This window comes from Oncorhynchus gorbuscha, linkage group LG05 (genome assembly GCF_021184085.1).
Source record: "Oncorhynchus gorbuscha isolate QuinsamMale2020 ecotype Even-year linkage group LG05, OgorEven_v1.0, whole genome shotgun sequence".
In the NCBI taxonomy this organism is placed as follows: Eukaryota; Metazoa; Chordata; class Actinopteri; order Salmoniformes; family Salmonidae; genus Oncorhynchus; species Oncorhynchus gorbuscha.
In genome coordinates, this window is record NC_060177.1 from 19,247,556 (window position 1) to 19,318,416 (window position 70,861).

Sequence of the window (70,861 nt, forward strand, 5' to 3'; positions counted from 1 at the left end):
AACTAAAGGGGGGGAAAAAAGGCTGCCAAGTATGATCCCCAATCAGAAACAACGATAGACTCTGATTTGGAACCATTCCAGGCCAAACAAAGAAATGGGAACACTAGAATGCCCACCCAAATCACACCCTGACCTAACCAAATAGAGAAATAAAAAGGCTCTCTAAGGTCAGGGTGTGACAGGCACATGATAAGATTGTGCTTCCTTCTCGTGTGGTGCAAAATACATAGCACAAACTATTCAACATGGTCTGCAAAATGAGTCTAACAGATTAAATGTACAGATGTAGGATCTTAATTTGAGCCAGTTTTCTACATACAGCAGCAAATGTGGATTATAATTTATGGACATTTTTTTTGTTGTTTTTTTTCGTTAGGACAAATCAAGTCTGAAATATAAAGTGGAAATGACTAACTTTAGAAGCATTTTAAACTCAAATCGGGTGAATTCGGAATGAGTGGGACATCATATAAACTGACGGCTTAATCCTGACGTGTTTTATTTATTGGTCTGACGAGAAAATCTAAACTATTGTTACTATGCCTTTTCAGAGAAATAGGGTTGCAAAGGGTTGGAAACTTTCTGGTAAATTTCTGGAAATTTTCCTTGGGAAGTTAAGCCCTGGAATTTGGGGAATTTTGCTTAACTTCATCAAATAAGTTAGCTTATAACAGTGAACCTTTTTTGTGGGATTCACATGGCAATTCTAGGTCTTTGGTTAAACTATCCCCAATTCAATGGAATTGCAACCCTCTGCATGCACAGTGCATTCTTCCATCACATGTACAGTTGATTCTCAAGCTCTTGCACATCAATGAGATGCTATTGAGCCCACACTACTACACTGTCTGAGCCAAGGACTACATGCTTTCTGGTCAATTTTGATTACAGTACTGGATGGGGTGAATATATTTTATACGACATACATTCTTTTTTGTTAACTAGTAAATAGTAGCCTACAGCAAAAGTGTGTTTAAACCATGTCTAACTTGTTAACAATTTCTGCTAGTTAGTTTTTGCTACCATGTGGGTTTTAGCTTGCTTGAGCCTGCTAACTGAAGAGTGTTAATTCACCTGTTTCCATACATGTTTCATTTTTTTTAAATTATCTTACAAAGGAGTTATTTAATCTAACTCAACTATTTATCTGTACATGGAATTGTATTTTTTTAAACTAATTTCTTTCTAATCTTTACAAGAAAATGCCACAGGCACGATCTGATGTGTGGAGATATTTCACTGCAGCTAATGTAGAAGGAAAAGCTGTGTACATTTGCAAATGCTGTGCCTAATCATATGTGAAGAATGCAATAAAGATGCAGAATCATCTGGCCAAGTGCATAAAGTTCCCTCAGCTCTCACAACAAGCAACCTCTGACAAAAGTATTTTTACCTCTATTCGAGGTGAAAATTATGAATCAGACACCTTATCGATAGCAACAGCTCATGGTCCTCCTGGAAACAGAAATGCTGATGAATGTCTTGCTCGAGCTGTGTATGCAACTGGTTCACCTCTGATGCTCACAGGAAATGTGTATTGGAAGAGATTTCTGAATGTTCTTCGCCCAGCATACACCCTTCCAACCAGACATGCTTTATCTACTAATTTGCTGGAGGCAGAGTTCAACAGAGTTCAAGTGAAGGTCAAGCAAATCATAGGGAAAGCAGACTGTATTGCAATCATCAATGATGGGTGGTCGAATGTTCGTGGGCAAGGAATAATTAACTACATCATCTCCACTCCTCAACCAGTCTCTACATTGCAGATGAGCTGAAGACAGTCATCAATGACCTTGGACGACAGAAGGTATTTGCACTGGTGACAGACAATGCAATCACATCACACCCATTGGCTGTGCTGCTCATGCGTTGAATCTGCTCCTCAAGGATACATTCTACAAGAGAGCCAAGGAAATGGTTAGGTATGTGAAGGGTCATCAAGTTATAGCAGCAATCTACCTCACCAAGCAAAGTGAGAAGAATAAGAGAACCACATTGAAGCTGCCCAGCAACACCCATTGGGGTGGTGTTGTCATCATGTTTGACAGTCTCTTTGTGGGGAAGTCTCTCCATGAAATGGCCATATCATAGTCTGCTGAAATGGATAGTCCCATCAAGAGGATGCTCCTGAAGGATGTATTTTGGGAGAGAGTGGTAAGCAGCCTGAAACTCCTGAAACCTATAGCAGTAGCCATTGCACGGATTGAGGGAGACAGTGCCATCCGGTCTGATGTTCAGACTCTGCTTGCAGATGTAAGAGAAGAAATCCGTACTGCCCTGCTCACTTCACTGTTGATCCAAGCAGAGGAAACTGCAGTTCTGAAATGCATCAAAAAGCGTGAAGACTTCTGCCTGAAGCCCATACATGCCACAGCGTACATGTTGGACCCCAAGTATGCTGGCAAGAGCATCCTGTCTGGTGCAGGGATCAACAAGGCCTATGGTGTCATCATTACCACGTCTCTCCACCTTGGCCTGGATGAGGGCAAGGTTCTTGGCAGTCTGGCGAAGTACACTTCCAAGCAAGGGCTTTGGGATGGAGATACAATATGGCAGACGTGCCAACATATCTCATCAACCACCTGGTGGAAGGGACTTTGTGGATCTGAGGCTCTTTCCCCTGTTGCCTCCATCATCCTCCAAATCCCACCAACATCAGCCGCGTCGGAGCGCAACTGGTCCTTGTTTGGGAACACACACACCAAAGAACGCAACAGGCTGACCAATACAAAGGTTTAAAAATTGATGGCCATCCCGGCAAATGTGTGGCTTTTTGAGCCTGACAACGAGCCATTCTCAACAAGGTTGGAAAGTGACAGTGAAGATGATGCCTCAGAGTCTGATGTTCAAGAGCTAGACATTGAGGAGGTCCAGGGAGAAGACATGGAAGCCTGAGAGGAATACAACCAAAGCTTTAGTTTCAAAACTATAATTTTAATTTTAGATGTATGTTGAAAACGTTTTTGGGAGATGCGATGGATCATTCAAAATTCCCTTTTGTTGTTCAGTGAAATCATCCCATGTGAAGAGTTAACTCATTTAATTAAATTTTGATTCATATCTAAATTGTTTGTTTTATATGTATTGGAAGGATTTAATCATTTACAATTGTCTACTTATGATAAGGTAAAAGGTTTATGTCTCCATATGGTATGGTAAATATATCCGCTGCAACAAAAAAAATCAACATTTAAATGGTATTAATATTAATTCCCGTTAATTCCCATGGAAAGTTTTCACCTCTGAATATTCCTCAAAATGTGCAAGCCTACAGAGAAATCACATGATCAGAATCACATCACTTAATTGTGGGGTGAGCTTCAAACGGGAAGCTCACCCCACGACGCACACAGTAAGATCAGTGACAATTATTTTTCTCCGCTCATTTTTTAAATTGAATTAAAATTGCAATAATTTTGACTCCTCAGCACCCTTACTTCCCATGGCTATGGCAACATCTTGAGGATTTCAGAAATGTATAATGTGTTGGACTAATATTTTGGATAAATGTTGAAAGAGGTTACAGAAAGATGCTCAACAACAAAAGAGTGATCAAATTACGTCTACATCGGTATAGGCTATGTAAATCTGTATTTCTTTAACGGTAAATATTGCCTGAAGCTGCACTGTAAAAATTGGATACAGACATCTGTCTGTGCAGTAATGGGACTATTATCCCATGCCTTACATTGTCCTTACAGTCCTCACACCCCAGGTCCAGCAGCTATCAGGTTTCTCTGAGTGAGAGACTCCCCAGTAATAAAAATACACTGACATGGCAGGAACTCTCTCAAGAGCAGGGCAAGTTCACATAAAAAGAAGCAACTGCTCAGGGGGCCATTGTTGTCATCAGAGAAAGGCTATAAATAGCCAGCTTTATTGTGTGGTATGGCTGACAATATGTTAAATGGCAGTAAGTGAATTAATGATGCATCTACAATCCGACTCAATTTGTGTGTGTGTGTGTGTATGTGACAATGTGTGTGATAGTGTGTGTGGCATGTACACACAAAGCTGGTTTAGCTGTGGATCTGTTAGCTTCACGTCTCTCTCACTGCAGCTGCAGGCTTTAAGGACAGAGAGCCTTCCCAACCATGACACATTACAATAATGCTTACACTGCATCAAACGGACCTGCCCAATTTCCTGATGCTGCCCATAAATTCGACTTGGGGTGTGAGGCAAAGCTCAAAGTCACAGTACAGAGTAGAGCAGGCTACATCTCCATAAGTAAAGAGGGGAAAGAGCTGTATCACTGGACATCAAAAAAGGAAGACAACATATAATGTCTGGCCTCTTTCCAATGTATTTATGACAACCTTTATTTTTACTATAGCCATTTGAATTCACGTATTCCTAATGATTCAGAATGAGTGGATTACATCTCAATATATATGGGGTGGCAGGTAGCCTAGTGGTTAGAGCGTTGGACTAGTAACCGAAAGGTTGCTAGATCGAATTCCTGAGCTGACAAGGTAAAAATCTGTTGTTCTGCCCTGAACAAGGCAGTTAACCCACTGTTCCTAGGCTGTCATTGTAAATAAGAATTAGTTTTTCACTGACTTGCTTAGTTAAATAAAAAATAGTACTGCCATCAGGCTTTCTTTTCTTTTTTACCAATGCAGTGTTTTATCTAAAAATGTTCTTACTGAACACTGTCTCCTGGTCCAATACATTTTTAAAAGGACTAAAAGAAGAGAAATAACTCTCCATATCCTTGTGGGCTTCCTGTTAGGTAAAGGTTATCCATCTCCTTCCTTCCTGGACTAAAACAACCCAGAGTACACTCCCAGGGAGCAGAAAGCATCAAACACCCCACTGCAATATAAATATTTGATACTGAATCCCTATGGAGGAGGCTTTGCTGGCCTGTCCCCCATTGGATTGATGTACTGTTCCTCTGGAATGATGGTGTGAAATCAAACACGCTTCTTCTCCAAATCCTATTGACTACAGGTATTATACATCAAACACGCTTCTTCTCCAAATCCTATTGACTACAGGTATTATACATCAAACACGCTTCTTCTCCAAATCCTATTGACTACAGGTATTATACATCAAACACGCTTCTTCTCCAAACCCATTTGACTACAGGTATTATACATCAAACACGCTTCTTCTCCAAACCCATTTGACTACAGATATTATACATCAAATGAGCTCTTTTTGAAAACCTGCCTTGATGATCACTGCTTTGCGTGATGTATTGTTGTCTCTACCTTCTTTCCTTTGTGCTGTTGTCTGTGCCCGATGTTTGTGCCATGATTTGCGCTGCTACCATGTTGTTGTCATGTTGTGTTGCTAGCATGCTGTGTTGTGTGTTGCTGCCATGCTATGTTGTTGTCTTAGGTCTCTCTTTATGTAGTGTTGTGGTGTCTCTCTTGTCGTGATGTGTGTTTTGTCCTATATTTTAATTTTTAATTTTTAGCCCCTGTCCCCGCAGGAGGCCTTTTGCCAGGCCATTATTGTAAATAAGAATTTGTTCTTAACTGACTTGCCTAGTTAAATACATTTTAAATCAAATTTAAAATTAAAACAAACTAAGCCAAAAGTTGAAGAAAATTATGGAGGCTGGCATATTGAGGTCGTGTTTCCGTAGTGGTGGTGATCTGTCTTCATTGTTGATTCTGCAAACAATAGTGAAGTTAGGTGAGCCAAATATCATGCTAATGTTAATTTTATTGTATCAGTCTAACACACAAAAATAAGCATTTGAAAATAACTTTTGTAAATGTCAATGGAACATAAAGAATAACTTATTGTTGCTGCTGAGTGACAGGAACTCTGAGGGGTGACGTTATACCGTGTTCACATGCTAGTCGGAACTAGGAAACTCTGAAATGTCCATTGAATGTGGCACGTGTACATTTACGGGTATAACTACAACCAGTTAGAAAGTTTGATATTTCTGCGTTTCCTACTTCCCTCTAGCACATAAACGCTGCATTAGGCATTCAAAGCAAGGCTGCTGAGGGAGAGGGCCAGCGATGAGAGGTTGACAGCTCTCTCCGATCCCATGGGACCACAGTTATAGAGTCCTTGGACAACTCTCCTGACACGCTGCCTTTCTCATTCCACTGAATCCCTCTGCAGCAACTCAGTCCTGGAGATACACCACGAACTCTGAATAACTGTATCTGCAAGTAGCAGTCTGAGGAGGAAAAAACATGAGCATTTTAACTGGGATCAGTCGCTGTACTGCACTAAGTTGTCTACACTGGGGTGGTGTGCATTCACCGAAAGCATTTCAGACAGAGAAAAACTCCAAACCATGAACCCTGGGGCAGACAAGGACATAAGACTGCAGTCCCCAGTCAACCTTTCTCCACTATTCTCTCTCCCTCTAACACACACCGGAGTGATGCACAGTCCTGCACAGCTCTGCAGTATAGGAGCTGCTGCTGCTGCTGATTCCTGCCTCTCCACTGCCAGAGGCTCACAATGCAGCAAGGTGACTCAATGTTATCGTCCTCTCCTAGGAGGCAGCAGCTCCGGCTGAATCAGTGCTAGCTGAAGGGGCTCTGCAGCAAGTGCAATAAAGATCTTACAGGCAATCTGATATATCACACCAAGATGGCATTTCACTCCTCAGGCACTAAAACCATGCCCCTGTCGAACACAGATACACCAAGATATACTGATACAAAATCAATACGTGTGACACCTTCATTACCTGTTATTCTTTTAGCAGAATAAAGCAAGCCTCAGTAATGCATGATACATCTCCAGAAAAAAAGATCACAGAACAGCTCACCCCTTAGTAATGCTTCTATTTATAGGCTCCTGCTTTCAAGGAACTTTAGGGACCATATTGGGAATATGATCTTGTGTTTTCTTTCATGACTGACAGCCAAAATGTACAGATATCTAAACCAGAGGCTATCAAATATTTACAATGATTAATGACAAATTAAAGATGAATTATTATAGCCATTTGAATACACATATTCTTCCTGATTCAGAATGAGTGGATTTACATCTCAATATACACTGCTAAAAAAATAAAGGGAACACTAAAATAACACATCCTAGATCTGAATGAATGAAATATTCTTATTAAATACTTTACATACTTTACATAGTTGATTGTGCTGACAACAAAATCACACAAATTATCAATGGAAATCAAATGTATCAACCCATGGAGGTCTGGATTTGGAGTCACACTCAAAAATAAAGTGGAAAACCACACTACAGGCTGATCCAACTTTGATGTAATGTCCTTAAAACAAGTCAAAAATTAGGCTCAGTAGTGTGTGTGGCCTCCACGTGCCTGTATTACCTCCCTACAACGCCTGGGCATGCACCTGATGAGGTGGCGGATGGTCTCCTGAGGGATCTCCTCCCAGACCTGGACTAAAGCATCCGCCAACTCCTGGACAGTCTGTGGTGCAACGTGGCGTTGGTGGATGGAGCGAGACATAATGTCCCAGATGTGCTCAATTGGATTCAGATCTGGGGAACGGGCGGGCCAGTCCATAGCATCAATGCCTTCCTCTTGCAGGAATTGCTGACACACTCCAGCCACATGAGGTCTAGCATTGTCTTGCATTAGGAGAAACCCAGGGCCAACCGCACCAGCATATGGTCTCACAAGGGGTCTGACGATCTCATCCCGGTACCTAATGGCAGTCAGGCTACCTCTGGCGAGCACATGGAGGGCTGTGCGGCCCCCCAAAGAAATGCCACCCCACACCATGACTGACCCACCACCAAACCGGTCATGCTGGAGGATGTTGCAGGCAGAACGTTCTCCGCGGCGTCTCCAGACTGTCACGTCTGTCACATGTGCTCAGTGTGAACCTGCTTTCATCTGTGAAGAGCACAGGATGCCAGTGGCGAATTTGCCAATCTTGGTGTTCTCTGGCAAATGCCAAACTTCCTGCACGGTGTTGGGCTGTAAGCACAACCCCCACCTGTGGACGTCGGGCCCTAATACCACCCTCATGGAGTCTGTTTCTGACCGTTTGAGCAGACACATGCACATTTGTGGCCTGCTGGTGGTCATTTTGCAGGGCTCTGGCAGTGCTCCTCCTTGCACAATGGCGGAGGTAGCGGTCCTGCTGCTGGTAGCGGTCCTGCTGTTGCCCTCCTCCACGTCTCCTGATGTACTGGCCTGTCTCCTGGTAGCGCCTCCATGCTCTGGACACTACGCTGACAGACACAGCAAACCTTCTTGCCACAGCTCGCATTGATGTCCCATCCTGGATGAGCTGCACTACTTGAGCCACTTGTGTGGGTTGTAGACTCCGTCTCATGCTAACACTAGAATGAAAGCACCGCCAGCATTCAAAAGTGACCAAAACATCAGCCAGGAAGCATAGGAACTGAGAAGTGGTCTGTGGTTATCACCTGCAGAACCACTCCTTTATTGGGGGTGTCTTGCTAATTGCCTATCATTTCCACCTGTTGTCTATTCTATTTGCACAACAGCATGTGAAATTTATTGTCAATAAGTGTTGCTTCCTAAGTGGACAGTTTGATTTCACAGAAGTGTGATTAACTTGGAGTTACATTGTGTTTAAGTGTTCCCTTTATTTTTTTTGAGCAGTATATATAGGGTGGCAGGTAGCCTAGTGGTTAGAGCGTTGGACTAGTAACCGCAAGGTTGCTAGATCAAATTCCTGAGCTGACAAGGTAAAAGTGTGTCGTTCTGCCTTGGACAAGGCAGTTAACCCACTTTCCTGTCATTGTAAATAAGAATGTTTTTCACCGACTTGCCTACTTAAATAAATGGTATATAAAAATTAGTACTGCCATCAGGCTTTTGAAGTCACATAAGCAGACTAGTCTAATCATATGAATAATACTTCAGGGGGAGATGACTCATGACATTGAATAAAAGTTGGTGTTGAAGTGAATCATCTTCTGGCAGGTGTATGGTTCCATCTGGATGAAGAGAAAGTACAGCTTCCAGGTCCTGCACTCAGTCTCCCCAGATGGGCCAAGTGAGCAGGACTGCTGGGGGAGAGGTTAGGCTCCATTAATCAGACTCCTGCTTCATAGCAGTCTTAAGGATTGTGGGCTTGAGACAGCTGGCGATGAAGAGTAGTCTTTGTGGACAGTGGTGCATCAGCAACTTTTACTTAATATCAGCACCATCATCCCATGATAAATGTACAAGTTGCATGTGCAAATACATGCTTGCTGAACTCAACCGCTTCACAAACATGTACTATCAAAAGGAGTAAGTTCAGGCATTTAGCCTTTAAAGGCATACCTTTGGTTCAGTGTAATTAGTTAAATGCTGCCCTCTTGTGGTAAAATTGTACATGACTGAACATTTCAATACAGTTGCACTTCATCAATACATTAATTTAGCCTCTAAATGCCAAACAAAAGTTTCCCATTGATTGCATGTGGAGGCCCAGTGTTAGATCACGTCTCCAACAATCCCCCCCCCCCCACGAGTCAGAGCTGGGAGGAAGCCTGGAGAGCACAGCACTCTTTACACCACTGCACCAGGTTGCCTAGGAAGCAGAGCCTCTCCATCCAATTATATAGACCACATTTAATAAGGTAACAATGATTCTACGCTTAAGTGTTGATAGTATTTCAAATAAATTTGAATTCTAACAAAAGGTTTATTCAATTAAAACAATACAATTAGTTTACCATTTATGCAATATGGCATTTTACTTTCTCTGTGGATTTTTCCAACCACAAAAAAATATAATTGCAACAATTTAAAATATATTACAGAGGATGCTCATATGTAATAAGTCAATTGAAATAAATTAATGAGGCCCTAATCTATAAATTTCACTTGCCCAGGTTGAGACATGGCCATGGGACCACCCACTTGGGAGCTAAATCTAGCCAATCAGAATGAGTTTCTACCCACAAGGGGTTTAGTAGACAGAAATACTCATCAGCACCCACCCCAGACAATACCACATGTTACGCAGCCAGATGTCAAATTCCTGGGTTTGTGTGCTTACGTGTGGCCTGAGGTTGTGAGGCCAGTTGGTTGTACTGCAGAACCATGGTAGAGAAATTAACATATTCTCACAACAGCTCTATTTAACATTCCTGCAGTAAGCATGTACACTCCCTCAAGTTGAGACATCTGTAGCATTGTACTGACCAAACGGCACATTTATTGGGTCCTTCTGTCCCCAGCATAAGGTGCACCAGTGTAATCATGTTTAATCAGCTTCTTGATGGGTCACATCTTTCAGGTGGATGGATTGTCTTGCAAATGAGAAATGATAACTGGGATGTAAAAAAAAAAGTAGAGCGCACAAAATTGAGAAATAAGCATTTTGTGCTTATTGAACATTTCTGAGATCTATTTCAACTCATGAATCAAGAAACCAACACTTGAGGTTTATATTTTTCACTATAAGTACCATCGCCACCCTTTATAGAACTTCACCTCAAACAAAAACACAGCAGACAAGATCCTTCCAAATGGATCTTTATTTGTGAAAATGACTTATGCCACCAGAGCAGAAGCAGTAGAGGATTCGCTGTGGATCAAGAGGGAAAAGGGATTAGTAATGTAAAGTTCTGTAATCAACTAAAAAGTTGAGCACCAATTTTAACAACTACCAATAGAAGCAGTCGTATGGTTGATGATCAACCAGTGAACATTTGTTAGTATATATTCTCAGCCTGCACGAGACATCTATTTATCCAGATTAGGTAATGCCTATGGCAATTGGTAAGAATTAACTAGATTCACTGAGTGGCAGGGAGATGTATGAAGGGGACTGGCAGGTTGGCACAGAACAGCCACTCTGCTAATTTACCTCCAAGGTTTATCTAGCACATAAGAAATATCTCAGCTCTTAGAAGGGAAGAACAAGACAATGAAGTGTGCCATTTAGTGAACAAACTGAAAATATTAATATAGTATGTACTATGCCTTCATACTGGCTTGCTCTCCCAAAAGTCAATAAAGCAGTGAAGAGGTACTACGTACTACTTCCAGTTGGGAGCAAGAACTCTCTTGGTCTTGTAGTAACGGGCCAATCTGTGGATTCTGCTTTCAGTGAGAATCAGACGGAACTTGGCATCCTTGTCCTAAAAAAAAAAAAAAAGAGAAGCTATAGTTAATCAGCCCTTCGACATAGTCAAAAATCTCAATCGGTCAATGGCAAATGCAGGTATTACAATTTTCAGTTAACTTGTGCACTACATGGTTTGCCTCCCCAGTCATGGCCCAGGGGCTCTGGGAAGACGTAGGAATATGCAGGACGCCGTCCCCATCAGCCCAAAGGCTGGGAACAGGCTTGCTGTACAATGTTGTGGAACGGGACTGTACATCATGGCACTGTACAGTGCTACGCTCCCATAAGCCACTTGGACAGAGCCATGCAAGAGCAACCTTACCGGATGTCCACATTGAACATCAATCAATACATTTTTACAGCAAGGCACAAAAACATTCAGTTTTGCTTGAGATGCTGGTGGTTTAACTTTTTAATGTATAGGGGGCAGCATTTTTACTTTTGGATAAATAGCGTGCCCAATTTCAACTTCCTCCTACTCATGCCAGGAATATAAGATATGCATATTATTAGTAGATTTTGATAGAAAACACTGAAGTTTCTAAAACTGTTTGAATCATGTCTGTGAGTATAACAGAACTTATGTAGCAGGCAAAACCCAGAGGACTAACCGTTCAGATTTTTTTTTTTTGGGGGGGGGGGGTCTCTGTCTGTTCACTGAGTTCTCATTGGCAAATGATATTTCTTAGGAACCTGCTATCAGTTCCTACTGCTTCCACTGGATGTCACCAGTCTTTGGAATTTGGTTGAGGTTATTAATTTGTGCAATGAAGAAGTAGGGCCAACTAGGAACTGGGTAACACTGTTGAGTGCGCAAGACGTGAAAAGTAGCATGGTTTGTTGTCTTCCTGTATTGAACACAGATAGACCCATCTACAATTTGATCAATAATTAACGTTTAAAAATACCTAATTGTATTACAAAAGTAGTTTGAAATATTTTGTGGTGACGTTGCGTTTTTTTCTGGATCAAACGTGTCAAATAAATGGACATTTGGATATATATGGACGGAATTAATCGAACAAAAGGACCTATTGTGATATTTATGGGACATAAACATGCGTTTTGTGTAGCGCCTGCAGGGTTGAAATATGCTACCCTCTTTGTTTACTATCGGGCTATCAGATAATAGCTTCTTATGCTTTTGCCGAAAAGCCTTTTTAAAATCTGACATGTTGGCTGGATTCACAACGAGTGTAGTTTTAATTGATTAGCTTACATGTGTGATTTAATGAACGTTTTTTTGCCAAAGTGGGACGCAACTGTCCCCTATATCATAAGAAGTTAACAGTCTGGAGACAAACATCTAGAGGCCGTTACCTTTCTGTTCCTCTCCAGATGTTTCCTTATAGCAACAGCCTTCTTGATGAGGTGGTACAGATCCTCAGGCAGGTCAGGGGCCAGGCCCTTGGACTTGAGGATCCTCAGGATCTTGTTTCCAGTGACGAAGCGCACCTGGGCAACACCATGAGAGTCCCTAAGGATCACACCTGGAGAGAGAACAGTAGTATCAGCCTTTTGTAACTTACGTCTCCTGGTAGCTTCCCCTCTGTGGTTTGTACTTTGTGTAGGGGTCAGCCAAACGCGAAATTATTTGGTTGTAGAAAAATACAGAATACTTTCTATTTTTGTTCTAAACAGATGGAGGGGAAAAGAATGTGAGTAACAATATGCATAGGACTAAGACTGGGTAAATAATCAGGAATGACAATGTTGAACCTTGAATTCACTTTCAATGGCACAGCAGCTTCAGGGAAAGGCGACAAGGTACATGTTGATTTTAGCACACCTGACAAAATCATACCATTCATTTGATATGGCCTTTGGGTTAGGGTGCGTAAGTCATTGTCTTCTCAGTTCATAATGTGGAAATCTTATGGAAAGCGCTGGACAGCATACAAATTAACATGGTACTTACCAATCTGAGAGGGAGAAAGACCCTTCTTGGCGAGCTTGAAGATCTGCTCTTTGACGTCATCAGATGTAACCTTCAGCCACTGTAGAACAACATTTCAGAGGTTGAGAGACTGATGATGTCCCCTTTGTCCACTGAGCCTTCTATTCACAGGAGTGATCATTTGTAGTTTAAGTTTGGTATTTAGCTAAGACTCTGCAATATGACATGTGCATTCCAGTGAAAGTTGTATCAATGATGATATAATGGCAAACCATGTAGCCACATTACTAGGTTGACCAGATTCATTAACATATCTTACAAACAGATAGCAAGATGCCAGTTGACCATCTAAAAGTAATGACCAACTACATACTTACGGTGGGCACACTGCGCCTGTAGGGAAGTGCAGACTGGGACAGGCCCTTGCTGAAACAGAAGGAAAGTAGCTATTTAAAATCATGACAAATAGCCACGCCTGGACTTGATAGTGCATTTCAACTAGCTAGCTAGTTAATTAGCTAGTGTATTACTTTTCAACTAGTTAGATAGTTATTTAGGTAGTGTAGTACTGTGTAACTAGCTACACTATGTACACAAAGGTATGTGGACATCCCCTTCAAATTAGTGTATTTGGCCTTTTTATAAAGCACCCCTCCATTGGACAGAAGCAGTAGAAACGCATTCTCTCGAGTGATGACTCACTCTTCTCAACCTGGCAGTCTGATGAACAAATCTGGGTTTGGCAGATGCCTGGAGACTGCTACCTGTCCAAATGCATTGTGCAGGAGGAGGAAGAAGAATAATGGTCTCTGGTTATAGCTAGGCCCTTTATTTCCCTTCACTGGAACTCTTAATGCTACAGCATTGTGGCTGTATCACAACTGGCCGTGATTGGGAGTCCCATTGGGCAATGCACAATTGGCCCAGCGTCTGGGTTTGGCCAGTGTAGGCCACCATTGTAAACAACAATTTGTTCTAAACTGACTAGCCTAGTTTAAAAAAGGGGTAAATAAATTACAAAAATGTAAAACCGTTTGGGAAGGCCCTTCACTGTTACAGCATGACAATGCTGCCTTGCACAAAGCGAGGTCCATACAGAAATGGTTTGTTGAGGTGTGTAATAGAAATTGACTGGCTTGCCTGCACAGAGACCTGACCGCAAATCCATCGAACACCTTTGGGATGAATTGGAACGCCGACTGCGAGCCAGGACTAATAGTCCAACATCAGTCCCCAACCTCACTAATGCTCTTGCGGCTGAATGAAAGCAAGTCACCGCAGCAAAGTTCCGACATTTAGTGGAACGCCTTCCCAGAAAAGTATGCTGTTATAGCAAAGATGGCTTCATATTCATATTACTTCATATTATTGACCATGATTTTGTTATGAGATGTTCAACGACCAAGTATCCACATACTTTGTCATGTAGTGTACCTACCTAGCATTAGGTAGAAGCTATGACTAACTAGCCAACACTACGCTAACATTAGCACTGGAATGGGCAAATAATGTTCTGGTTTAGACAGATTCATGGAAGACTATATACAAACTTGATCGAGGGGATGCATTGTTACTGTTGCAATGTGCGCGCATATGCGACTAAAAACCCATATAATTATTTTAATGACTAAGCAGTCGGCTTTCATGGCAGGAATGTGTGCGCGGCCATCATGTCACTGTGTTGGTTGCGGCATAACGCTAGTTGTTAACTAGCTATAAATCATTATTGTGGACGTTTAAACAAATGTGCCCCCCAAAAAATATGTTGGAGTTGACGAGGTAATGTAAAAAGGTCCAGCTACTGATAACAAAAACCAATATTCTTATTATTTCCGAATGAAACACATGCTTACCCAGGAGCGTGCATGCGACCCATGATGGCGTTCTAAGCGAAAAGAAAGAGGGAGAAAATGTGCGGCTTTTCGGAAGTAAAACTTTGAATCGGAAGTGACGTGTCCTGAAGAAAGATTATTTATTGTATGTGTGATATTTTTACAGTCTATCTATGGTAGGACTCATTTAAATTGTGTTTCATATCGACAACGGCATGGATGACTTTTTGTTATGAAACGTAAAATAGCATCAGATGGTTTAAATCAGGGCTGCCCAACCCTCTTCCTGGAGATCTACCATGTTGTGGGTTTTCAGTCCTACCCTAAAACACACATTATTTTAATTACCTGTTCAAGAAGACCTTAACTAGCTGAATCAAATACGCTACATTTGGGTTGGAGGAAAACCTACAAGACTATAGATCTCCAGGAAGACGGTTGGGCAGCCCTGGTTTAGATCCTTTTTATCATTGCCAAGCCTATCAGCTGACCTTTTTAACATGAATCTTCTCTCTGGGGAGGTTCCCATTGCGTGGAAGGCAGCCACGGTGCATCCTTTATTTAAAGGGGGAGATCAATCTGATCCTCTCTGTTATAGGCAGATTTTATTTTGACCTGTTTATCAAAAGTTTTGGAAAAACTTGTCATTATCAACTGACTGACTTTCTTGAGGTCTATAGTATTCTCTCTGGTATGCAATCTGGTTTCTCTCAGGTTATGGATGTGTCACTGCAACCTTAAAGGTCCAAAATTATGTCACCATTGCCCTTGATTCTAAGCAATGTTGTGCTGCGATTTTTATTGACTTGGCCAAATAATAATAATAATAATAATATCTTTTGATACAGTAGACCAGGGGTGTCAAAGTCAAATGGACGGAGGGCCAAATAAAAAATTTAGCTACAAGCCGAGGGCCGGACTGTTCGAATGTTCATTGAAAATTTTTTAAATGACGCATATAGTCTAGTGAACCTAATTGAACCTACTGAAAACCTAACAAATATATTCCAATATGATCAGATAAATAAAGCAATATTTTCTTATGGCTCTGTCAGTAATCTTTAATTTTCAACAGACACAAAAGACAAATTTCCTTTATATAAAAATCCCCATAACATGAACATTAAATGAAAGAAACCGGTATTCAAGGCACCATCAGTAGCCTATATTTTCTATTTTAGCAAAAGTGGGCTAAATTTACTTCAAAGAAAAAAACAATAATAGCAATTTTCTATCATCCACTCAACTGAAATATTTTTAAAATATAATTGGATTGAAATACAATAAAATAAAGTGCAAAAATCTATTAATCAAAAACAACACTTTGTTTAAGGAGAAGTAACATGCAGTGAAAACAAATATTAAACTTTAACTTTTAAACTTGAACTGAGTAAAAACTCTAAATATGTGATTGCACAGTAATGTTCACTTGTTTGAGGTTGAGGGTGATACTTGGTGGTGTCCCATCTTTTCCACAAGTTCATCAATGTTCGGGGTAAGGCTCTGAGCTGAGGAAATCCTCAGAATTGAGTGGAGGTGTTCAGCAGTAAGTCGACTTCTGTGTGATGTTTTGTTCAAGTTCATCAAAGAAAACAGTTGTTCACACAGGTATGTGCTGCCAAACATAGACAACGTTTGAGCAGCCTGGATGCGCAGCTGGGGCATTGTGTCGGGGAGGAAACGGGCGAACTCCGCAGCACCCACTGCCGCATATTTTGCCCTCAGTGCATCATTGCATTGGAGGTCAATCAACTCCATTTGGAGGTTTGGTGGTGAGCTTTCCACGTCAACAGCAAATGGGTTACCGAGCAGTTCCAACCTGCTTTTTTGTGCTTCAAAGTCAGCAAATCGGCGTCGAAAGTCAGTGGCAAGCATACCTATTTTATCAGCCAACTGTGCGCTCGGGAACGCACTGGTAGAGAGCTTCTCTTTCATGGTCTGGCAGCTGGGAAAGTGGCTCAAATTTTCTTTCCGCATCTGCGTCTCCCACAGAGTCAGTTTGGTTTTAAATGCCTTCACTGTACTGTACATATCAGAGATGACACGATCCCGACCCTGCAGCTGCAAGTTCATTGCATTCAGATGACTCGTAATGTCACACAGAAAAGCCATTTCACACAGAAACATTTCGTCTCGGAGTTGTGTTGTGTCTTTCCCTTTGCTGTCCAAGAACAGACAAATCTCCTCACGAAGCTCGAAACATCTTTGAAGCACCTTTCCCTGGCTTAGCCATCGCACCTCTGTGTGATAAGGCAAATCACCATGCTCCGTTTCTAACTCCGTCAGAAATGCCTTGAACTGGCGGTGATTCAAACCTTTGGCTCTGATAAAGTTAACTGTGCGCGTGATGATGCTCATTACATGCTCCATTTTCAAGGCTTTACCGCACAACGCTTCCTGGTGTATGATACAATGATAAGCTGTCAGCTCACCTGTCGCGTTTTCCTCTTGCATCTTTTCCCGTATCTTCGCCACCAGTCCGCTCCTGTGTCCACACATCGCAGGTGCTCCGTCGGTTGTCAAACCCACGAGTTTTTCCCAAGGCAGCTCCATCTCATTTACACATCTTGACACCTCTTCATACAAATCATGCCCCGTAGTTGTGCCATGCATAGGACGTAAAGCCAAAAACTCCTCTGTCACGCTTAGGCTGGAGTCCACTCCGCGGATGAAAATTGACAACTGGGCAATGTCAGAAATGTCGGTGCTCTCATCCACAGCCAAGGAATATGCAATGAAATCTTTTCCCTTTTTTACAAGCTGCTCTTTTAGATTGATGGACAACTGGTCTACTCTCTCGGCAATGGTGTTTCTGCTCAGACTCACATTTAAAAAGAGTTGCCTTTTTTCTGGGCAAACTTCGTCACAAACTTTAATCATGCAGTTTTTGATGAAATCCCCCTCCGTAAATGGCCGGGCTGATTTAGCGATCTCTTCTGCCAAAATAAAACTGGCTTTGACAGCAGCCTGGCCTTGTGATTTGGCTTTTTTGAACAGAGCCTGTCGAGATTTGAGGCCTCGTTTTAATTCCTCTGCCTTTTGTAGCCTTTGTTCCATGTCCATATTCTTGTTGTTGTCCGCGTGTTTCGTTTCATAATGTCGTCTCAGATTATACTCTTTCAGTACCGCCACACTTTCTCCACACAGAAGACACACAGGTTTTCCAGCTACCTCCGTGAACAAATACTCCGACTCCCACCTTGTTTGAAACCCCCGGTTCTCAGTGTCCACCTTCCGTTTTGCCATTTTTGATGGGTATCTGAAAGTTAATTTTACTGTGATGCTGACAACTGCTGTGCCAATAAATATTGAAATGAAGCAGCCTACTGCTCGGTGCGTCACCGTTGCATTGTGGGAAATGTAGTATTGGTGCGTGTAAAAGATCTGCGGGCTGCCGGCTTGCTGCGGTCTGCGGGCCGGTTCTAATAATAAATCAAGATCATCCCAGGGGCCGTAAAAAACCTTCTCGCGGGCCGGATGTGGCCCGCGGGCCTTGACTCTGACATATGTGCAGTAGACCATTCCATTCTTGTGGGCCGGCTAAGTATGATTGGTGTCTCTGATGAGACTTTGGCCTGGTTTGCTAACTACCAATGCACAAATAGTGCAGTGTATAAAGTCAGAACATTTGCTGTATCAGCCACTGCCTGTCACCAAGGGAGTACCCCAAAGGCTCAATCCTAGGCCTCACGCTCTTCTCAATTTACATCCACAACATAGCTCAGGCAGTAGGAAGCTTTCTAATCCATTTATATGCAGATGATACAGTCTTATACTCAGCTGGCCCCTTTCCGGATGTTGTGTTAAACACTCTACAACAACACTTTCTTAGTGTCTAACAAGCTTTCTCTGCCCTGAACCTTATTCTGAACACCTCTAAAACTAAGGTCATGTGGTTTGGTAAGAAGAATGCCCCTCTCTCCACTTGTGTGATTACTACCTCTGAGGGTTTAGAGCTTGAACCACCTCATATAAGTACTTGGGAGTATGGCTAGACGGTACACTGTCCTCTCAGCACATATCAAAGCTGCAGGCTAAGGTTAAATCTAGACTTGGTTTCCTCAGTCATAGTCGCTCCTCTTTCACCACAGCTGCCAAACTAACCCTGATTCAGAAGACCATCCAACCTATGCTAGATTACAGAGAGTAATTTATAGATCGGCAGGTAAGGGCCCTCTCGAGCGGCTAGATGTTCTTTACCATTCGGCCATCGGATTTGCCAACAATGTTCCTTATAGGACACATTACTGCACTCTATACTCTTCTGTAAACTGGTCATCTCTGTATACCCGTCGCAAGACCCTCTGATTGATGCTTATTTATAAAACCCTCTTAGGCCTCACTCCTCCCATCGGAGATACCTACTACAGCCATCATCCTCCACATACAACATCCATTCTGCCAGTCACATTCTGTTGAAGGTCCCCAAAGCACACACATTCCTGGGTCACACCTCTTTTCAGTTCACTGCAGCTAGCGACTGGAACAAGCTGCAAAAAACACTCAAACTGGACGGTTTTATCGCCATCTCTTCATTCAAAGACTCAATCATGGACACTCTTACTGACAGTTGTGGCTGGTTCACATGATGTATTGTTATCTCTATCGTATTGCCTTTGTGCTGTTGTCTGTGCCCAATAATGTTTGTACCACGTTTTGTGCTGCAACCATGTTGTGTTGCTATCATGCTGTGTTGTCATGTGTTGCTGCCATACTATATTGTTGTCTTAGGTCTCTCTTTATGTAGTGTTGTGGTGTCTCTCTTGTCATGATGTGGGTTTTGTCCTATATTTTTAATCCCAGCCCCCGTCCCTGCAGTAGGCCTTTTGCCTTTTGGTAGGCCATCATTGTAAATAAGAATTTGTTCTTATGTAGCCTGGCGAAAGTAAACCCAGCACAGAACAAACTAATTAGGGGTTGTTTGTTCTGTCGAATTTAAATTTAAAATAGGATAATATAGAAGGGATATCACTGCAAGGTGAAGTCACCATAAAGTAAAGTTCAGTCCATACCACAATCAAGTGAAATAAATATGTTAATAAAGTGCATAAAAACAATCTGAGTACAATAAGCACACAGTGAAATGCATAAACGGTAGTGGCTCTGCTTTTAGCACACTGTCCATATGATACCCTAACCTCACATGGAACAGTAGATCCTCAACTCACCCATACAGTAGCTTCAAATAATGTTATCATCAACCACAACATGGTTCTGAGAGCACTGGTATTCAGCTAGCAAGAAGCTAACCTTGGACCCACAATGGATTTCAACAGCTCTCCAGTATAATTGCTTGCTCTCACTCTTACACACTGCGCATGAGCAATCACATAACGCTTGCACACTATTTATCAAATCAAATCAAATCAAATCAAATTTATTTATATAGCCCTTCGTACATCAGCTGATATCTCAAAGTGCTGTACAGAAACCCAGCCTAAAACCCCAAACAGCAAACAATGCAGGTGTAAAAGCACGGTGGCTAGGAAAAACTCCCTAGAAAGGCCAAAACCTAGGAAGAAACCTAGAGAGGAACCGGGCTATGTGGGGTGGCCAGTCCTCTTCTGGCTGTGCCGGGTAGAGATTGTAACAGAACATGACCAAGATGTTCAAATGTTCATAAATGACCAGCATGGTCAAATAATAATAAGGCAGAACAGTTGAAACTGGAGCAGCAGCACAGTCAGGTGGACTGGGGACAGCAAGGAGCCATCATGTCAGGTAGTCCTGGGGCACGGTCCTAGGGCTCAGGTCCTCCGAGAGAGAGAAAGAAAGAGAGAATTAGAGAGAGCATATGTGGGGTGGCCAGTCCTCTTCTGGCTGTGCCGGGTGGAGATTATAACAGAACGTGGCCAAGATGTTCAAATGTTCATAAATGACCAGCATGGTTGAATAATAGTAAGGCAGAACAGTTGAAACTGGAGCAGGAGCATGGCCAGGTGGACTGGGGACAGCAAGGAGTCCTCATGTCAGGATTTATGGATCTCTTAAAGGGACAGTGCAATCTAGTGAATACAAATTAATACAGCTATGAGCTTTTACCACCTGGCTACACTTAACTGACTTGCCTAGTTAAATTAAGGTTAAATTAAATTAAATAAAAATTGTGTGTGTGTGTGTGTGTTTATTTTTTCTTCTGTGGTTGTTAATGTGACATGTTTGGTTTTCAAGTAAACTACCCCAGCAGTAGTCCCTATAAAATGAAGACTATTGTAATAGTTAGTAAAGCTTGTAATCTATGTTTTTTGCTACTTTCCATATCATTGAACCAGTTATAGTCTGACACTTGACCATGGACTGAATATCTGACCTAATCTTCTGACTAATTTGGAGCATAATGTAAGGAAAACCCTAAACGTATCATACATGTGAAATAGACACAGATGCTGACATGTAAAATATTTCGATTTTATTAAAATGTTCTGTTTTAGGACATCAATCATTTCCTGAGCATTTTAAAGAAATCCCAGTAGGGAAAATAGTATCTTTAGAATCCTCTGGTAAAGGGCACAGAAAACATACAATTTACAAGAGAGAATTAAGACAAATTTTAACCTTTGTGATTTTGATTGTGCAGAGTGATCATTTTACCTGCTCATGCTCTTCCAGCTTAGTCTTTTTTGTAGTAACAGCCTTCTTCCCCAGGCAACGAAGACAGCTCAGTCTTCTCCAGAAGGAGGCCTTCTTCTTGGAGGAGTCTTTACTAGCCACTTTTTTCACCTCAGCCATTATTTTCATGGGAGTCTCCTCATGCATGGCCTGGCAGATCAGGTGGACCACCTTAGTCTCCTCTTCCTCATGGATACTGGTCAGGGTCTGTTCAGAGCACCCTGACCTCAGCGACAGGGAAGACATTGCCCGATTCTTCGATCTCTTGCTTGGCACGGTGGGAGAGGGATACTTCTCCAGCGGAGGCATTCCTTCTTGTCGGATCAGTTCCTCACAGCGTGGGTAGATTGCAAAAGGCCATGACTTATCCACATACTGTGAGGACAAATGGCTAGTAATGCTTCTCTCATTTGAGTCATGTTCCTTGGAGCCCCAAGCGGCTCTAGGAAGAGGTGGCATTGGTGAATGCAGGGATGTCACGGATGGAAGGAGTTGGGAAACAGAAGTCAGCGGCATTCCCAAGGAGGTTCTGGATGCCATGATCTGGCTCATGGAGATCCCAGTGAGTTTGCTGACCTCCTGAACCACTCAAGACATTTCCTCTATAGGAGGGACCATTGATGAACGAGATGGACTGTGATCCATGACAGTTTATTCACCTAGGTGAAAATGGCTCCCGGCTGTTGTCATCAACAGAAGCTTATTTTTTATAAATATAGATAGTGCCTTGCGAAAGTATTCGGCCCCCTTGAACTTTGTGACCTTTTGCCACATTTCAGGCTTCAAACATAAATATATAAAACTGTATTTTTTTGTGAAGAATCAACAACAAGTGGGACACAATCATGAAGTGGAACGACATTTATTGGATATTTCAAACTTTTTTAACAAATCAAAAACTGAAAAATTGGGCGTGCAAAATTATTCAGCCCCTTTACTTTCAGTGCAGCAAACTCTCTCCAGAAGTTCAGTGAGGATCTCTGAATGATCCAATGTTGACCTAAATGACTAATGATGATAAATACAATCCACCTGTGTGTAATCAAGTCTCCGTATAAATGCACCTGCACTGTGATAGTCTCAGAGGTCCGTTAAAAGCACAGAGAGCATCATGAAGAACAAGGAACACACCAGGCAGGTCCGAGATACTGTTGTGAAGAAGTTTAAAGCCGGATTTGGATACAAAAATATTTCCCAAGCTTTAAACATCTCAAGGAGCACTGTGCAAGTGATAATATTGAAATGGAAGGAGTATCAGACCACTGCAAATCTACCAAGACCTGGCCGTCCCTCTAAACTTTCAGCTCATACAAGGAGAAGACTGATCAGAGATGCAGCCAAGAGGCCCATGATCACTATGGATGAACTGCAGAGATCTACAGCTGAGGTGGGAGACTCTGTCCATAGGACAACAATCAGTCATATATTGCACAAATATGGCTTTTATGGAAGAGTGGCAAGAAGAAAGCCATTTCTTAAAGATATCCATAAAAAGTGTCGTTTAAAGTTTGCCACAAGCCACCTGGGAGACACACCAAACATGTGGAAGAAGGTGCTCTGGTCAGATGAAACCAAAATGGACCTTTTTGGCAACAATGTAAAACGTTATGTTTGGCGTAAAAGCAACACAGCTCATCACCCTGAAGCACCATCCCCACTGTCAAACATGGTGGTGGCAGCATCATGGTTTGGGCCTGCTTTTCTTCAGCAGGGACAGGGAAGATGTTTAAAATTGATGGGAAGATGGATGGAGCCAAATACAGGACCATTCTGGAAGAAAACCAGATGGAGTCTGCAAAAGACCTGAGACTGGGACGGAGATTTGTCTTCCAACAAGACAATGATCCAAAACATAAAGCAAAATCTACAATGGAATGGTTCAAAAATAAACATATCCAGGTGTTAGAATGGCCAAGTCAAAGTCCAGACCTGAATCCAATCGAGAATCTGTGGAAAGAACTGAAAACTGCTGTTCACAAATGCTCTCCATCCAACCTCACTGAGCTCGAGCTGTTTTGCAAGGAGGAATGGGAAAAAAATTCAGTCTCTCGATGTGCAAAACTGATAGAGACATACCCCAAGCGACTTACAGATGTAATCGCAGCAAAAAGTGGCGCTACAAAGTATTAACTTAAGGGGGCTGAATAATTTTGCACGCCCAAATTTTCAGTTTTTGATTTGTTAAAAAAGTTTGAAATATCCAATAAATGTCGTTCTACTTCATGATTGTGTCCCACTTGTTGTTGATTCTTCACAAAAAAATACAGTTTTATATATTTATGTTTGAAGCCTGAAATGTGTCAAATGGTCGCAAAGTTCAAGGGGGCCGAATACTTTCGCAAGGCACTGTAGATCGATCCATTGATCACTCAAGCAAAAAACGTTATTATTGCTCCAAATCCCTCTTGCTCTGAAGAGAATTGCAACAAAAGAAATATCACAACATTCACTAATCTAAATTTCACTATAATACAACACTGGTAATCATTGAATTTGGCAATCTTTCCAATTTGCCATGATGGTGGCACTATGTGGCCAAAGCTTGAACCCCAGCTGCTTGCAGCTATATATTAATTTGAAGTTGACTGATGGCTAATTTTGATCCAAACATCTGCCCTCATAATGATGAAGATGATGTCATAAACCTAGAAATAGAAGGATTCTAATACTAATGACTCATTCTAATTCTGTAATTTGTGCGAGGCGAGTTAGCGGAGCCCCTGGTGGGGCTATGGTTGGGCTGAGGGCTCCGGCTCGAAATGGGCAACAGCCATCAACCATTATTATGGGAAGCTCCATGGTTGGATTGGTGGAAGTCTGAAATACCCGTACACTTTGTTTTCCTGGAGCTAATGTATTGGAGTTATTAGAAGTCATGCCCACCATCAAGAAACAGATTCCTGCTCTGAAAACAGTTGTGTTGTATATTGGGTCTAATGATATTATACGTGTGAAATCTGTAAAGTTAAAAGACAATTTCTTAAAGCTCTTGGAGAATGCTCATTAATTAGCAGAACATATAATTGTCTCGGGCCCAATTCCATCTCCTTATCGTTGCAGGACTGAGTGTTTTAGCCATCTTTGGTCTCTCCACCAGTGGTTAATGCGTCTGACCAAGGACTTGGGCATGACCTTCGTCGACAATTTTGACTCCTTCTGGAATAAGCCTGGCTACTTTGTGGAAGATGGAATTCACCTAGGTGAAAATGGCTCCCGGCTGTTGTCATCAAACATTGGGAAGGGTCTTGGTCAACTAAATTGATGTGAGGACAATATTAGCATTACATGTAAGTCAGATTTTACCATCTCCTCTTTGGTCACTGTGAGAGTTCCACATGTTGTATCTGATAGTGGTGACATGCCTAACGGTGCTAAGCAGAGAAATGGAATTGCTATTTCATTTTTAATGTAAAAAAATGTTTTACCCCCTTTTTCTCCCCAATTCCGTGGTATCCAATTGTTAGTATTTCCTATTATCTTGTCTCATCGCTACAACTCCCGTACGGGCTCGGGAGAGACGAAGGTTGAAAGTCAGGCGTCCTCCGATACACAACCCAACCAAGCCGCACTGCTTCTTAACATAGCGTGCATCCAACCCGGAAGCCAGTCGTACCAATGTGTCGGAGGAAACAACGTGCACCTGGCAACCTTGGTTAGCGTGCACTTCACCCGGCCCGCCACAGGAGTCGCTGGTGTGCGATGAGACAAGGATATCCCTCCTGGCCAAACCCTCCCTAATCCGGGCGACACTATGCCAATTGTGCGTCGCCCCACGGACCTCCCGGTCGCGGCCTGTTACAACAGAACCTGGGCGCGAACCCAGGGTCTCTGGTGGCACAGCTGGCGCTGCAGTACAGCGCCCTTAACCACTGCGCCACCCGGGAGGCCCGGAATTGCTATTTCTACATTGTTTTCTTTTCCTAAAAGGTATAATCCAATCTTTGTGTCTCCTGTTGTTCTGAAATCTCAAAATAATCCGACTTGTATTGAAACTCCATGTGATTTTAAATGCAGAAAAGGTTTAACATTTTTACATCTTAACAATCGTAGTGTATTACCTAAAATGGATCATGTCAAGATCTGGTTCTCTCAGGCAGACCCTGATATTTTTTATTTGTTCTGAAACCTGGTTAACTGATAGAACCCTGGACTCTGAGGTTGATATGGATGGTTACAATGTGTTTATGACTGATAGGAAGGGCAACGGTGGTGCTGTTGCTATTTTACACAAATAATCTTATTTCTGTGTCTCTGTTAAGGTATCTTTACTTTTACTCAAGTAGGACAATTGAGTACTTTTTCCACCACTGATTGCACGCTCCTTGAGACATCTGTGGCATTGTGTTGTGTGACAAAACTGCACTTTTTAGAGTGGCCCTTTATTGTCCCAAGCACAATGAGAATGCTGTTTAATCAGCTTATTGACATGGCACACCAGTCAGGTAGATATATATCTTGGAGGAAGAAGAAATACTCACTAACAGGGATATAAAAAAAAAAACTATCATCATTATGACCATATCATTTTTTAAATGTTTAATTTTACGTTTATTTAAACAAGGAGTCACAATGAGATTAAACATTTATTTTACAAGAGAGCCCTGTATACATTACAACATAAACAGAATAATACCGAGGTGCACCGAGGTGGCAAAGGAATACAAAACTGTGTCATCTGCATAGAGATGAATGTTACAAGTATTAACAGTGTTTCCTATGTCATTAATATACAACGTGAACGACAATGGACCCAAAATCAAACCCTGAGGAACATCTTTTTAAATCTCAAGAAATTCAGATTTAACCCCATCTGTTAAGAAGGCCTGAGTTCTGTCGCTAAGATAATTCTGAAACCATAAACAGGCTGTATATCCCAGGCCTATTTTTGATAACTTCTTCAGCAAAACAGAATGATCAACAGTGTTGATAAACAAGGCAGCACAGCTTTTTTTAGCATCCAAGGTATTGACAAGATCATTAATAGAAATCGACTCAATTAAAGGTGAAAGTCACCCAGTAAAATACTCCTTGAGTAAAAGTCTAAAAATATTTGGTTTTAAATAGAATCATAAAACACGGGATGAGATGTTAAAAACTGTCCATTGTGCCAATAGATGGAATGCACTCACATGAGATTTGCCGTGATGTTGACAGAGTGGCATGGGAGGTTTATTTCTTAGACTGGGGTAAGATGTCAATTTTTGGGACACATCCTCAGTAGTGTGCCTTCGAATCAGTGGGTGTTTCGGCCTTTAATCACTAAACACCCTCATCAAAGGTGGCCAGCTAAAGGGTGATCAAGCCTTAGCTTGTGTCCCATGCCCAATTAAGATGTCCCACTGTACTATGCAAGGCAGGGGCGTCCTCTTCCCTGAGCCAGCCCTACAGCTGTCGCATACCTCATATGCCCTCCTCAAGTTGGAGGGATCTGAATTGGGTTCTCAGGTGGGGGTGGGGGGTCATGAAGTTATAGCCCAGCAAGGGTCCTTCCGTTTGATCCAGATCCACTGGCTGCCTCTTTCAGCTGCTTGAGAAACTGCTCTGACGGTCTGCTGCAGAGCCTGTCCATGGATTCCAAGTTCTTTCAGCAACCTGATGGTGGAAGAAGCCACGAATCCTCTGCATCCCACTTCAACTGGCCAGACTTTTGCATTCCAGCCACGCTGAGTTGCGTCTGCTGCCAACTCTGTGTAACGCAGTTTCTTACGCTCGTAGGCCTCTTCAACAGAGTTTTCCCACAGGACTGTGAGCTCTATGATGTACACAGCCTTTCATGAAGGGGACCAGAGTACAATGTCTGGCCTAAGAAGCAATCTCAGGTGGAAAAATGAGTTGCTGGCCAATATGGACAAGCATTTTCCAGTCCCGGGCCATGGCTAGGTGTCCAGTTTCTGGCTTCGTAGGAGGATGCTTGGGCCTTTTCGGTCCCTCCCGGATGAATGTTGTTGTTTTGATGGGATTGCTTGTTTTTGGAGGTATTGAATTGGTTGCACTCCTCTTGGTCTCAAGTGCTGCAGCCAGGCTCATGAGGACCTGATTGTGCCTCCAGGTGTAGCGGCCTTGTGAGAGGCTGGTCTTGCAACCTGTCATTATATGCCTGAGAGTCGCTGGAGCTGGGCAGAGGGGGTAGGTCGAGTCCTCGCCATACCATTGATGTAGGTTTTTTGGTGATGGAAGCACATCATAAACAGCTCTTATGATGAAGTTGATGTTGCTTGCCTCCATTTGCCAAAGCTCACTCCAGTTGATCTTTCCCCTCTCCAGGCCTTCCCACCGCATCCATTGCCCTTGTTTAGCAAGAGAGACAGCCTTTGTACTTCTTGCAGTCTCCTCCTGTCTGCGCACCTCCTCGACCACCAGCTTCCTGCGTTCAGATGTTGTTGCCTTATGGAACGTTGGTTTGCTTGCTGCCAGGCCAAAGCCTCCTCTTCCATGCTGGATATTCCCCACAATGTCTTGGTGTCTCAGGGCTGATGTTGCTTGTTGCACATCCTTGGATGATGTCCATTTCCGTTTAAGTTTGTAGGGGAGGTGCAGCCTTGCTAATGGTCTGGTCTTTGGAGTCCTTCAATGTCATCTGAAGTCTTACTTTAGAGCACTTGTACTCCTCCGTTAGACTTGTAAGAGGTAGTTCAAGGACCCCTTTGCCATAGAGGCCGATGTTACTCAGGCATCGTGGAACACCCAGCCATTTCTTCACGTATGAGGTAATGGTTCGCTCCATCCTCTCCACTGTTGTTATTGGGACCTCATAGACGGTGAGTAGCCACATTACCCGGGGGAAAAGTCCAAACTGTAGGCACCAAAGCTTGAGCTTCCCAGTCAGTAGGGTCGTATTGATATTGTCAAGACCGTCGGCGATGTCCTGCCTTACTTGCTGCACTTGATCTTTATCCCGGAGGCTTTCGTTGTACCATCTACCCGGGCTCTTGACGGGTTGCTCAGACACAGTTGGTATCGGGTCATCTCCAATGCAGAACCTCACATCTTTAAGCTGTCCCTTGACTATGGAGATGCTTCGAGATTTGCTTGGCTTGATTTTCATCCGAGCCCACTTGATGTTATCCTGCAGTTTTGCAAGTAGCCGCCTGGTGCATGCTGCAGTGGTGGTCAGTGTAGTCATGTCATCCATGTATGCTCGGATAGGTGGGAGACGGAGCCCTTCCTTAGTTCTCTCACCGCCGACGACCCATCTCGATGCCCTGATGATGACTTCCATGGCCATAGTGAAGGCCAGAGGTGAAATTGTACAGCCTGCCATTATGCCTACTTCCAAGTGCTGCCATGTTGTTGTAAAGTCAGGTGTTGTGAAACACAATTGCAGGTCTTGGAAATAGGCCTTTACCAGTGTAGTGATGGGTTCTGGTACGTGGAAAATGTTGAAGGATTCCCAGTTCATGGGGAACTGAGCCTAAGGCATTGGCCAGGTCGAGGAAGATGACATAGAGGTCGCTCTTGTCCTTCTTAGCTGTTTGGATCTGGTGCCAAATCATACTAGTATGTTCCAGGCAACCAGAGAAACCAGGAATGCCTGCTTTCTGTACAGATGTATCAATGTACTTGTACCTTCCCATATAAGTGGACAGCCTCTGTGCTATTATACTGAAAAAGATCTTCCCTTCGACGTTGAGAAGGGAGATTGGTCGGAATTGACCGATGTCTGTCGCATCCTTCTATTTCGGGATTAGCACACCACCAGCCCTTCGCCATGCCTTTGGTATTATATTTCCTTCTGCCACACTATCCTCATGAGCCTCTAAAGAAAGCGTAAAACATCCGGGGCGTTCTTGTAGAGCTTGTATGGTACTCCATTGGGCCCAGGAGCCGAGGCCGCTCTTGCTCTTCGGACAACGTTCTCTACTTCCCTCCATTTTGGAGGGTCGGTGTCCAGATTGAATTCTGGTGGTTGAATAGGTGGGATGTCATGTGGGATGATTATTTGCTCATGCCTTTTCATGTCCTGGTGGACCTTTTCCAGAAGTTTTTCCAGTTCTGGCTTTGGAGTTTTTAGGATTCCTCACTTTTCCTTTGCGAAGAGGTCTTTGACAAACTTAAAGTTATTTTTATAGAACCGTGTTCTTGAGTGTTCCTTAAAAGGTGAAAGTCACCCATTAAAATACTCCTTGGGTAAAAGTATTTGGTTTTAAATATACTTAAGTATCAAAAGTAAATGGAATTGCTAAAATGTTCCATAAACCATTTAAAATTCCTTATATTAAGCAAACCAGGCGGCACAATTGTTTTGTTTTTACGGATAGCCAGGGGCACAATACAACACTCAGACATAATTTACAAACAAAGCATTTGTGAGTCAGCCAGATCAGAGGCAGTAGGGATGACCAGGGATGTTCTCTTGATAAGTGTGTGAATTGGACCATTTTCCTGTCAAAATGTAACGAGTACTTTTGGGTGTCAGGGAAAATGTATAGAGTAAAAAGTACATTATTTTCTTTAGGAATGTAGTGAAGTTAAAGTAAAAGTTGTCAAAAATATAAATAGTAAAGAAAAGTACAGATACCCCCAAAAACTTCTTAAGCAGTACTTTAAAGTATTTTTACTGAAGTACTTTACACCACTGCGTGCAATTGGCATGCTGACTGCAGGAATGTCCACCAGAGCTGTTGCATGTTAATTGAATGTTAATTTTTTACCATAAGCCGCCTCCAATGTCGTTTGAGAGAATTTGGCAGTACGTCCAACCAGCCTCACAGCCGCAGACCACGTGCCCAGGACCTCCATATTTGGCTTCTTCACCTGCAGGACAGTCTGAGACCAGCCAACCGGACAGCTGATGAAACTGAGGAGTATTTATGTTTATAATAAAGCCATTTTGCGGGGAAAAACTCATTCTGATTGTCTGGGCCTGAATCCCCCATAGGTGGGCCTGGCTCCCAGGTGGCTGGGCCTATTCCCTCCCATGCCCACACATGACTGCGCCCCTGCCCAGTCATGTGAAATCCATAGATTAGGGCCTAATTTATTTATTTCAATTGACTGATTTCCTTATATGAACTGTAACTCAGTAAAATCCTTGAAATTGTTGCATGTTCATATTTTTGTTCAGTATATTTAGAAAATCACATACATGTCTTGCTGGCATAGCCAATATTTCTAGCTCAATAATGTTCACTCAAACAACAACCCTGCAGAAAGCTGCTCATCAATTTTCTCAATAGTCCAAGCAATCACATTAAACCAACTCAAAAAAGTATGCTTTATCCTTCACCATATTGTAAATAAAGAATGTTTAATTTAACTAGCTATGTAAGAATGACAAAGTCAAAAATGAAGCTATGAAATGACCTGGGATCTGATCTCCCTACCTAAATGTCTTCACATACCATATCCAACGCTGAGGGGAGGACGGCTCATAATAATGTCTGGAACGGAGCAAATTGAATGGTATCAAACACATGGAAATCCAATTATTCTGCTCAAGCCATTACCACGTACCCGTCCTCCCCATAAAGGTGCCACCAACCTCCTGTACTGTCTTTGATATCATGGCAAGAAAGCTACACTGATCCAGGATCAGCGAACACCCACCTCCAAATTATAAACGCCACGTACGATTCAGTGCAACCTACCTTGATAGCATAGCATATCCTCAATAATTTGACTGACAGTGTGTGTGGCCTAATAGAATAACTATGCGCGCCTTCAGAAAGTAGGAAGGGAAATTTTATCCAATGGCAACTACCCAATTTAGCTGTCATGCCATGCTGTCAATGTAGGATTTCATTCACTTGCTATCTGACACTGTAAACAAACGCCTGCTGGCATCAAGGAGTGAACGAGGATAAATGATCAGCTCGGGAGGAGACTAGTTAGCTAGCTAAATTAGCTTGACAGGGTTTCCACTAGATAGCGCACAGCCACAAAATGGCTATATCGTAAAGATTAATGAAAACATAATTGGTGTTAATGTAAGGTTAGGCGTACGGTTAGCCCTGTGGTTAAAGTTAGGTTTAAATTCTCGTTTTAAGAAGAGACGTTTTAGAAATAGGCGGGGTTTACGACTTTGTGACTGTAGTAACGACCGTTTGACGGATTCCGATCAAAAAGTAAGTCCCGCTGTGACATGAATTGTTTTGAAGCTATTGTTATTTCGTTAATGAGACAGGTAACCAGACTCCAATAAGACAGATACCGCAACTTCTCGATGTGGTCAACACAAGACCCCGCATCACTGTTATTTAGCTAAGTAGCTAGCTTGGGGTGGAAATGAAAACCTCATAATTAGCTTCAAGCTAACTGTCATTAGATTAGCTTGCCATCTACCAGCTAACTGTTAGCTAGCCAGCCAGCATTATCACTACTAGCTATGCTATTGGTCACAGTGAGTCTGCCTGTAAAGTGTAACGTTAGCTAGACGACTAGCTATTGAACCGCTGATGATTTAAGTTGTAGAACGCAAGTTAGTTAGATGACACGCATCACGTCCTAGCTAACATGTTATTAATAGCGTAGCTAGTTAGCTGCTAGCAGGTAGCTAGTTAGCTATCGATGGCAGACACGTCGGCAGTGGACAGGAAACATATGGGGTTGGGGCCATGGAGATAGCTAGAGCAGATGACCTGGTGGGGAGCGTGGTGAAACAGAAGTCATTTTGAGTCAGAGCCTATACAAGACAAAGTCATGTTACGATATATCAGTTATCCTGTTAGAACTTTTGTGCAGAATCCACTGAACTGTTTTAGGTTCAGCGTTCATGTTGCAGCAGTGTGTAGGAGGGAGATTCCAAGATGTGTGCAGGAGGGCATGGGTCAGAGGACTGTGTAGTTTCGGTGGATAAAGTTGTCAACTGTAGGGGTGCTCCTGTTGCTGGGGCCCGGAAGTGTCCGGTGCGAAAGAGGCGGGTTGAAGTGGTCAGTGTAGTGCTGGATGGTTGAGGGATCCTGAGATGGTCTCAGTGAGTAGTAGATTTGGGCCACAGAAGGATAGGGCAAGGAGTGAGTTATGCTTTAGTAAGGTTGGCTTCTTAGCGTTCATAGCAATGGTTATCAACTGTACTGCAGAAATGGAATGTAAATCACAGGAAATAGATTTTGTTGTGGCAGCTGCAGAGAAGTATTTGGGTTTAGGAGATTTGACTTCAGAAGAGTTACAGGGTGTGTTGAGGGGCAGTGTCCCATCCTCCCAGGTTTTTGGCATGGTGCAGGAACAGATAGGGTCTAAAGTAGTGGAATCGGGTAAGTCGCTCTGGATAAGAGCGTCTGCTAAATGACTTAAATGTAAATGTATGTAAATGGGTAGTGGGTTTTTAATGAGTGTAGGTGGCAGCTGCAGAGATTTTACTGCAAAATAGTTAATGGGGTGGTGAAATAGCAGTGGTGATTTTAGCATCTAAATCTTGGTGGGGCAAACTCCCCCCAACATTTTTGGGATATATGCCAGCAAAGCCACTACAACAACACTAAATAATACAGTAATTGCACTATAACGGTGACAAACAGTGCCCACTAACTTTTAGGGCCTACATAAAGCTGTCCCAACAGCAGAGTTTTCTTTCAGCACCATGGAGTGAATCCTTACCACACCTGGCTATCAGCGGAGCCTTGTCTGGCAGTGAAACAGTTCATTCAGCCTCATTTACTGCCTTTAAAAAAAACAGCTGATATAGCTGACTTGCTTACACAAATGTGGTTTCTACTGACAATTGAGATGTACAAACAATGGCATAAGGGAACCGAAGAGCGGCTAAGAGGCAATCCGTAATTTCGATTAAGACATTAATTAGCGAGCTAGGATGGACGAAGTCAATATAACTATTTGTTCAGCACTTTTTAAAAATGTACAGCGACCAAATTCAGAATATGGGCTGTTCTTACCGTATTCTCCCTGTACACCAAGTCAGAACCGTAGGATAAGTCAAATGGACATATAAGCAGTACAATATTTGATGATTGCATTTCTCTAAAACAGGCAATACGCTACATGTGCACCACCAAGTCAGAACAGTAGTCTAAGTTATGAGGGGGAAAGGGACCAAATTATTAGTGTGAGGCACATGGGCTACTAACAGCTTACACTTAGTATTACTTTCTTAGCTACAGTATAAATACGGTGCATTCGGAAATTATTCAGAAATTATTCAGACCCCTTCACCTTTTCCACACTTTGTTACATTACAGCCTTATTCTAAAATGGATTAAATCGTCGTCGTCGTCCCCCCCTCAATCGACACACAATACCCCATAATGACGAAGCAAAAACAGGCTTTTGCAAATTATTGAAAATAAAAAGCTGAAATATCACATTTACATAAGTCATCTTACCCTTTACTCAGTACTTTGTTAAAGCATCTTTGGATGCGATTACAGCCTCAAGTCTTCTTTGGTATGACGCTTCGAGCTTGGCACACCTATATTTGGGGAGTTCCTCCAATTATTTTCTGCAGATCCTCTCAAGCTCTGTCAGGTTGGATTGAGAGCATTGCTGCACAGCTATTTTCAGGTCTCTCCAGAGATGTTCGATCAGGTTCAGTTCCGGGCTCTGGCTGGGCCACTCAAAGATATTCAGAGACTTGTCTCCAAGCCACTCCTGCCTTGTCTTGGCTTTGTTTTGATACAGGTGCATGATAATGGTCCATTCTAAATCAAAACAAATTTCACACATATATATTATTTAGTATATGTAAAGACAATATTATATCAAGGATAGTCTGCTGGGTGACAATATTAGCCTATCACTTGTGAATTATATAATATTACTTGTGAATGATGCCCAGCATAGGAAACAATGCCTTTTTTTGCAACTTTTTCGAAACATAGTTGCACACCTTATGTAGCCTAGCCCATAGGCCTATATGTTTTGATAAGGTTTGTATCACAACTAAAGTGTCCCCAAAAATTCTTAAAATTAAACACAATCTGCTTTACAAGGGGTGTAGAGCCTAACTGGCATACATAAGCAGCACGTGAGTTTCAAGTTTGGGGAGGATAATGTTCACCATAAAAATGCACCTTTATATTAAAAGCACTACATGCATAATTGCATTTGTGGTCACTTTTGATAATGGTGTTTTCTGTAAATGGAACATTCGCGTTTATAGCCTGTCCACATTTCTGCACTGCAAATAGCCTCATAGTTTATCACCATTTTTAAGCTAAATGTTCTGATCTGTTGCGTCAGCCACAATGCGTAAAAATGTGTTTTTTTAATGCTAGTGGTTGTATTAATTTGGGATCTATCGCATCCCACAACTGTCCCAGACTATGTTTCTTGTACAGAGTAGAATAGGTCGACTTTTGTACTATGGGGGATAGTAGATTGACATAGGCTAGTACTTTTGCTTTCATTAAGCCTACTCATCTTGTTGGCTGACGAAAAGTAAATGTGGGCAATTCTTCCAATATCTTCAATATGCACCTCGGAATTGGATAAGCACGCGTGCCATTGCATCCCCGATGTGTCTGTCTTCACTTGTAGCCTGTGAGAAAGACCCGATCACATAATGGAGAGCCATGTGAGTAAGGGGAGATTCGGAGCGCACAACGTAGTAGGGCACAACGGCCACATGCCGCAAAGGGGATGCCGCCGTAACATTCTAGGTATTATCAAGTACTTGTCAAATTGTGAATGAATGACTGATGTAGTCTGTAAAGCCTGTGCAAAAAAAAACAAAGCAGAGATCATGCCTTTCAAGCGACTTCTTTCAAATCATCATTAGTCGCATCATGTATTAAAAATCAAAACATATAGCCCAACGTTTGTAGAACAACTAAAATTACATTAATAACTCAATTAAGCATATAGGAGTAGCTATTTCTTTGTTAACCGCTCAACACAGAATAGCCGCATGTGCGCAATCAGCTTTGTTCAATTGTATTCTTCATACTATAAAATAATGCCATGGAGTTGTATGCAAATCTTGTCTGCTAAATAAACTAGTAAGCAGACCGGAACTGTCTTTTTTCCCAAGAACAAACTCCAGGTGGCAGTATGCCCCCTTTCAGTTTGTTTACCAACTCATAGAAGTAGTAGTAGGAGGAAATGGACTACTTCAAAATGGACAAGCCCGTGTGTTCAGAGGACACAATGGGATAGATACAAAGAATAGTCCTCTGTCTTTCTCTATGGTTGGGGCACAGCCACTGAATTTGGGGCAGAGACAGGTGTTTTCTATCATCTCTGGTTGAAGTATTGCTTGTCATGTGTTGTTGTGTCTAAGTGCGTCTTGTGTCTCCAGATGTCTTGGAGCCAGGTATTCCACACCAGCTGCCTTGTGCTTCTGGTACATCTGCTCTGCCTGGAGGCAGTGCCCATCAGTCTGGACAAGACCAAGGTGAACCAGCCAGAGGACAAAGCCTCAGAGCCACCACCAAGTGTGGTAAGAGTTTGTGAAGGATTACATACCAAGCAAGCAAGGTGGAGAAACATGGCAGGCAGAGCAGCCCTAACAGCCATGAAAAAAGCAGTCATTTGTGCTACCAGTACAAGCTCAGACCAGTTATACCAGCTATATTCTCTAACATAATTTATTGAATTGTAACGTATACAGACTGAACTGAAGGTTTACGGAATGATGCATGAGCTAGTATGCATGTTATGCATACTACTACAACTTACTACTTTATTTCATGTAACAGGACACTGGACTCCACTATGACCGTTATCTCAGGGAAGTCATTGATTTTCTGGAAAAAGACCAGCATTTCAGAGAGAAGCTCCATAACACAGATATGGAGGACATCAAGGTATTCTAACTGTGTCCTGCTCATTCTTGTTGTTCTTACTCTCTCCTTGAGTCATTAGTCATGAAAAATGCAAAACAGCAGCAGTATGATAATCATTACATCACGTTTCCTACAGATGGGGAAGCTGGCCAAAGAGCTGGACTTTGTCAGCCACCATGTAAGGACACAACTGGACGAGCTAAAAAGGCAGGAGGTTAGCCGGCTACGGACACTGATCAAAGCCAAGCAAGACATTGAAGGAGGGAACGGTATGCTGTATAAAAGACCATTAATATGCCTTAAGCGTGTGGGCAAGTGACTAAGAAGTACATTTGAGGGAAAGGACTCAAAAAGGAGGATGTGATTAGTGTAGTGTCGGTGTTGAGTCACCTACTTGTGAAACATTATTCTGAAAATCTCTGTTTCGAATCACAATAGTGATAGCAGAGTATTACAGACAACAGTAACGTCTCACTTAAACCACTAATTGGCAGGATTACAGGCTAGTATAGATGCACACAGGGTGAGCTTTGACCAACGCACCCTGCCGCACTGGATAACTATTACAGTTCCAATGTCAGGTCATCACATTTCGTATTGTGTTATGACTGTTAAACCTCACTCACAGATATGGCAGTAGACCACCAAGCTCTGCTGAAACAGTTTGAGTACCTGAACCACATGAATCCTCACACCTTTGAAGTGGAGGATCTGGACAGACTCATCAAATCAGTAAGTATAATGTAGAATGCATGGTACGTACATACAGTAGCTTACTAAAGTACCTGTAGTCCTCTTCTCTTCAAGACATTTTAACTCTCATCCTTCATTTGACCACAAGGCCACAAACGATCTGGAGAACTATGACAAGGAGCGCCATGAGGAGTTCAAGAAGTATGAGATGACGAAAGACCATGAGCGAAGGGAACACCTCAAGACTCTAGACGATGAAGGGAGGAAGAAGGAGGAAGAACATTACGAGGAGATGAAGAAGAAACATGCAGACCATCCCAAAGTCAACCACCCAGTAAGTCCAACTGCACTTGGATGCTATGTTATCTCTGTGTTTCAGAGCTCAATCTGTTTGTGCTCACATATGGTCTAGCCAGTCTCTAGACCATGGATGGGCAAGTTTGATGGGGGTTGGTGGGGACCACAAAAAATCTGAACTCATCATGAGGGGCCACAGTGGCTCGAGGGTCTGTATCTAAATATGTTTACCTGACATAAGAGAAAAATTGCTGATTCACAACCACATTTCAAAATGGGATCTTGTGTATTCTAACTCCCAGCAGTAAGTTGAGACTATGAATGAGTTCCTAAACAACTGACTGTAGAAAACATTGACACCTACTCTTTCCATGACATACACTGACCAGGTGAAAGCTATGATCCCTTATTGATGTTACCTGTTAAATCCACTTCAGTGTAGATGAAGGGGAGGAGACGGGTTAAATAATGATTTTTAAGCCTTGAGATAATTGAGACATGGATTGTGTATGTGTGCCATTCAGAAGGTGAATGGGCAAGAAAAAAGATTTCAGTGCCTTTTGAACGAGGTATGGTAGTAGATGCCAGGCGCACCGGTTTGAGTGTCTCAAGAACTGCAACGCTGCTGGGTTTTTCACGCTCAACAGTTTCCTGTGTGTATCAAAAATGGTCCACCATCCATTTCTGCTCTAGACCTTCCCCATACTTAATGATTTAGCTCAAGTGAGAGATTTATTTCTAACAGGGCACTAACATTTTTTGCTGTGCAGGGCAGCCAGAATCAGTTCAAAGAGGTGTGGGAGGAAGCAGATGGTCTTGACCCTGAAGATTTTGACCCCAAGACCTTTTTCAAGCTGCATGGTAAGTCCTCATCAATAGACATCACAGGCGGGGGTCAGGGACATCCATCTCAGAGTTCCTCAACATTCTCGCTTTTTGAATTGTCAGATTCCAATGGAGATGGCTTCTTCGATGAGCAGGAATTGGAGGCATTGTTTACGAAGGAGGTAAAGATTTGTCCTATTCTTTTAATGTCTCACCTGAAATGATAATGAAACGTGTGCATGTATAGATAACGGTATATTCTGTGGACTCAGCTGGAGAAGATCTATGATCCTACCAATGAAGAGGACGATATGGTGGAGATGGAGGAGGAGCGCCTGCGTATGAGAGAGCACGTCATGAACGAGGTATACTGTTGTCCCGGTTGTGAACCTTACATACTATATTCCCATGGATTGCTAGCACTGAAAGTTAGAGATTGGTTTCATTGATATAATGAAATAAATAGTTCACATGGTGACTGATCTCACTGTTTACAGGTGGACACCAACAAAGACAGACTGGTCTCCTTAGAAGAGTTCCTGATTGCCACAAAGAAAAAGGAATTCCTGGAACCAGATAGTTGGGAGGTGTGGTAGCCATATCTATTTAACTCTCATTCATACTGGCCTACTTTTTATACTTCAACATTATAACTCATTATTATGAAACGGCAAGAGTAACAAAAACCATACCATATCTCTAAACACTCCTACATTCAACCACACTGTAATTATGTTGCTTTTCAAATCAATAAGGAGAGGTAGAAGGGTATGAACTGACACGTCCTCCTTTGTTAGACCTTAGAGCAGAACCAGGCCTACACAGATGAGGAGATGAGGGAGTTTGAGGAGCACCTGACCCAGCAGGAAGAGGACCTCAAACAGAAAGCATCAGACCTCCAGAAACAGAGGGATGAGTTGGAGAGGCAACAGGAACAGCTCAACTCACAGAAAGTAGAGCTTCAGCAGGTACAGAGTGGGCAGTGGTAGAACAGACACAACCAATAGGTTCTCTATTACTGTAATGCACTTATTTTGTGTGGTATTGTTATTTTTGACATGAGCTGACATACTTTCCTACAACCATTAATCTGCTTATCCATGTTTGTCTGTGGTGTTTCAGGCAGTAGAACACATGGAACGGTTGAAAACCCAGAAAGTTGAGCCCCCTCCAGAGGTTCATGGTGAGTGATAGTTTACCCCAATTCCATTTTCTCTTTACTGGTGTGCCGTGTATTTTTCCGAATGTAGTGGTGACTATGGAAAATGGATCTCAAGATGTGAAAAATGCAGCGATGGGACAAGACTGTAATTACCCATTGGATATCACGAAAAAGGGATACAAATATATATTTTTCAAAGATGTAAAAAATGAACTGTATTCAAAACTACTCTCTTTTTCAGTAGAAGGGAATGCTATCCCAGAGCCACAAGGAGAGTACCATCCTTTTCCCCTGGGCCACCAAGATATGTCCCAAAACCACCCGGGTATGAAGCAAGACAACCACCTCCAGAACCAAATACCCCACAACACCCAGGATTTGTCCCAACCACGACTCCAAGATCTGCCCCCAGGCCATCAGGCAGTGCCATAGGGCCAACATTACTTACCATAAGGCCCCCATCAGAACCAGACCACTCAACCCCAGCTGCCAGATAAAACTCTATAGACAACACCTCTGGCTCCATGGCCCCCCACCCACAGACCTTTACAGTACTTATATACCTCCAGTCCAGTGTGCAGAGGTCCCTCCATATGGGCATGTGTACCCCGTTATCCTGAAAGAGTTAACTGAAAACTGTTCACACTGCTATGCTTTATCTTGGCCAGGTCGCAGTTGCAAATGAGAACTTGTTCTCAACCAGCCGACCTGGTTAAGTAAAGGTGAAAAAACAGCTGGAGAACACAGGTGTTTACAGTATCTCTGCCCACTTGTGGATATCAATTTGAGCCTCCAAGGCCTAGAAATGTTTTCTACGTTTGCGGTCAGGGAATTTGTGTTATAGAGTGCATATATGGTATGTGATGTATTGGTCATAATTGATTACCTAAAATGCAGAGCTTTGGTGGAATGGTTTTGGTTGTGTCAATGTCTATATATTTTGGAACATTGTTTTTAATTAGTGCTGTGTGATGTCATGACAATTAGGCCTAATAATTGTCAGGTCACTTCACCTGAATAATGATGTTGTGAAATGTACGGATTCCTGAAAAGGCTCCATTTCAAAAGGCACTGAAAATGGCATTGGGAGCATTATGAACAGTAAAGACAACTGTCTCATGGAACAGAATATAATATAAAATACTTTCTTTTTTGTATGGGTTCATTCCTGTGTATTAAATGGCATTAGCTTGGCCACCACTTTATTTCAATTCCACAAGTCTGATAATAGCAATGTATGCTAATGTTGGCACTAATCATTGGAATCCTGAGTGGATTGCAGTCTTATTTTGTGGTACTTATACTATAGCCAGCTCTTTGGATTATCTTAATTGATGTGCAAATGTAAGACAGTTGATGATCTGGTTATTTCTGTAGAGATTATAGGCAATCATGTCTTGTTTTCAAGTTTGTGCTTGAATGAGGCTGTTCCTAATGACCTGTAGGTGTATCTTGGCCAAGGCCAGTACATGTATTGATACCAGGCAATGATGTCTACCTTTTGTACTCAGCCCATCACCCCCAGAGTCTGTCTTTTAATGGGCCTTTTTGTTTTACTTTTACCAAATTCTGCTGGCTAGAGCAAATGCTCTTATCTTGCACCCTACAGAGGTGTGCCTAATTTGTACAAAAGATTAGTTTAATTTTCAGATGACCAATTGCACAAAATATCAATATTGCTGTAGACAATATACTGATTTTCTTTATAGCTAGTGTTCATGACTCAGAGTGAAACTCTTACATGTGAAGTTGACATCAGTTCCAACCAATGATGTTTTTGGACAGAGCAGATATGAAGTGACAAATGCAAATTTACAGAACAGTGCATTTATTCAGTGCATCACTATCAGCTACTATATGGCCAGAGCAAAATGTACACAAGAAATCTTCATTTTGGGTAAGTCATTCAGTCAGACCTACAACCTGCTTAGACTACACATTTGTGCAGACTTTACTCCCAAACATGCCATGGCAATACAATGTACAGTATAAACAGTCTTCACATTGAGACAAAACATTTCCTTGTGTGGTATGACCGCAGTCAACATATTGTTTGGTCTTTCGTGTCATGCTTCCAAAGCCTGTCACTAGCCCCAGCCACTTTTTGTAAATGATTGCCTACTAAGCAAAGATCCAAATAAACAGTCCAACAGCAAAGGCACACACGTTCCAGCTTGATCAGTTTAAGGCTATGCAATAGCATATGATTGTAGGGGAGCTAAGGGTGGGACGTATGGCTTCACCAAATCAACCTAGAGGTTGATATGGAGAGGAATAGTCAGATCAGGGGAAGGATGGTCCAGGAGTGTAGAGGTGATGTTTAAGGTTGCCCTAGGTGGAGAGTAGAAGAGTTGTTGGTATCCAAGACTAATTGGCTTGATGTCCTACCATTTGGGTCACCATCCCTCGGCTGGGCTTGAACAGTCCCCCCCGGCCTGTAACCGGCAAGCAGACAGAAAATCAGTCAGCTGACGCCAGCCCGTCACCCTTATTCTGGGTTGAGTCTGGGAATGGAGCACAATTACAAAACCTCATCCACATTCTATTAATTACTAGTGTGCACCTACCAAGGAAGAGACCAACTCAAATAGGGAGACAAAAATTCACTGTTACGAGCAAACTAATACACCCATTACAAAATGGAATACTGAAAACAGGTAATAAAGGTAATAGCTGCCTTCATGTCAATTCAGTTATATACACAGTGGCATTCCCTGTAAATCTAAATAAGAGCTTTGAAAGCTTTTATCCAGGTCATACAGAATAGTATGCATTTTGCCATATGGAACCAAAAGGGGGGGGGGGGTACATCTGTTGCCCTAGGATTTACACCACAGGCTTACTTTGAAACTCAGTGACATGTTTCATGAATGTTTAAGCATGTTAACAGCACACAATATATGTATGCCCCTATGACACAATACAGACGGCAGGGCACAGCAGGTGAGGGAGACGGAAGCAGAGTGAAGTCCTTTCAGCAAAGCATAACCAAAATCCTCTAACCCACTCTTAATGTCAGCAGAGGCAGATAAGGCTGTGGTGGCACCACAGAGCAGCAGGGATCAGGGACCAACAAAAAGAAACAAGCAGCAGACAGCAGGTTATACAACACATCTTTATTGAAACAGTCTCCCAAGGAGTAACATCGGCTTACAAAGAGATGGTGAGAGACAGAAAAAAAAACAAGTAATGCTATGAGAACCAAAAGCAGAGGGGAAAAGTGGTTGAGGGGGCTGGGCAGTGACAGAAAATATAAAAGATTCTCATGGATTGGACCGACAGTTGCAGGGGTTTTTTGCATTTATTTTGTACAAAAAATAAATTAATGAAATCTTTCAAGTTTACAGGAATATCTATTTGTTGCTTCGAACACAGACTTGCTGATGAATCTAAATGCTGTGGATTTCAGTTTTACATGTTAAAACAAAAGTATCTTAGACATACCAAAGCAGGCCAGGAGAAACATGAAGATAGATGAGAACCAAAACAAAAAAGATTTATAAAAGTGAGCTGGGGCAAACACATTCATATCTGAATGTTCAATGTGGTGGAAGTTGACAAGCGCTTTAGGATCGCATTGCTTGAGCATTACCTCGAGAGCAACCCCGAGGTCCCTGGACTGCTCCCCGCTTGTAGCCTGGCTGATATCCCTCCTGTAGAAACAGGTCATTCAGAAAGACTTATACAGCACCTTCATGACAGCATCTGGGACAACAACTCACATAATCCCTTTTAATGGAACTAATGCAATCCTAACGCAAGTGTCAAGTGTCTTCTAGTCACTAGGACCTAATGGTTGGCTGTGCCCTTCCTTACCCGTTGGTAGGTGCTGTTGGGGTAGTCCCGGGACGCCGTGCTGAACTGGGCCGGTTGCCCATAACCATTGTTTGGAGTGTTCGAGAAGGGAGGGCGATAGCCATCATATCCTCCTGAGGAAGACAACCATTTATCCTGTTAACACCACAATAAAAATCACTCCTGTATCAAAGTAGGTCCCTTACAGTAAATTAGCTGGATCTCATACCTCTGAAGCCGTTAGAGGATCCTCGGTATCCATTGATCATGCCCCGTGGGTTCCTAGGGCCTCCGCGAGACACGGCCCCCCTGCTGTTATAGAAGGACTGGCCTTGCCGCCCAAATTCTGGCCCCTGGGACGACTGCACCTGGTGGCCCGCTGCCACTGACATCACTTGATCTTGGGTGTGGAAGCCTCCTACAGCTGAGAACAGCATAAGAGTCATTAACAACATCATGCCCTTAGACCAAAGTCTTCAGACCCAAGGTCTACTGGTCCTCAGACTCCACTTGTCTAAGTCACATCCTCAGCCCCAACAGCCACCCCAGTCCCTCTCTCACCGGACTGTAGAGTGTCCTGCTGGATGTCAGGCTCCTCCACGGAGTGCTCCGCCTGGCTGCTGAAGCCCTCGCCGTAGCCGCTGGGGAACTGGTTCTGCTTCAGACTGTCTGCTTCGTTAGTGGGGGGCACGGGGGCGTTCAGGTTGAACACCTTAGGGACACAATACAACCAGAGAAAAGCTTTCATTTAGAGGTGTCAGATACCCACACAAGACTCGCAGACAACAGCAAATCACCACTAACAGACTCGTCTGACTATCGAGCATACTGTACATACTGTCCAAGGTTCGCCAAATAAAGTTAATCAGCTTAGAGTTGATTATAAATCTTTATGTAGACATGGGGGCAGACAAGAGCATTCTGTTCTGCTCTGACAGAGAGAGAGAGAGAGGGGGGGGGGTGGTATGGGATGAAGCTTGGTTTTGAGAAATGTAGGCCAACACTGGAATTATACTTATTAATTCAGTTGATGTCCCAATCAGTTCTCATTATCCTTGCAAAGTAAATCTGGTATTACTGTTGTGTGCCAGTGTGTACCACTTCTATTTTTCCTGTCCTAAAACTTGTGGTACCATCAACGTGTGGTAAGTGATTAGAGTTAAGTGGGTTATATGACGGTTTTGTTCAAGTGAAGCGATGTCAGTTATAAGTCCTCCATTAACAAAGCCTACCGCTTGCATGGACTGGAATGGTGCTGCGTTGACATTGATGCCGCCGCTGTGGGGGGTGGAGACGGGCGGGAAGGCAGAGGGCAAGGAGGACGGGGCGGGGGACTGCTCAGACGACAGGGACATCGAGGCCTGGTTTAGGGGCGGGGCGGGGAGACAGACGTCACATACTTCAATGGTTTTCACAGACACTTCAGGACAGGCAGGTAGGATGAGTGTTAACCATCTCTCACACTGCCCAATAACAGCCAAGCATAGAGAAGCTCCACCACCCACCCAGTCAGGGGGGGTAGAGGAGGGTGGAGTAGAGGGCACCTTGGGGAGGGAGGGTATACCTGGATGTGGTCGGTGCCATCTGTCTGTGGCCGGGGCTCTGCTGTGTGGGAGGGCTGGTAGAGGGGAGCTGTGGAGGAGTAGCCATCAGGTGTGGAGGAGACCATGGGGACCTGGGGAGGATAAAGGAAGGTTCACATAGTACCCTTGCCCTTTCAATAAGTCTGCTCCGGTATCGAGTCTTGGGGATCACTATCAGAATTGTGTTCAAGTATCATTATTGCTACTTACGTGTGTAGATTCAGGAACTGAGCTTGATTGAGAAAGTCTTGATTCTGAATTAACTGTACACAAGACAAATATAAAATGGTTTGTTGGTCAAACTGCTTAGAGCAACTAAAAATGGACAAAACTCAAGAGTATAAGCAGTACTACTCACCGGCCAGTTTATTAGGTACACCACCCCATTCCCGAAAATAATCGCTCCTACAGACAATGAGTCACGTGGTCATGGCTTGGTATATAAAGCAGACAAATAGACATCCAGGTACTGTTCGATTGAACTTTATAATTGGCAAAATAAGTGACCTAAGAGTCTGAGTGTGGTTTGATCGTCGATGCTAGGCGCGCCGGACCCAGTATCTCAGAAATTGCCGACCTCCTGGTCTTTCACGCACGACAGTGTCTAGGGTTTACCGAGAATGGTTCAACAAAAAGACATCCAGTCAGTCAGCAGTCCTGTGTGCAAAAACAGCTCATTGATGAGAGGTCAAAGGAGGACGGCAAGAATAATGAAAGCTAACAGGCGGAACACAAACAGACAAATAATGTTGCAGTATAATAGTGGTGTGCAGAACGGCATCCCGGAATGAACTCATCAGTCCTTGTCACGGATGGGCTATTACAGCAGACGACCACACCGGGTTCCACTCCTATCAGCTAAAAACAAGAAGCGGGTCCAGTGGGTACACGTTCACACTGAACAATTAAGGAGTGGAAATACATTGCCTGGTCAGATGAATCCCGGTTCTTGTTGCATCATACTGATGGCAGCGTCAAGATTTGGCTAACAGTTCAATTCAGAAGTTTACATGCACTTAGGTTGGAGTCATTAAAACTTGTTTTTCAACCACTCCACAAATTTCTTGTTAGCAAACTATAGTTTTGGCAAGTTGGTTAGGACATCTACTTTGTGCATGACAAGTCATTTTCCCAACAATTGTTTAGACAGATTATTTCACAATTCCAGTGGGTCAGAAGTTTACATACACTAAGTTGACTGTGCCTTTAAACAGCTTCATCATGGCTTTTGAAGCTTCTAATAGGCTAGTTGACATTATTTGAGTCAATTGGAGGTGTACCTGTGGATGTATTTCAAGGCCTACTCGGCTGCCCGGAGCCCTATTTTCAGAACAGGGCTCCGGGCAGCCGAGCGGAAATGGAGGAAAACTCGCCTCCCTGCGGACCTGGCATCCTTTCACTCCCTCCTCTCTACATTTTACTCCTCTGTCTCTGCTGCTAAAGCCACTTTCTACCACTCTAAATTCCAAGCATCCGCCTCTAACCCTAGGAAGCTCTTTGCCACCTTCTCCTCCCTCCTGAATCCCCCCCCCCCCTCCCTCTCTGCAGATGACTTCGTCAACCATTTTGAAAAGGTCGACGACATCCGATCCTCGTTTGCTAAGTCAAACGACACCGCTGGTTCTGCTCACACTGCCCTACCCTGTGCTCTGACCTCTTTCTCCCCTCTCTCTCCAGATGAAATCTCGCGTCTTGTGACGACCGGCCGCCCAACAACCTGCCCGCTTGACCCTATCCCCTCCTCTCTTCTCCAGACCATTTCCGGAGACCTTCTCCCTTACCTCACCTCGCTCATCAACTCATCCCTGACCGCTGGCTACGTCCCTTCAGTCTTCAAGAGAGCGAGAGTTGCACCCCTTCTGAAAAAACCTACACTCGATCCCTCCGATGTCAACAACTACAGACCAGTATCCCTTCTTTCTTTTCTCTCCAAAACTCTTGAACGTGCCGTCCTTGGCCAGCTCTCCCGCTATCTCTCTCAGAATGACCTTCTTGATCCAAATCAGTCAGGTTTCAAGACTAGTCATTCAACTGAGACTGCTCTTCTCTGTATCACGGAGGCGCTCCGCACTGCTAAAGCTAACTCCCTCTCCTCTGCTCTCATCCTTCTAGACCTATCGGCTGCCTTCGATACTGTGAACCATCAGATCCTCCTCTCCACCCTCTCCGAGTTGGGCATCTCCGGCGCGGCCCACACTTGGATTGCGTCCTACCTGACAGGTCGCTCCTACCAGGTGGCGTGAATCTGTCTCCTCACCACGCGCTCTCACCACTGGTGTCCCCCAGGGCTCTGTTCTAGGCCCTCTCCTATTCTCGCTATACACCAAGTCATTTGGCTCTGTCATAACCTCACATGGTCTCTCCTATCATTGCTATGCAGACGACACACAATTAATCTTCTCCTTTCCCCCTTCTGATGACCAGGTGGCGAATCGCATCTCTGCATGTCTGGCAGACATATCAGTGTGGATGACGGATCACCACCTCAAGCTGAACCTCGGCAAGACGGAGCTGCTCTTCCTCCCGGGGAAGGACTGCCCGTTCCATGATCTCGCCATCACGGTTGACAACTCCATTGTGTCCTCCTCCCAGAGCGCTAAGAACCTTGGCGTGATCCTGGACAACACCCTGTCGTTCTCAACTAACATCAAGGCGGTGGCCCGTTCCTGTAGGTTCATGCTCTACAACATCCGCAGAGTACGACCCTGTCTCACACAGGAAGCGGCGCAGGTCCTAATCCAGGCACTTGTCATCTCCCGTCTGGATTACTGCAACTCGCTGTTGGCTGGGCTCCCTGCCTGTGCCATTAAACCCCTACAACTCATCCAGAACGCCGCAGCTCGTCTGGTGTTCAACCTTCCCAAGTTCCCTCACGTCACCCCGCTCCTCCGCTCTCTCCACTGGCTTCCAGTTGAAGCTCGCATCCGCTACAAGACCATGGTGCTTGCCTACGGAGCTGTGAGGGGAACGGCACCTCAGTACCTCCAGGCTCTGATCAGGCCCTACACCCAAACAAGGGCACTGCGTTCATCCACCTCTGGCCTGCTCGCCTCCCTACCACTGAGGAAGTACAGTTCCCGCTCAGCCCAGTCAAAACTGTTCGCTGCTCTGGCCCCCCCAATGGTGGAACAAACTCCCTCACGACGCCAGGACAGCGGAGTCAATCACCACCTTCCGGAGACACCTGAAACCCCACCTCTTTAAGGAATACCTAGGATAGGATAAGTAATCCTTCTCACCCCCCCTCCTCCCCCCTTTAAGATTTAGATGCACTATTGTAAAGTGACTGTTCCACTGGATGTCATAAGGTGAATGCACCAATTTGTAAGTCTGCTAAATGACTTAAATGTAAATGTAATGGCTACCTTCAAACTCAGTGCCTCTTTGTTTGACATCATGGGAAAATCAAAAGAAACCAGCCAAGACCAAAGAAAATAATTGTAGACCTCCACAAGTCTGGTTCATACTTGGGGAGAAATGTCCAAATGCCTGAAGGTACCATGATAATCTGTACAAACAAAAAGTATAATACCATGGGACCACGTAGCGGTCATACCGCTCAGGAAGGAGTCCTAGAGATGAACGTACTGTGGTGTGAAACGTGCAAATCAATCCCAGAACAACAGCAAAGGAACCTTGTGAAGATGCTGGAGAAAACCACCATAAAAAAGCCAGACTACAGTTTACAACTGCACATGGGGACAAAGATTGTACTTTTTGGAGAAATGTCCCAGAGTCTGATGAAACAAAAATAGAACTGTTCGGCAATAATGACCATCGTTATGTTTGGAGGAAAAGGGGTTGCAAGCTAAAGAACACCATCCAAACCATGAAGCATGGGGTGGCAGCATCATGTTGTGGGGGTGCTTTGCTGCAAGAGGGAATGGCGCACTTCACAAAATAGATGGCCTCATGAGGGAGGAAAATTACGTGGATACATTGAAGCAACATCCCAAGAAATCTGTCAGAAAGTTAAAGATTGGTCACAAATGAGTCTTCCAAATAGACAATGACCCCCAAATGAGTCTTCCAAATAGACAATGACCCCCAAACGAGTCTTCCAAATAGACAATGACCCCCAAACGAGTCTTCCAAATAGACAATGACCCCCAAACGAGTCTTCCAAATAGACAATGACCCCCAAACGAGTCTTCCAAATAGACAATGACCCCCAAACGAGTCTTCCAAATAGACAATGACCCCCAAACGAGTCTTCCAAATAGACAATGACCCCCAAGCATAGTGGTTTAAGGACAACAAAGTAAAGGTATTAGAGTGGCCACCACAAAGCCCTGACCTCAATCCCATAGAACATTTGTGGGCAGACCTGAAAAGGTGTGTGCGAGCAAGGAGGCCTACAAACCTGACTCAGTTTCACCAGCTCTGTCAGGAGGTATGGGACAAAATCCACCCAACTTATTGTGGGAAGCTTGTGGAAGGCTACCCGAAACATTTGACCCAAGTTAAACAATTTAAAGGCAATGCTACCAAATGAGTGTTTGTAAACTTCTGACCCACTGGGAACGTGATGAAAGAAACAAAAGCCAAAATAAATCACTACTATTATTCTGACATTTCACATTCTTAAAACAAAGTGGTGATCCTAACTGACCCAAGACAGGGAATTTCTACTAGGATTAATTGTCAAGAATTGTGAAAACTGAGTTTAAATGTATTTGGCTAAGGTGTACGTAAACTTCTGACTTCAACTGTATGTAGCATGAGTCCATGGACCTGGCGTGGAGACCGTTTTCCTGGCACACGTTAGGTCCCTTGATACCAATGGAGCAATGGTGTCTCCGACACCTTGTAAAAATCCACGCCCAAAATCATTTCAGGCTGTTCTAGAAGCAAGGCGGATCCGACCCGGTACTAGATGGGTGTACCTAATAAATCGTTGGTGAGTGTAAAAGGGAACATCTCTAGGAGGACTACAGCCTCTGAGTGGTGGTGTTGGTTAGAGGAGAGTTAAAACAGAACGTGATGTACTAACACTGACCCATGTGCTGCAGGACCACGCTCTGTGCAGACTTCATGGGCTGGGCCAACACGATGGCTGGGTCCAGGGCATGGCCATCAAACTCCAACATGGAGTCCTGTGGGAGGAAGTACATGGTTCAGCATGAACAAGAGACCAAACAGGATCCGATAAGGCAGGACCATATGGGGGCAGTTGGAAGGATCATCACCTGCATGAAGTTATAGGTCCCCTGCATCTGGGCCATGAGGTCCTGTACGACCTGCTTCCGGACCACGGGGTCAGGCGTGTGGGAGACTCGGTTCACAGTGTGGGGCTCGGGGGTCATCTGGGGAGGAGACTGGTGCTGGAGGGCATTGGCCACCTAAAGACACAGGGACAGATTTAAACCCAGCTGATGACACCATTGGTATATGGCGTTACTTGTTGAACCCTAAAAGATTCTGTTTGTGACTGTGTGATATGACAAATGATATGAGAGGTGTAGACATGCAGCATACCTGGACCTCTGCTGTCCACTGCTCTACTTGGTCGTTGCCAGTGATGCTGTATGTGGTTTCTGGAATGAACTGTCTGTTTACAAACTACACAAAAACATAAGATCACTTGATTAGATTCCAATAGGCAAGGGAAATCAGAGAATTCTGGACTTTACAGCAGTTAAGAGTCAAGGTAGAGATTTAACTCACCTCTGTGGCTTCTACTTCAATGGTCTCTGTGTATTCTTGCGTAACTGTTCGCTCTGTAAAAGGAATACACTCCGATTAATATCCACTCATCCAGGTCCACACATCAAAATCTAACCCAGAAGTAAAATCTCACTTAATTTATTCAGCTGCGTGATTAACGCCCGTCTTAATACGCATTAGAAATTCAGCGTTACAGCAATATAAAGTCTCCACCCTCACAAAAGGCACTCAAGGCGAAGCAGTTTAAGCATTGCCTTTGCCCAATCCTGATTACGTCCAAATAGCCAGTGAAAATAAAAAAAAAATTAAAAAAACTGAACCAATCCTGCTCGAATCTCATGCATCCCATTCAGTCAAAAAGATTCTCGGTCTACACACTTATTTTTCCCCACAGGAAATTATGGCTATGGCGGTTACCTGGTTCTGCGGGCTGCTCCCTGCTCCCAGATGACTCATGCACCACAGACTGCTGCTCCTCCTCTTCTTCTTCTTCTTGCTCCTCTTCTTCACACGCGCCGTTCTGATGCGTTTGTGCTCTGTCAAAATAGCCACTCAGCAGCACCTTGTCCAGGGTCTCCTTCAGTGCCTTGTCTATAGGAAAGGGGCAGATCATATTCAGAACGTATGAAAAATGTCTTGATAATGCATAAATATACCACAGTTTAGTGGTCCCAATCGGTAACAGAAACTTTTGTGAGTTAGTCAATAGGCCGGGTCTATGCTTGGTATAGTCACAGCTGTGACCCATTCCACAGCACTAGGCCTAGCCAAGATCCACTGCTCGAAGCACTTTAATAACATTCAAGTATTTATAATCCACAATGCCATATGATCCACCGCAAAGTTGTCTCTGGAATATGGGTGGTGGATGCTCACTACTGGCACTACCCCTCAAAACCCACTGGCCTGAAACCAGTTCACCCCAATCACAGAAAAGAGCTTCCCTTTATACATGTTTTGCTAACATGGCCTGTATGTCCAGCATGCTCTTTGTGCTTCAAGGGGTTGGATGGGCTTTAGTCATAACACTGCTCCCAGCTCAGCAAACTTTCCTTTCAAGCTCCTTTTTATTCAAAATCTAAGATAAGCCCCAAGATACTCATTATGCAGATGGGGGTGTGGGTAACTAATTAAACAAGCCAAAGTCTACATGTACATGGTAAATAAAATGAGAGCTACTTCAAAAAGTGTTAGAAACATACATGTGGTTCCTGCCACAGCCTGGTCTCTGCCCTCTAGCAGTTCCCATAGGTGTAGGGAGGCCTCATCATACTGGTCAGTCAACCTGAAGAACAGGGAAGGACATTTACAACATGCCTACCATCATATTACGTCACTCCTTTGTCAAAAACAAAGAGAAAACAAAGGGTTTGTACCGGACGTCATGGTCCCGTTCAGGGCCCACCAGCTTGTAGAAATTGTCCAGTGCGGTGAGGTCAGCATCGGTGAGCAGGGGGGAGCCTGCAGCGGGCTGTTTCAGGTCCTGCCTCGTCTGCTCATCCCCCAGCCGGTCAAGCAGGAACTGCAGCTCCAGAACAGTCTTCAGACGCCTCTGCTCCGTCTCCTCCCGCTGAAGCTGCTCCCTCCGGGCAGACTTCTTCACTGCCTTCTGGATCTGCAAGGAAATGGGGAAGGAGTTGTCACTGCACTATGGCCACAGTGACTGAGAAACAGCACCTAATAAATACAGTGAGTGTGGTCATAGTGACCAGAATGAAACCCCGAGACAGAACTCACCTCTTGCCCCAAAGACAGGAAGCTCTTCTGCAACTCCCTTGCAAAATCCAGGTTGTTGGTTACTTCCTGGAACTTGGTCAAGGCATCCTACAGACGAGACAAGAGGGAATGACCATGAAATAGTTTGTTAGCTGTGTCATAGATCAAAACAACAAACACCACAGTATAAAAACAATAGAAAGCTGAAGAATGAAATATTATAGTAAATATGCAACAGGTTAAACAATCAAGTTCACAATTGAAGTTCCCTGAGCTAACATCAACTCAAACCAGAGTCTTGTACGTACCAGCTGATCCTGGTTCAACCGTTCTCCTTTATTCTTCTTGGCCTGGTAGTCATCCAGCTTGCCCTATAGAAATATGGCACATTTAATAAGGGTTACGAGACAGTCTGCTGAGATTCTTTCAGCAGAAATATACCAACTGAGGTTACCCAGGAATATACCATATATCAAGTGCTGTGATTCTAAAGCAAAATAAAGGTCATAGGTTAATGATTGATTACACCAACTAAATTTGTCTGTAGCCATAATAATCTTGGTTACCAACTTTGAGACAAAGTCAATACAGGGTCATAAGGCAGACAATCTTTTCAGACGAGACATCCATAATTGCTACTCAGTTGGTCTCAAGCAACAACTAAGCATGAAACAACCTATGCTTTTTGGGAGATTTCCAAAAGCATGCCTAAATGAAAAAAAGTAAACATTGTTACCTTTTTCTTTTCCATGTTACGGACCTTCTTGTCTATCACCTGCAGGACCTGCTTCATGGCCTCAGACTGGGTTCCAGAACCCAACTCTGGGCTAGAGGACTGAACAGCATTGTTGCCAACTGTTGCTGAAGGCATCTGACAGAAAATTATTTGTAGTAGTCATTATTAGTGAAGGCCACAAAACACTGAGGCTGTAATTGAATACAATAAAGGTTCAAATATGTTGATGATTAAAACAGTTTGCCAATGGTGCTGTAAACAAAGGCCTGAACAATGGCATTATATTGTTGACCACAAGTGGTCAGACAGACATTTTAATATAACTGTTTAAAAAAACAAGCCCTGGGTACTACTTATTAATGTTCCTTGACGAAAAACTGAAAGACCTATGAATGAATTTGGATATTATGTCGGTTTGCTTAATGATTTCTGTCAACCGCTAACGTTCGCTAACTCTCAAGACAAGTAACGTTAGCGTTACAATTCAATAGCTAGTACCTTGCTAATTAACGTTAGTATTTCCAGATTTGTTCCCATTAGCCAGCTAAGAAACTAAAGCCGACGAGGCACATTAGGGAAAAATGGGATAAATTGCCAGTCCTTTGTGAGTTGAGGGACTGTCAGCCAAGCATTGTCCATTGAACCGCATAAACGTTACCTGCCAAACTAACGTTAGCTAGCTACGCTACTCATCAACAAATAAACGTTAATTCCGACAAAACAATTATTTATGCAGCAACCTACACATCATCACAAGTAAAACATTTATGCCATTTGAAAACAGGTGGTCATCAAATTAGGCTTAAACTTGAATCCCATCCCAGAACAATCCCCACCCGGCTACAGGGCTAAGCTTGGCTACATGTAGCTAGCTAGCTAACGTTAGCTAGTTTCCTTTTCTCCTCGCATTGTTACCGAGACCGGCGTTAACTAGCTGGCAAAGCGAACCACTTAGATGCGAGATAGAAATCGATAGCTGACTAGCTAGTTAGTTAGTTAGCTAACGCGATTCGAAAATATATGATTAACTACATGTATATGAACGACAGCCATCACACTAGTTTGTTGAAATGTACCTTGCTAATGTGGTCACTGAACTTGGATTCCGTTAAATCAATTGGATGACAGGACAATGCTAGATAGAAACGACTTTAGTCAGAGGCTAGCCTAGCTCGCTAACTTAGCTAGCAAAATTATTTCTGAATTTGACGCTCACAACATCCACTTACCTTAAGGCTATCTGTCTTTGTTCGTCGTCTGACGTTGTAGTTTTGGCCCTATATATTTCGTGTAGTTTTTATGTTACTTTGTATCAACAATGGTGTTCCGCCTCCCCGGGCTCACCGAGAACTATACTGCTGGCAGATGCTAACGAAACACGAGATCAGGGTCGGGTGGCTGCAAGGCCCCGTTGGTAGTCCTATAATTGCCTGAGTTCATCTTGGTAGACTGACAGATTTAACTGGAATGTATCCTCAATATTGCAATTTAATTGCAGATAAATTTATGGAAGCTGTATTTGACAGATTTAGGTACGCATTTTTATATGCAAGGCAAGTTGTCAATTTGTATTGAATCCCACATTCATTGCAAGCCATTTACTGAATCCCAAGTTTATTTAAACCATTATTCTCTGCATTGACAAGTACAATATATTATCCTTTGCAAATCTATCGAATGATTACGTTGAAATAATATCCGTTTCTAAACCCAGAGGCGCAAAATCGCGAGACTCCCGGGAACACTTGCCAAACAGACCAGGCCAGGCAGTGTTTGAGATGTCAATGAATGAGAGAAGTGGAAAAATCTTCCTTTAGTTGTTAATTTTCTCGAAATCTAGAAGGCACAACCTAACCAATGTCGTAAGTAGTTGCACATGTTTTTACTCCAACCTCGTGAAAGTGACATACTGACACATTTTCATTTTTGTCAAAAACAACATACATGCGCAATGTAGTGCGATACGACAGACCCTATACGTATTTATATGCATTCGTTTAGCTATCCGACGTCGCCATGACCTCGCCTACAAATGTGATCGGGGATTTCTATTGGAGAAGCAGTGTTTGCCTATTTTCATTCTGTACTGTTTGCTGATATTGTTCACTAATAGTCTACATATATTTTATTAATAACAGGTGCCTGTTAATCATTAAGTGATCATGTGTAATAGGCCTAAATCGAATCAAATTGTATTTGTCACATGCTTCAAATACAGCAGGTAAACTTACCCGTGAAGTGCTTGCTTATGAGTCCTTCCCAATGATGCAGTTAAAAATAAAATACAAATGGTGTCACCAGGAATAACTACTCAACAATGGAGCTAGATAGAGTGCATTCGGAAATTATTCACAACACTTGACTTTTTCCACATTTTGTTACATGACAGCCTGATTCTAAAATGTATTAAATTATCTGCCCCCCCCCCCCCATCTACAAACACTACCTGATAATGACAAAGCAAACATATATATACACATATACATTTTTGCACATTTCTTAAAAATATATATTTTTTAATATTGTATTTACATAAGGATTCAGGCCCTTTACTCAGTATTTTTCTGAAGCACCTTTGGCAGCCTCGAGTCTTATTTGGTATGACACTACTTGGCAGAGGTGTGGAGTCAGACTCAACTTTTTATTTGATTTATTTTACCTTTATTTAACTAGGCAAGTCAGTTACGAAAAAAAATCCTTATTTTCAATGACGGCCTAGGAACAGTGGGTTAATTGCCTGTTCAGGGGCAGAACGACAAATTTGTACCTTGTCAGCTCGGGGATACCACTAGGCTACCCTGCCGCCCCGTAATTGACATCAATGACTTGTGATTTGACTTAATACCCTCACCAAGCCCAAATATTTAAAATTATGCTATTAAAAAGTGTGCACCGCATCAACTCTTCATTTAACTGATTACAGTTTGAATCGGACAATAGCCAACCAAATTGTGCATGGCAGTGCAGAGGAACGTCGGCGGGTGAATTCAGATTGAGCTCTTGGAAAGATGATACATACAAGTATTATTTTCGGATATAAAGACACCGCTGTATCAACAGACAATGGATTGCAATTTGCGAAACGTGCGGGAAGAAAACGGAGGTGCAACAATTTCCAATTTTGTTCGACATTTGAAGCTGATATTACTCTTGTTAAAAATATGAAATGGTATTACATTTGGTGAAGAGCTGTCACACTCTGACCTTTAAATATATCTGTTTTCTATATATTTTGGTTAGGTCAGGGTGTGACGAGGGTGGGTACTAGTGTTGTATGTCTAGGGTTTTGTATGTCTAGGGTTGTTGTAGGTCTAGGGGTTTTTGTATTTCTATGTTGGCCTGATATGGTTCCCAATCAGAGACAGCTGTTTATCTGTCTCTGATTGGGGATCATATTTAGGCAGCCCTGTTTCCTGCTTTCTGGTGTGGGGTCTTGTCTACAGGTAGGCTAGTTGAGAACAAGTTCTCATTTACAACTGCGACCTGGCCAAGATAAAGCAAAGCAGTTCGACACATACAACAGTTACACATGGAACAAACAAAAATACAGTAGAAAGTCTATATACAGTGTGCGCAGATGAGGTAAGATAAGGGAGGTAAGGCAATAAATAGGCCATGGTGGTGAAGTAATTACAATATACCAATAAAACAGTGGAGGGATGTGCAGGAGATGAATGTGCTACGCCGTGCTCTTGTCACGTTCGTTATAAGGATCGGACCAATGCGCGCCTGAATAGAGTTTCACATATTTTTAATGAACTAAAACTCACTAAAAAACAACAACCAACCGTGACGCTACTAGTGTGCACACAGGCACCTAACTGGTTAAATAAAGGTGAAAAAAGAGCACATTATGACTTGTTTAGGACTCGAAACTCAAAGATAAAGACTTGAGACTTGACTGGATACTTGACGGTCTTGACTTGAGACTTGACTCCTACTTGCCTGTCTTGACTTGGGACTTGAGTGCGAAGACTTGAGACTTACTTGTGACTTGTAAAACAATGACTTGGTCCCACCTCTGCTACTTGGCACACCTGTATTTCAGAGTTTTTCCCAGTCTTCTCTGCAGATCCTCTCAAGCTCAGTCAGGTTGGATAGCGAGCGTCACTGCACAGCTATTTTCAGGTCTCTCCAGAGATGTTCGAGCAGGTTGAATGGACCTAACAGGTACAACCCCAAATCAGTAAACACGGGCACCCTCATAGATGTCATCCTAACTAATTCGCCCTCCAAATACACCTCTGTTGTCTTCAATCAAGATCTCAGCAATCACTGCCTCATTGACTGCATCCATAATGGGTCTGCGACCAAATGACCACCTGTCAAATCACTGTCAAACGCTCCCTAAAACACTTCTGCAAGCAGGCCTTTCTAATCGACCTGGCCGGGGTATCCTGGAATGACATTGACCTCATCCCGTCAGCAGATGATGCCTGGCTATTCTTTAAAAGTGCCTTCCTCACCATCTTAAATAAGCATGCCCCACTAAAAAAATGTAGAACTAGGAATAGATATAGTCCTTGGTTCACTCCAGACCTGTCTGCCTCTGACCAGCACAAAAACATCATGTGGAGTTCTGCATTAGCATCGAATAGCCCCCGTGATATGCAATCTTTCAGGAAGTTAGGAACAAATATACACAGGCAGTTAGAAAAGCTAAGGCTAGATTTTTCAAACAGAAATTTGCATCCTGTAGTACTAACTCAAAAAAGTTCTGGGACACTGTAAAGTCTATGGAGAATAAGAGCACCTCCTCCCAGCTGCCCACTGCTCTGAAGCTAGGAAACACTGTTACCACCGATAAATCCACTATAATTGAGAATTTCAATAAGCATTTTTCTACGGCTGGCCATGCTTTCCACCTGGCTACCCCTACCCCATTCAACTGCCCGGCACCCTCCACAGCAACCCACCAACTACCCCACCATTTCTCCTTCACCCAAATTCAGATACAGTGGGGAGAACAAGTATTTGATAACCTGCAAAATCGGCAGTGTTTCCTACTTACAAAGCATGTAGAGGTCTGTCATTTTTTTCATCATAGGTACACTCCAACTGTGAGAGACTGAATCTAAAACAAAAATCCAGAAAATCACATTGTATGATTTTTAAGTAATTAATTAGCATTTTATTGCATGACATAAGTATTTGATCACCTACCATCCAGTAAGAATTCTTGCTCTCACAGACCTGTTAGTTTTTCTTTAAAAATCCCTCCTGTTCTCCACTCATTACCTGTATTAACTGCACCTGTTTGAACTCGTTACCTGTATAAAAGACACCTGTCCACACACTCAATCAAACAGACTACAACCTCTCCACAATGGCCAAGACCAGAGAGCTGTGTAAGGACATCAGGGATTAAATTGTAGACCTGCACAAGGCTGGGATTGGCTACAGGACAATAGGCAAGCAGCTTGGTGAGAAGGCAACAACTGTTGGCGCAATTATTAGAAAATGGAAGAAGTTCAAGATGACGGTCAATCACCCTCGGTCTGGGGCTCCATGCAAGATCTCACCTCGTGGGGCATCAATGATCATGAGGAAGGTGAGGGATCAGCCCAGAACTACACTGCAGGACCCGGTCAATGACCTAAAGAGAGCTGGGACCACAGTCTCAAAGAAAACCATTAGTAACACACTACGCCGTCATGGATTAAAATCCTGCAGCGCACGCAAGGTCCCCCTGCTCAAGACAGCGCATGTCCAGGCCCGTCTGAAGTTTGCCAATGACCATCTGGATGACCCAGAGGAGAAATGGGAGACGGTCATGTGGTCTGATGAGAAAAAAATAGAGCTTTTTGGTCTGAACTCCATTTGCCATGTTTGGAGGAAGAAGAAGGATGAGTACAACCCCACGAACACCATCGCATGAAGCATGGAGGTGGAAACATCATTCTTTGGGGATGCTTTTCTGCAAAGGGGACAGGACGACTGCACCGTATTGAGGGGAGGATGGATGGGGCCATGTATTGCAAGCTCTTGGCCAACAACCTCCTTCCCTCAGTAAGAGCATTGAAGATGGGTCGTGGCTGGGTCTTCCAGCATGACAACGACCCGAAACACACAGCCAGGGCAACTAAGGAGTGGCTCTATAAGAAGCATCTCAAGGTCCTGGAGTGGCCTAGCCAGTCTCCAGACCTGAACCCAATAGAAAATCTTTGGAAGGAGCTGAAAGTCCGTATTGCCCAGCGACAGGCCCGAAACCTGAATGATCTGGAGAAGGTCTGTATGGAGGAGTGGGCCAAAATCCCTGCTGCAGTGTGTGCAAACCTGGTCAAGAACTACAGGAAATGTACGATCTCTGTAATTGCAAACAAAGGTTTGTTATTAAGTTCAGCTTTTCTGATGTATCAAACGCTTATGCCATGCAATAAAATACAAATCAATTACTTAAAAATCATACAATGTGATTTTCTGGAATTTTGTTTAGATTCCATCTCTCACAGTTGAAGTGTACCTATGATAACAATTACAGACATCTACATGCTTTGTCGGAAGGAAAACCTGCAGAATCGGCAGTGTGTCAAACACTTGTTCTCCCCACTGTAGCTGATGTTCTGAAAGAGCTGCATAATCTGGACCCCTACAAATCAGCTGGGCTAGACAATCTGGACCCTCTCTTTCTAAAATTACTAGCCTGTTCAACCTCTCTTTCGGACCGTCTGAGATTCCAAAAGATTGGAAAGCTGCCGCGGTCATCCCCCTCTTCAAAGGGGGTGACACTCTAGACCCAAACTGCTACAGACCTATATCTATCCTACCCTGTCTTTCTAAGGTCTTCGAAAACCAAGTTAACAGATTACCGACCAGTTCGAATCACACCGTACCTTCTCCGCTATGAAATCTGGTTTCAGAGCTGGTCATTGGTGCACCTCAGCCACGCTTAAGGTCCTAAACGACATTGTAGCCATTGATAAGAGACATTACTGTGCAGCCATATTCATCGACCTGGCCAAGGCTTTCGACTCTATCAATCGCCACATTCTTATTGGCAGCCTTGGTTTCTCAAATGATTGCCTCGCCTGGTTTACCAACTACTTCTCTGATAGAGCAGTGTGTCAAATCAGTGGGCCTGTTGTCCGGACCTCTGGCAGTCTCTATGGGTGTGCCACAGGGTTCAATTCTCGGGCCGACTCTGCTCTGTATATATCAATGATGTTGCTCTTCCTGCTGGTGATCCACCTCCACGCAGACGACACCATTCTGCATACTTTTGGCCCCTCTTTGGGCACTGTGTTAACTAACCTCCAGACGAGCTTCAATGCCATACAACTATCCTTCCGTGGCCTCCAACTGCTCTTAAACGCAAATAAAACTAAATGCATGCTATTCAATCGATCACTGCCCGCACCTGCTCGCCCGTCCAGCATCATTACTCTGGACAGCTCTGACTTAGAATACATGGGTGTCTGGTTAGGCTGTAAACTCTCCTTCCAGACTCACATTAAGCATCTCCAATCCAAAATTAAATCTAGAAGCGACTTCCTATATCGCAACAAAGCATCCTTCACTCATACTGCCAAACATACCCTCGTAAAACTGACCATCCTACCAATCCTCAACTTCGGTGATGTCATCTATAAAATAGCCTCCAACACTCTACTCAACAAACAGGATGCAGTCCATCACAGTGCCATCCGTTTTGTCACCAAAGCCCCATACACTACCCACCATTGCGACCTGTACGCTCTTGTTTGCTGGCCCTCGCTTCATACTCGTCGCCAAACCCACTGGCTCCAGGTCATACAAGTCTCTGCTAGGTAAAGCCCTGCCTTATCTCAGGTCACTGGTCACCATAGCAGCACCCACTCATAGCACATGCTCCAGCAGGTATACAGTGCCTTGCGAAAGTATTCGGCCCCCTTGAACTTTGCGACCTTTTGCCACATTTCAGGCTTCAAACATAAAGATTAAAACTGTATTTTTTGTGAAGAATCAACAACAAGTGGGACACAATCATGAAGTGGAATGACATTTATTGGATATTTCAAACTTTTTTAACAAATCAAAAACTGAAAAATTGGGCGTGCAAAATTATTCAGCCCCCTTAAGTTAATACTTTGTAGCGCCACCTTTTGCTGCGATTACAGCTGTAAGTCGCTTGGGGTATGTCTCTATCAGTTTTGCACATCGAGAGACTGAATTTTTTTCCCATTCCTCCTTGCAAAACAGCTCGAGCTCAGTGAGGTTGGATGGAGAGCATTTGTGAACAGCAGTTTTCAGTTCTTTCCACAGATTCTCGATTGGATTCAGGTCTTGACTTTGACTTGGCCATTCTAACACCTGGATATGTCTATTTTTGAACCATTCCATTGTAGATTTTGCTTTATGTTTTGGATCATTGTCTTGTTGGAAGACAAATCTCCGTCCCAGTCTCAGGTCTTCCGTCCCAGTCTCAGGCCTTCTGTAGCTCAGTTGGTAGAGCATGGCGCTTGTAACGCCAGGGTAGTGGGTTCGATCCCCGGGACCACCCATACGTAGAATGTATGCACACATGACTGTAAGTCGCTTTGGATAAAAGCGTCTGCTAAATGGCATATATTATTATTATTTATTATTATTTATTATATTACTCCATCAGGTTTTCTTCCAGAATGGTCCTGTATTTGGCTCCATCCATCTTCCCATCAATTTTAACCATCTTCCCTGTCCCTGCTGACGAAAAGCAGGCCCAAACCATGATGCTGCCACCACCATGTTTGACAGTGGGGATGGTGTGTTCAGGGTGATGTGCTGTGTTGCTTTTACGCCAAACATAACGTTTTGCATTGTTGCCAAAAAGTTCCATTTTGGTTTCATCTGACCAGAGCACCTTCTTCCACATGTTTGGTGTGTCTCCCAGGTGGCTTGTGGAAAACTTTAAACGACACTTTTTATGGATATCTTTAAGAAATGGCTTTCTTCTTGCCACTCTTCCATAAAGGCCAGATTTGTGCAATATACGACTGATTGTTGTCCTATGGACAGAGTCTCCCACCTCAGCTGTAGATCTCTGCAGTTCATCCATAGTGATCATGGGCCTCTTGGCTGCATCTCTGATCAGTCTTCTCCTTGTATGAGCTGAAAGTTTAGAGGGACGGCCAGGTCTTGATAGATTTGCAGTGGTCTGATACTCCTTCCATTTCAATATTATCACTTGCACAGTGCTCCTTGAGATGTTTAAAGCTTGGGAAATATTTTTGTATCCAAATCCGGCTTTAAACTTCTTCACAACAGTATCTCGGACCTGCCTGGTGTGTTCCTTGTTCTTCATGATGCTCTCTGCGCTTTTAACGGACCTCTGAGACTATCACAGTGCAGGTGCATTTATACGGAGACTTGATTACACACAGGTTGATTGTATTTATCATCATTAGTCATTTAAGTCAACATTGGATCATTCAGAGATCCTCACTGAACTTCTGGAGAGAGTTTGCTGCACTGAAAGTAAAGGGGCTGAATAATTTTGCACGCCCAATTTTTCAGTTTTTGATTTGTTAAAAAAGTTTGAAATATCCAATAAATGTCGTTCCACTTCATGATTGTGTCCCACTTGTTGTTGATTCTTCACAAAAAAATACAGTTTTATATCTTTATTGTTTGAAGCCTGAAATGTGGCAAAAGGTCACAAAGTTCAAGGGGGCCGAATACTTTCGCAAGGCACTGTATCTCACTGGTCACCCCCCTAAGCCAATTCCTCCTTTGGTCATATTTCCTTCCAGTTCTCTGCTGCCAATGACTGGAACGAACTGCAAACATTTCTGATGTTGGAGACTCATATCACCTCCTAGCTTTAAGCACCAGCTGTCAGAGCAGCTCACAGATCACTGCACCTGTACATAGCCCAACTATAAACAGCCCATCTATTGTCAGAGTTGTGTGTATAGGTGGCAGTGAAGTCAGGCGCAGGAGAATCAAACTTAGTGGAATGGAGTCGTTTAATGACTTTCTACAAAACATCTCCAAAACTATGAATAATATAAAACAAAGTGGGTACGAGGACCTGTCACGCACCAATACAAACACGAAATCTGAACAACAAACAATCTCTGACAAAGACATGAGGGGAAACAGGGTTAAATACATAACAGGTAATGAATGGGATTGAAACCAGGTGTGTAGGAAGACGAGACAAAACCAATGGAAAATGGATCAATGATGGCTAGCAGACTGGTGACATTAGCCGCCGAGCACCGCCCAAACAAGGAGAGGCATCGACAGAAGTCGTGACCGAACCCCCCCCCCCGACACGCGGCACCAGCAGCGCATCGGCACCGGCCTCGTGGATGACCCGGAAGGTGAGGCGCAGGGCGCACCGGATGGAGATGGTGGAATTCTTGCAGCAGGGAAGGATCTAATATGTCCTCCACCTGAACCCAGCATCTCTCCTCGGGACCGTATCCCTCCCAGTCCACGAGGTACTGAAGGCCCTTTGTCCGACGTCTCGAATCCAAGATGGATCGAACGGAGTACGCCGGGACCCCCTCGATGTCCAGAGGGGTGGAGGAACATCCCGCACTTCAGCCTCCTGGAGCGGGCCAGACACCACCGGCCTGAGGAGAGACACATGGAACGAGGGGTTAATACGGTAATTGGTGGATAGCTGTAACATATAACATACCTCGTTCACTCTCCTCAGGACTTTAAACGGCCCCACAAACCGCGGACCTAGCTTCAGGTAGGGCAGGCGGAGGGGCAGGTTTCGGGTCGAGAGCCAGACCCTGTCCCCTGGTCCGAACAACAGGGCCTCACAGCGGTGACGGTATGTGCCAACTTTCTGGCTTAGTACAGCGCGCTGAAGGTGGACGTGGGCGGCCTCCCAGGTTTCCTCCGCGTGCTGTAGCCAATTGTCCACTGCAGGAGCCAAGGTCTGACTCTCATGCCAAGGAGCCAGAACCGGCTGATACCCTAATACACATTGAAAGGGAGTTGAGGAGTGGCGGAGCAAGTTCTATGCCATCTCTGCCCAGGGCATGAACTTCGCCCACTTCCCTGGCCGGTCCTGGCAGTAAGACCGCAGAAACCTACCTACAGCCTGGTTAACTCTCTCTACCTGCCCATTACTCTCAGGGTGAAAACCTGAGGTGAGGCTGACCGAGACCCCCAGACGTTACACGAACGCCTTCCAGATCCTTGACGTGAACTGGGAACCCCAATCAGACACGATATCCTCAGGCACCCCATAGTGCCGGAAGACGTGTGTAAACAGGGCCTCCCCAGTTTGTAAGGCCGTAGGGAGACCGGGCAAAGGGAGGAGACGACAGGACTTAGAAAAATGATCCACAACGACCAGGATCGTGGTGTTACCCTGTAAAGGTGGAAGATCGGTTAGGAAATCCACCGACAGTAGCTCATAGTTTACGGATCTCCATTGTTCCTGTGGATGTGCCTTTTCCCGTTCACGCCTTAGATAGTCAACCATTAGGGTCAGGGTTTATCAGGGAGGCCACCGCTCCTTTGAGTATGGTGATGCAGGGGGGTCACAGGGAAAAGATTAGTCATTTTCTTATTGATTCTCCTGCATATTCTGGGGTGCTGGACCTACCCTGGTTAGCTTGTGTTACGAATCCCTTTTGGCCCGACAGTCTAGGGGGGATGGTAATGAGACCCGTAACATAACTCATGCAAATTATTATTGTGACAAAGTAAAAGTGTGAACAAAATAACCACGACAACAGAAATCTACCGTCAAACTCCAGGTTTATTTATAAACACACGGTAATGGGGGGAGCAGGAAAAGGGGCTGAGCTGGACCCAAGGAAAGAAACAATAAATATACAAAAACACCCCCCTAAGCTAGACTAGCCTACTTTAACAACAACTAACTAACTAACCAAAAATACAGTGGGTGGTCCGCCCAGTTCTAACTAGTATATTTAACAAAGTTCACCTACGGGTAGTGTATGCCCATGGGCGACTTGTCTTGGTTTCCCCCTTTTCCCACGAGCAACAAACAAACACCATAACCAAAAACAATACTCACAGGTGATGACAAAGTGCTATGGAGGTGCTTTAAACAAAAGAGAGGTTAAGATACAAAGCAAGAGAAACACAGAGACCTACAGACATGGCATTTACAGAGAGATTGAGCTGAGCTGAGCTTTGAGCTGAGCTGAGCTCTAGAACAAACAAATGGGGTTTTTAAACCATGGGGAAGGAACTGTGATAGGTCAGGAAATAGGAGGAGGTGTGTCTTCTGATTGATGATTGATTGTTGACTGATTGGGGAGTGATGATTTTCACCTGTGAGTGGAGAAGGAGAGAAAAGAAACACACACAGGATACACACACACAGGATAACTGTATCCGTAACACTTGTCATAACCCCACTGTTTCTTGGCCACAGAAGGCTCTCATGGGGTCATCGCGAGAGTGCTCAGGTAGGTGTTTAGGTGTTTCCGTTGGTGCTACTACGGTGGAAAGTCCACACCAGGTCTCCACCGTGCGCATCCCCCAAGAATATGCCGAGTTGGCTCTCGCTTTCTGTAAAAACAAGGCGACTCAATTACCCCATCGACACGGGGATTGTGCGATAAATATCCTGGTTGAAGCTGCACTTCCCAGGAGACACGTGTATCCCCTGTCGCAAGCGGAGACGGTGGCTATGGAGACATAAGTCTCCGAATCTCTGCATCAGGGGTACATTCGGCCGTCCTTTTCACCCGTCTCCTCGAGTTTCTTTTTTGTGAAGGATGGAGGTTTGTGCCCGTGCATTGATTATTGAGGTCTCAATAAAATCAGTGAGGTACAGTTACTCGCTACCTCTTATCGCTACGGCGATTGAGTCAATGCATGGGGCGCGCTTCTTCACTAAACTGGATCTCAGGAGTGCGTACAACCTGATGCGTATCCGGAAGGGAGACGAATGGAAGATGGCATTTAGTACCACCTCAGGGCATTATGAGTACCTCGTCATGCCGTATGAGTTGATGAATGCTCCATCAGTCTTCCAATCTTTTGTAGACAAGATTTTCAGAGACCTGCACGGGCAGGGTGTTTATTGGGGTTGTGGTGTATATTGAGGACATTCTGATATACTCCACTACATGCGCCGAGCATGTGTCCCTGGTGCGCAGAGTGCTTGGTCGCTTGTTGGAGCATGATCTATATGTCAAGGCTGAGAAATGCTTGTTCTTCCAACAGTCCGTCTCCTTTCTAGGGCATCGGATTTTCATGTCATGAGTGGAGATGGAGAGCGACCGCATTGCAGCCGTGTGTAATCGGTCGACTCCCACCACGGTAAAGGAGGTGCAGCAATTCTTAGGGTTTGCCAACTACTAATGGAGGTTTATCCGGGGTTGTGGTCAGGTCATTACCTCACTGCTAAAGGGGGGCCCGGTGCGCTTGCAGTGGTCAGCTGAGGCGAACAGGACTTTGTTTACCTTGGTTCCTGTGTTGGCTCATCCGGATCCCTCTTTGCCGTTCATAGTGGAGGTGGACGCATCCGAAGCTGGGATAGGAGCAGTGCTCTCGCAGCGCTCGGGTGCGCCACTGAAGCTCCGCCCCTGTGCCTTCTTTTCGAAGAAGCTCAGCCCAGCGGAGCTAAACTATGATGTGGTGGACTGGGAGCTGTTGGCTGTCGTCAAGGCTTTTAAGGCGTGGAGACATTGGCTTGAGGGGGCTAAACACCCTTTTCTCATCTGGACTGACCATCACAATCTGGAGTACATCCAGGAAGTGAGGAGACTGAATCCTCGCCAGGCAAGGTGGGCCATGTTTTTCACCCGTTTTGTGTTTACCCTCTCTTACAGACCAGGCTCCCAGAACGTTAAGACAGACGCACTGTCCCGGCTGTATGACACAGAGGAGCGGTCCATGGATCCTATTCCCATACTCCCAGCCTCTTGTTTGGTGGCGCCGGTAGTGTGGGAGCTGGACGTGGACATTGAGCGGGCATCACGTGCAGAGCCCTCTCCCCCTCAGTGTCCAGCTGGGCATCTGTACGTTCCGTCTGCTGTCTGAGATCGACTGATCTATTGAGCCCACACGTCACCCTCCTCTGGTCATCCTGGGATAGGTCGGACGGTGCACTGTCTTGGTGGGAGGTACTGGTGGCCCACTTTCGCTTAGGATGTGAGGGTTTATGTGTCCTCCTGCTCAGTGTGCGCCCAGTGCATGGCTCCTATACACCTGCCCAGAGAGAGGTAAGTTACAACCCTTACCCGTTCCACAACGGCTGTGGCTAGAAGACTGGTGACGTCGACCACCGAGCACCGCCTGAACAAGGAGAGGCATCGACTTTGGCAGAAGTCGTGACATCTATATACCTCATCCCCATACTGTATTTATTTATTTGTCTTGCTCCTTTTCACCCCAGTATCTCTACTTGCACATTCATCTTCTGCACATCTACCATTCCAGTGCTTAATTGCTATATTGTAATTACTTTGCCACCATGGCCTATTTATTGCCTTAACTTACCTCATTTGCACTCACTGTATATAGACTTTTTGTTTTCTTTTGTTCTACTGTATTATTGACTGTATGTTTTGTTTATTCCATGTGCAACACTGTGTTGTTGTATGTGTCGAATTAGTATGCTTTATCTTGGCCATGTTTCAGTTGCAAATGAGAACTTGTTCTCAACTAGCCTACCTTGTTAAATAAAGATTAAATAAATAAATAGGTTCAAGTCCTGGCTTTGGCTGGGCCATTCAAGGACATTCAGAGACTTTTCCTGAAGCCACTCCTGCATGGTCTTGGCTGTGTTCTTATGGTCGTTGTACTGTTAGAAGGGGATCCTCTGTGCTCTGGAGTAGGTTTTCATCAAGGATCTCTCTGTACTTTACTCCGTTCATCTTTCCCTCGATCCTGACTAGTCCCCCAGTCCCTGCCGCTGAAAAACATCCCCACAGCAAGATGCTGCCACAACCATGATTCACTGCAGGGGTGGTGCCAGGTTTCCTCCAGACGTGACACTTGGCATTCAGGCCAAAGAGTTTAATCTTTGTTTCATCAGACCAGAGAATCTTGTTTCTCATGGTCTGAGAGTCCTTTAGGTTCATTTTGGTAAATTCCGAGCAGGCTGTCATGTGCCTTTTACTGAGGAGTGGCTTCCGTCAGGCCTGATTGGTGGAGTGCTGCAAAAAATGGTTGTCCTTGTGGAAGGTTCTCCCATCTTCACAGAGAAACTATGGAGCTCTGACAGGGTGAACATCGGGTTCTTGGTCATTCTCCCCCGAATCCTCAGTTTGTCCAGGCGGCCAGCTCTAGGAAGAGTCTTGGTGGTTCCAAACTTCTTCCATTTAAGAACGATAGAGCCCACTTTGTTCTTGGGGACCTTCAATGTTGCAGACATTTTTGGGTACCCTTCCCCAGATCTGTGCCTCGTCACAATCCTGACTCTGAGCTCTACGGACAATTCCTTCGACCTCATGGCTTGGTTTTTGCTCTGACATGCACTGTCAACTATGGGACCTTATATAGACAGGAGTGTGCCTTTCCAAATCACGTCCAATCAATTTAATTTACCACAGGTGGACTCCAATCAAGTTGTAGAAACATCTCAAGGATGGAACCTGAGCTCAATTTTGAGTCTCATACCTAAGGGTCTGAATATCTTTGGAAGTTTTTATTTTTCTAAACTTTTCTAAAAACCTGTTTTCGTTTTGTCGTTATGGGGTATTGTGTGTAGATTGAAAAATGTAATCCATTTTACAAGAAGACCACACAAAGGACATCCTGCCAACTTAACACAACTGTGGGAAGCATTGGTGTCAACAGGGGCCAGCATCTCTGTGGAATACTTTCGACATCTTGTAGAGTCCAAGCCCCAACAAATTGAGGCTGTTCATAGAGCAAATAGTCTTGTGGGTGTGCATAGGGTTAGTGCAGATCGTCCGGTTAACCATTAATTAACTATTTATGGCTTGGAGGTAGAAGCTGTCTTGGATTCTGTTGGTCCGAAAGCCAAAGCTCTGGTCCTGTTTACGGGATGGTAGCAGAGTGAACAGTCTATGGCTTGGGAGTCTTCGGCAATTTTTCAGGCCAACTTCTGACACCGCCTGATATAGAGGTCCTGGATGGCAGGGAGCTCGGGCCCCAGGGCCATGAGGAAATTGCCGTATATATATTGCCGTCACTGTATATAGACTTTTTCTATTGTGTTATTGACTGTATTTTTGTTTATTCCATGTGTAACTCTGTGTTGTTGTTTGTGTCACACTGCTATGCTTTATCTTGGCCAGGTCGCAGTTGTAAATGAGAAGTTGTTTTCAACTGGCCTACATGGTTAAATAAAGGTGAAATAAAAAATCATAATAAAGTTCTCTGCTGTCTGAAAATGATTCTTCAATTACTCTTTAAATGTCAGTCAGAAGCAGTGTGATGTTTATGACCAAAGTACTTTCTAGTACAGCATCAATGGTGATACACACTCATGCAACTAATCCACCACACACATACAGTCACAAATACACAGGCACACAGATGTTACTAGATTGCCTCACAGGCACTCATTCCCATACACACTTCACCCATATGAGAGGTATCACATCACGTAAACTCCCTCTCTGGCGCTCGAGGTCGCCAGCCTGCTTATTGTTACGCACACCCGTCACCATCGTTACGCGCCCCAGTGCCTGATCAGACTCACCTGGACTCCATCACCTTCCTGAATACCTTCCCTATAACTGTCACTCACTTTGGTTTTTTCCCCAGGTAGTATTGTTTCTGTTCCTGTGTTTCATGTCTGTACCCTACTCGTGTTTCTTGTTTTGTTCCATGTTTGTTTATTTATTAAATATTCACTCCCTGTACTTGCTTCCCGACTCCTAGTGTACACATTACAAGAGGTAGGCCTCTATAGTCTATATCTGCAAACACACACACACACACATCCTACATATGCCTTTGAAAAGTTTCCATGATGACGACGGCAGTCTTTCATGTGTGCTTCTGTAGTCTTAAAACCCTCTCACATAGCATGAGAAGTTCAGGCTGTCAAATATCACCAGCCACCCCAGAAGCCACGTCTGCCTACCTCATGGGTCAGCCACACTGTATCCTACCCTCCGATGGCTGCTCTGGCACCATAGCGATTATGACAGCAGGGTGAGACAATGATGTACTACTATTCTGGTCTGAAATGGCAGACAGGCTAATTGGTAATTGAGCCCTGGGACCGTGATCTAATTCTAGATTTACCCATTTCAACTCTGGCTATAAAGAAATACATTAAGCATTCTAAAGAAATTACATTGAGGTGATTTACTGTACATTAATGGCCCTTGATTTCCAATAAGAAGAGAGTAACAAATGCTGAGCTACATTTTCATAGATAGTTTTGATTTTCTTTGCATGTTATTAAACACTTATTCAACCAGTTTTATATCATTTTCTGTTTTATATCATTATATCATCATTTTTTTCAAATAATGCAGCCCACATGTTGTTAAACAGCTCTCGATATGCCTATGCCAGAACTAGTGGGTGGTTTGTGATGCCATTCAGTAGCTCTCCCTTCAGTCTCTTTCTATCTCCCTCTCTGTATCCTGGATCATGGTTTGATACACAGCAATGCTGCTGAGACGCCTGTCTGTCCAGGTTGGGGTGCTGCAGTGATCTATGCCTTGGACAAAACATGAACAGTGAGCAATAACATACTCAAATGTAAAATAGTCCTGAAGACACACCATGCCGCCACACACAAGCAGCTGTTGTCTCTTCCCCATCGCTGGGGTTTGGAACAGCTGTATGCATCTCCTGTCCTCTGTTAATTTATGTGTTTGTTATTCTTCAATGTAGTCTGGTTTGGCGCAGATCTTCTTACTGTCTAATCTTTAAGATGGATGGCCAGAGATATGAGAGTCTGTGTGAGATCTGCTCCCCTTATTGACCAAAGCTCATTATTTATGGGTAAAAACTAACTACACCCCTGATATTGAGGGGAAAATGTACTGTAATTTGATTAAAGAGGAGCAGTAAGAGACTGTTAATTTCAAACTGGCATTACTAACACATCTGGGCCCTGAGAGATGCTTGAGAACATTCCATTAGAGCTGAATTGATGATCTGAATATTGTCCCCTGACAGTAAACGCTTGCACAACTGTTGAGCTGTGCTTTGATAGGCTATTTATTGAGGCTGCTGTGGATGGATGTAAAAAAGAGAATACATCTGAAAAGAGAATTGAGTCTGTCTTGTGGTTAAAAAGGCTTTGATGTGGAATTAAGTTGAAGCTCAAATCATTCCCCATTACCCTTCCCCTGCGTGTGCCTGTCATGGGAGCGTCTCCATCTGAGCGCCTTACCCCTGTGTCACTGACCGCTCCTAAAGAGCCCCGCCCCCATCTGACATCCCCTCCTCAGGCTCCAGTTCTAGTAATCCTTCTCTTTCTCTGAGCCAGTGAGTGAACGATCACAGCTCTC

General features: G+C 43.8%; 4 protein-coding genes and 3 non-coding genes across 10 annotated transcripts; 1 reads left to right on the forward strand and 6 right to left on the reverse strand.

Moving 5' to 3' along the window:
* Positions 1 to 10,407: 10,407 nt before the first annotated feature.
* Positions 10,408 to 14,873, reverse strand: LOC124035618 (40S ribosomal protein S13-like). The gene is made up of 6 exons (XM_046349158.1): positions 14,769 to 14,873; positions 13,293 to 13,341; positions 12,937 to 13,015; positions 12,339 to 12,508; positions 10,931 to 11,031; positions 10,408 to 10,475 (listed from the first exon to the last, which is right to left on the reverse strand). The coding sequence occupies exons 1-6, from the start codon at positions 14,789 to 14,791 to the stop codon at positions 10,442 to 10,444; spliced, it is 456 nt and encodes a 151-aa protein (XP_046205114.1). The 5' UTR covers positions 14,792 to 14,873; the 3' UTR covers positions 10,408 to 10,441.
* Positions 10,703 to 10,830, reverse strand: LOC124036796. Its single transcript, XR_006839045.1, has one exon. It is a non-coding gene; the product is annotated as a small nucleolar RNA SNORA19 (small nucleolar RNA).
* On the reverse strand, positions 11,134 to 11,356 carry LOC124036777. Its single transcript, XR_006839029.1, has one exon. It is a non-coding gene; the product is annotated as a small nucleolar RNA SNORA73 family (small nucleolar RNA).
* Positions 12,727 to 12,858, reverse strand: LOC124036788. The gene has a single exon (XR_006839037.1). It is a non-coding gene; the product is annotated as a small nucleolar RNA SNORA68 (small nucleolar RNA).
* A 1,299-nt stretch (positions 14,874 to 16,172) lies between the features above and the next one.
* On the reverse strand, positions 16,173 to 17,993 carry LOC124035431 (general transcription factor II-I repeat domain-containing protein 2-like). The gene has a single exon (XM_046348878.1). The coding sequence runs from the start codon at positions 17,991 to 17,993 to the stop codon at positions 16,173 to 16,175; it is 1,821 nt and encodes a 606-aa protein (XP_046204834.1).
* Positions 17,994 to 31,103: 13,110 nt separating this feature from the next.
* Positions 31,104 to 40,206, forward strand: LOC124035621 (nucleobindin-2-like). Of its 2 annotated transcripts, none has more exons than XM_046349163.1 (13): positions 31,104 to 31,420; positions 35,548 to 35,688; positions 35,948 to 36,055; positions 36,171 to 36,303; positions 36,663 to 36,766; positions 36,876 to 37,061; positions 37,795 to 37,885; positions 37,973 to 38,031; positions 38,122 to 38,214; positions 38,347 to 38,436; positions 38,647 to 38,817; positions 38,972 to 39,032; positions 39,256 to 40,206. In XM_046349163.1, the coding sequence occupies exons 2-13, from the start codon at positions 35,548 to 35,550 to the stop codon at positions 39,441 to 39,443; spliced, it is 1,425 nt and encodes a 474-aa protein (XP_046205119.1). In that variant the 5' UTR covers positions 31,104 to 31,420; the 3' UTR covers positions 39,444 to 40,206. The 2 variants fall into 2 exon arrangements, with proteins under 2 accessions (XP_046205119.1, XP_046205118.1); XM_046349162.1 differs by having other exon boundaries at positions 31,105 to 31,420; positions 39,253 to 40,206.
* A 616-nt stretch (positions 40,207 to 40,822) lies between these two features.
* On the reverse strand, positions 40,823 to 53,917 carry LOC124035619 (caprin-1-like). 3 transcript variants are annotated; one of them, XM_046349159.1, is made up of 19 exons: positions 53,738 to 53,916; positions 52,509 to 52,643; positions 52,081 to 52,143; positions 51,794 to 51,880; positions 51,433 to 51,671; positions 51,259 to 51,341; positions 50,474 to 50,647; positions 50,057 to 50,109; positions 49,868 to 49,951; positions 49,579 to 49,731; positions 49,383 to 49,485; positions 44,600 to 44,652; positions 44,371 to 44,481; positions 44,039 to 44,167; positions 43,368 to 43,518; positions 43,036 to 43,230; positions 42,828 to 42,940; positions 42,604 to 42,664; positions 40,823 to 41,446 (listed from the first exon to the last, which is right to left on the reverse strand). In XM_046349159.1, exons 2-19 carry the CDS (start codon positions 52,641 to 52,643, stop codon positions 41,379 to 41,381), a joined length of 2,055 nt encoding a protein of 684 aa, XP_046205115.1. In that variant the 5' UTR covers positions 53,738 to 53,916; the 3' UTR covers positions 40,823 to 41,378. The 3 variants fall into 3 exon arrangements, with proteins under 3 accessions (XP_046205115.1, XP_046205116.1, XP_046205117.1); XM_046349160.1 differs by having other exon boundaries at positions 49,389 to 49,485; positions 53,738 to 53,914; XM_046349161.1 differs by lacking the exon at positions 44,039 to 44,167 and having other exon boundaries at positions 53,738 to 53,917.
* Positions 53,918 to 70,861: the final 16,944 nt, after the last annotated feature.

Bases quoted from the DNA above. Each gene is read 5' to 3' on its own strand.
- LOC124035618 (XM_046349158.1), bottom strand. From the start codon at position 14,791: ATGGGTCGCATGCACGCTCCTGG. The intron at 13,016-13,292 runs GTAAGTATGTAG...GTTGTTCTACAG, and splicing joins ACAGGCGCAGTGTGCCCACC to TGGCTGAAGGTTACATCTGA. The intron at 12,509-12,936 runs GTAAGTACCATG...TTCTCTCTCCAG, and splicing joins TCTTTCTCCCTCTCAGATTG to GTGTGATCCTTAGGGACTCT.
- LOC124035431 (XM_046348878.1), bottom strand. From the start codon at position 17,993: ATGGCAAAACGGAAGGTGGACACTGAGAACCGGGGGTTTCAAACAAGG.
- LOC124035621 (XM_046349162.1), top strand. From the start codon at position 35,548: ATGTCTTGGAGCCAGGTATTCCACACCAGCTGCCTTGTGCTTCTGGTA. The intron at 35,689-35,947 runs GTAAGAGTTTGT...TTCATGTAACAG, and splicing joins CAGAGCCACCACCAAGTGTG to GACACTGGACTCCACTATGA. The intron at 38,437-38,646 runs GTGTGGTAGCCA...CTCCTTTGTTAG, and splicing joins TGGAACCAGATAGTTGGGAG to ACCTTAGAGCAGAACCAGGC.
- LOC124035619 (XM_046349159.1), bottom strand. From the start codon at position 52,643: ATGCCTTCAGCAACAGTTGGCAACAATGCTGTTCAGTCCTCTAGCCCA. The intron at 42,665-42,827 runs GTAAGGAAGGGC...CTGTTTCTACAG, and splicing joins CCAACAGCACCTACCAACGG to GAGGGATATCAGCCAGGCTA. The intron at 41,447-42,603 runs GTAATGCTCAAG...TGCCGGTTACAG, and splicing joins ACCTCGGGGTTGCTCTCGAG to GCCGGGGGGGACTGTTCAAG.